The following is a 60948-nucleotide window of genomic DNA, read 5'->3' as shown; positions in this document are numbered from 1 at the left end:
CTGTGCACCCGGAAAACGTGCTGCACCACAAGGTCAGCTGTTTCCCGGGCCGAGGGGAGTTTGGGGAGAGCGATGAAATGGGCCGCTTTAGAAAAGTGGTCCAGGATGGGAGACCTGAGATAAAGTCCAATGATATGTGAGACCAAGGCTGTTTGGGGATAGGAAGCAGCCAGAGGAGCCCCACTGCGGGGCGGTGAGAGGTCTTGCTGCACGCACACACAGGGCAGGCTGCCACAAAGGAACGTGTATACCCCTCCGCTGTGGGCCACCAGAACCTCCTGCGGATGAAATCCAGGGTCCTGGCAGCCCCAGGGTGACCGGTGAGGGATGACATATACGCCCATTGCAACAGCCGTGAGCGTGCAGGCTTGGGCACATACAGCCTCCCTGGGGGCCCTGTGACGTACATGGGTACGTGGGTTGGTCATTACCATTATTACTGTATTTATGACACCATCTGAACATCAGGTTAGTATATGGAAATATGTTATGTTTTGTATGTGATGTGTGTGTGTGCATGATAGCTAATGCTGTCTCTTTTTCTCTTCCTGTCAAGTGCCGCCCGTCCCTACACTGAAGAGTGCTGATTGCCTAATGAATGACAGCTGATGGCAATCACCTCGAGAGGGACGGGTGGACAAATGCCTGACAGCACACACACGTCCGGGCGCCTCATGGAGTCATTTGCCAGTGACCATAGAGTTGGAGGTTTCCCTTGATTTGCCACTGTTTATTTCATTGTGGAATTATTATAATACTGCCCTTTTGTTTCCACTGTTGTGTGGTTTTGATCAGTGTTGGCCTTATTGTAATTAGTGTGTTCTCACGTTCACACTACTTACCTGGTAGGCATTGTGTCTGTTGGTGTTGCTACCAGGTAAGTATATATATATATATGTATATTGTGGCCTCAGTGCCACTTGCCACCCATGTGGAATTTGTTAATATATATATATATATATATATATATATATATATATATATATATATATATATATATATATATATATATATATATATATATATATGTATTGGGCCTTCTGCCTATTTTTGCCACACCTAAGTAAGAATATATACTATTGTTGTGGGCCTCAGAGCCATTTGCCACTTCTTAAGTGGAAGTATATATATCTGTATTGTTTGATGGCTGGGTGGTTCCCAGTGCCAACCTAGTTGGCTGGTGTCCTGCGACACTGTTAGTGCTTTGGTGCTCAACTTAATTACAATTATCTTGTTTGTTCTCCCCTTACCCTTCTCCCTGTTTGTTAATTGTTTGTGGGTTGTTTTTTCCCTTTGTTATATATTCATATTACAGGTGGCGGTTTGAATTCCTGCCACAGCTAATAAATATAATTTACCTTTTGAAAGCGCGTTTGTGTTGTTTCCTATCTGCCGGGACCGTGCTTTAAAAGCATCTACTGAGTGGGTTGTTTTTGTTCATGTGCAGCCTGCTTCAGTTTCTATTCTATGTGGTCATCAGACCTTGGTACATGACAGGCCCTCCCCCAGGATCAGGCTCTTGTCCCAGTGCTGATCTCACCACCCTATCTATCCCCCATGACATGGGAGTGACAATAAGGGCCTCAGGAATGATCAGGTGGGGTTTCTCCTCTCGGTCCGTTGGGTCGAACTGTCGGGAAAGAGCGTCAGGTTTGACCTTCCAGGCCGAAAGGAGATGAAGAAGCGGAACCGAGTAAAAAAAACAAAGCCCACCTGGCCTGGCGAGCATTAAGTCGCTTAGCCCCCTGGATGTATGCCAGGTTCTTGTGGTCAGTCCATACTATAAATGGTTGTGCAGCCCCCTCCAACCATTGCCTCCACTCCTCCAAAGCTAACTTAATGGCAACAACTCACGATTCCCCACGTCGTAGTTGTGTTCGGCCTCCGTGGAACCTCCGAATCTGGGTGGACTAAGACAGGGGCGGAGGTGAAACGGTGTGTAAGGTCACGGAAGGCGTTCTCTGCCCGAGGCGACCAGTCAAAACCTGGCAGAGAGGCCTAGTGAGGGCTGTTAACGGAGTAGCTAGGGCACTACAATTGCGTATAAACCGCCTGGAAAAGTTGGCAAACCCTAAGAAGCGTTGCAACTGTTTAAGTGAGGAGGGGCGAGGCCAGTCTAACACTGCACTCACCTTGGCCGGATCCATGCGTAAATCGCCCCTGGTCAACACAAATCCCAAAAAGGACACCGTATCTGTATGAAAGACACATTTCTCAGCTTTAACAAAAAGCTGATGTTGGAGAAGATGCTGGAGAACCTGACGGACATGCTGTTGATGTTGTGACATATCCTTGGAAAAAATAAGGATGTCATCCAGATAAACAAAGACAGACACCCCTATCAAGTCCTGCAGCACGTCATTCACCAGCGCCTGGAAGACTGCAGGTGCATTAGCCAGGCCAAAGGGCATGACCAGGTACTCATAATGACCATTGGGTGTGTTAAAGGCAGTCTTCCACTCATCCCTCTCCCTAATCCTAATAAAATTATATGCGTTCCGTGAATCCAGTTTGGAGAACACTTGAGCCCCCTGCAGAGACTCAAAGGCGGTGTCCATGAGGGGAAGGGGGTAGCGGTTCTTGACGGAGACGTTATTTAACCCGCGATAATCTATGCAGGGACGCTGTCCTCAGGCTCCATCCTTCTTAGCTACAAAGAAGAAGCCTGCGCCAGCGGGTGAGGTGGGGGGACGTATATGACCCGCAGCTAGTGCTTTTTCAATGTAGCTATTCATAGACAATGTCTCTTGGCGAGAGAGGGACGCCCCCGAGGTGGAGAGGTACCTGGCAGTAGGTCAATAGTGCAATCATACGACCTATGGAGAGGCAGTGCTTTAGCACAGGCTTTGCTAAAAACCTCCCCTAGGTCCCAATAAACGCTGGGCACCCCTGTCAGGTCGGGACTGGGAAGGGACGTGGAGCCTGAAGACCCAACTGCTAGCTTGGGGTGAGACGGAAATGGGAGTAAGGTGGGTGAACCTTCGATGGAGACTGGCAGGGCGCCCTTCTCCAGCGAAAGCCTACCTGTCGACCAGTTAATATTGGGGTTGTTAGTCACCAACCAAGGGTGACCTAACACAATAGGGCATGCAGGTGAAGCGACGATAAAAAAGTGCAAGGATTCCCACTGTCCCCCTGCTACCTGAAGACGCACTAGCGCCATGCAATGCGTACCGTAATTGCCGGACTATAAACCGCACCTTTTTACCCATGTTTTGAACCCTGCGGCTTATAAAAAGTAAAACAAAATAAAGCCCCCACCTTATACCGACATTAAAAGAAAATCGGGTTTCATTTACCCCAGAGGGTAGGTCCCTACCCGCTAGCACCCCTCCCAATACTAACGAGCTGCCCCGTTTCCCGAGGTTCTAGGACAGGTGGCGTAGTGGTGACCGCTACATCCACAGTTGAAGCAGCGTCTCTCCTCCAGACGTTGCCGCCTCTCGACACTGGGGAGGTGTGCTGCTCCCAGCAGCATCGGCTTGTCAGCGATGTTCTCCTCCTGGGGCCAGTCAGCTGTCTCACGGCCAAGAGAGAGCCGGAGAGGTGCACGTGGTAACGAGTGTGTGATCGACCCATTGACACTGGCACACCCCATAGTTTTAAATCTACACTGTATCTGTAGTTGTATTATACTACAACTCTGTACATACATCTGATTAGCACTACACAATTTGTATATTTTGTACCCAGTTTAACACTAGCACAGCCATGGAGAAAATGACACTACTGTAATTCCCGCTGGAACGGGACCCGACAGCCTTTAGAATGGAGATGGGAGGGAGAGAAAAGAGGGAGGGTCAATGAGGGAGGGAGGGAGGGAGGGAGGGAGGGAGGGAGGGAGGGAGGGAGAAGGAGAAGGAGAAGGAGAAGGAGAAGGAGAAGGAGAAGGAGAAGGAGAAGGAGAGGGAGAGAGGGAGGGAGGAAGAGAGGAAGGGAGGGAGGGAGAGGAAGTGAGAAGGAGGGAGAGGGAGGTATAGAGAGGGAAAGAGAGGGGGAGAGAGAGAGGGAGGGAGGGAGAGAAAGGGAGGGGGAGAGAAAGGGAGAGAGAGAAAGGGAGGGAGAGAGTGAAAGGGAGGGAGGGTCAAGGAGGGAGGGTCAAGGAGGGAGGGAGGTGGCCGCTCAGCATAAATAGCTGAAATAACGTTCTAATTCCATTTTCCTGAAGTAATTTAGAAATTTCAGAAACCGTGGCAGATAAAACGGGTACGTTTAGGAAAAGTCATTGAGTGACAGAACTGGAGCTCGACCGAGTGACGAGGATACATTTATTGAAAATGCCTAGGGGTCATGTGACCCCTTGTCGGCTGTGCTAGTGTTAATCACCTGTACATTGTATATTGCTATTGTTGTATTGTATATATTTCTCTCCCACCCACCCACCCCCTCCTATGGTACAGTCTCCTCCCCACCGTATGTATATATTCTCTCCCCACCGTATGTATATTTCTCTCCCACCCACCCACCCCCTTCTAATGTACAGTATCCTCCCCATCATATGTATATATTCTCTGTTAGGATCTATGGGTAACAGTACTGTATATTTGCATATCGTATATGTCACAAATGTAACAGTACTATATACCTGTATGTCATGTATGTCCCTATGCCATAAATGTCATGATGTCATGTATGTTGTGTATGTCATAAATGTCACTATGAATTGAAAATGGAGGACCCTGATGTAAACAAGACAAACGTCTTTCTCTGGTCTGCATCCCCTTAACAATTGTGTGTATTGAGCCGTACTGTATTGTACCCATTCTGCAATCTGTTAAATAAAGTTTTCATTCATTCATTCATTCATGCTGTTGTACTTTACTGTTACATTTGCACTCTGGTTGGATACCAAACTCCTTTTTGTTGTACTGTACTTTTTACAATACAATACATTTTAATCTAATCTAATCGTCCACTGTGTGACAGGTAGAGGTGATATGATGAACAGTTACTTGAGAAGACAAAGGGGTTTGTCATCAGTCTTGATCAAATCCAATCAATTTTTATTTGATCAGTCTTGATGAAAAGAGCATGTCTTTCAACATCTTCAGGTCAAAGTCTTCAGGTCAAAGGACCTTGATTCCCAAGGGAGGACTTGAACTTTAGAGTGCCTGCGGTGGAGTGATCCGTAACACAGAGACCCCCTGTGATCCCCCATCTAAACCAACAAACTAGATTCTCCCACCGACACTGGGTGAAAGCAGCATACGCCTTTAGGCTCCCTGCCACCTATTCCTCGAAGCCAGCCTCCTCGCTCTTCACTTCCTCTCTCATCCACCCATCAAGTGAACACCGCTTCTCATCCGCACTCTTGACAGTCCGGAGTCTCTGGTTTGAACCACTTCTCTGCAGTCCGGAGTCTCTGGTTTGAACCACTTCTCTGCAGTTTGGAGTCTCTGGTTTGAAAAATGCCAGTCAGCCTCATTGGGACCTGGGATATGGTTAGCAGCGTCAACTTTGATGGCTACATGATTGCACTGGGTGAGTCCTTACAGCATTTTGTATACTTGTTGTTATAATATATTTTCTCCCATTGAATCTAGGGTTGTCCCCAACATAAGAAATTCTTAAGTAAATTAATAGCCATAGTTCTTTTTTTAGACACCCAAGGTGAATAGGCAAAACAAATATTTGAATAGATATCACTATGAAACTTTCCCAGTTTGTACATAACAACTAAGAAAAATGTATTGCAAGTTTTCTGAGATCTTATGTTTATATATGCAAAATAGGCATTACCTAATTAAATATGCACTAATTTGCATATGACGTTTGGGTATAAATACCAACATTGGATGATGCCAGATAAAACATATTTAAAAAAAATCATTATGTTGACACATAACACAGTGAACTTTGTCCAAGGGGGATTGTGGATATGTCTTTTTATCATCCCATAAATCATGAAATGCTGTCTACAGTCATAAATGTACTATAAATCAGGCTATGAATGATATATCAACAAACCCCTCTGGAGAAAGATGCAGGATATATATAGGAAGAAATGTGGAAAGTATGATGTGTGTGTGTGTGTGTGTGTGTGTGTGTGTGTGTGTGTGTGTGTGTGTGTGTGTGTGTGTGTGTGTGTGTGTGTGTGTGTGTGTGTGTGTGTGTGTGTGTGTGTGTGTGTGTAGGTGCTATGGAATGGTAGATTTATACCCAAGTGTGTAAGAAAAACGCATAAAAACTCATTTTTGCGAAAACGCCTTCAAAGTTCTGTATTGTAAAATACCATACATTTAAATCAGCTATTTACAAACACAATACCTAATCAAACCATTAGTAATAGACAACCTAAACACATGCCTGATAACTGAATAATAATAATAATGATGTTATTGAACTGAACAGAACTACACACAGGCTACAAAGTGTAGTAACAGTGTAGTAACAGTGTAGTACCCCCTAATAGGCCAAATAAATATTTGAATAGATATATAGATATCACTATGAAACTTTCCCAGTTTGTTATGTACATATAAACTAAGAAAACATATATTGCAAGTTTTCTGAATTGTATGTTTATATACATATGCAAATGAGGCACTTCACCATTAAATATGTGCACATTTATGGATACAATCAGGCAAAATGAAGTAAAATAAACAACTAAATGTGTGTTATTGACGTTTTATTGTCACTAGTTTCATAGAAGACATGTTTAGGAAGCAAAATATAACAAAATCTCAAAATCAACCAAAATAATTATATTTGCCTATTCACCTGGGGTGCCTCGCCTTAAGTTGATTTAATCACCAAATCTGTGTTTCACTCATTGTTGCCCCTCGTGTAAGTTAATATACGCATGCCAAGGACCTTTTATGATGCCTCTGAGATGTACACATGCCAAGGACCTCTTATGATGCCTCTGAGATCATGATGTACGCATGCCAAGGACCTCTTATGATGCATCTGAGATGTGCTTGTCATTTTCCAGGGAACAACTCATTAAAGGTAGAATCTGTAATACCATCAAACGGTGACCTCTAGCCAAAAGAGCCCCTATTGGTGTTGCACTTTGTTTACATTTTCCTGGTTTTGGTCTGGTGTGTGGGTTGTAGTTTAGTAACTTATTATACTGTGAATTTCTCCAGATCAACTCTAATGACAGAATTTAATTATGGAGCCATATTTGAATCCTGATGTGTGCTTTGGGATACAGTTTTTCCATAAGTGCTTCAGATTTTATTTTTTATTATTATTATTATTATTATTATTATTATTATTATTATTATTATTATTATTATTATTATTATTATTATTATTATTATTATTATTATTATTATTATTATTATTATTATTATTAAATGTATTTTATTTGGGAATACCAACAAGTATATTTCACATTTCTAAATGAGTATTTATCTTCTCTAGAATAGGATTGCATAAGATCACTCAGCCATGCCGAAGCTTGTGGTGGGTGTTTTGATTTCCATTCTAGTAAGATTCTCCTGTGTGCAAGTAAAGTTGCAAAGGCAATTACATTTGTATGCCTTTTGAGAATCTTAGGGTCCTCTCCAACTGTTATGCCTAATATGGATGTGAGGGAGTTAGGCTGGAGGTTGATATCAAGGATCTCTGAGAGAGTTCCAAAGATAGCAGACCATTAAATAGAGATGGACAAAACCAAAACATGTGAGACAAATTGGCCTGGGTGTTATGACATCTATCACAGCTAGCATCTGGAAGGGAATATATCCTCGCCAGTCTAGATTTGGAAAAGTGAGCATGATGCAACACTTTTTATTTATTTTATTATATTTAATCGTGCACAGGAGGTACTATTATTTACCCTTTGTAGCGCACAATCCCAAACCTCTTCCTCCACAATCTCCCCTAACTCACTCTCCCAGTCTGCTTTGATTCTATCAAGAGTAACACACTTGAAAGAAGATATGCAATTATGCCACAACAATGTGGAATGCCCTACCCACAGCCGTAAAATAATGTGAATCCCTACTGTTGACAGAGTCACCTGGGGAGCAAAATAACTGGTCATGACAACGAGGTCCTCTTTAGCCTTAACTGGCGTGGTTTATTTCATTACATTTCCACCATGAGACCTGCTCTCCATGAGAGCTAGAGTGAGCGATACAGAGGGGGAGGGAACATTCCCTTATACCTGCTACCTGACGTCAGCTGCTATAGCTGCGTCTCCTTACGCCTATAGCGCCCTCTTGTGGAACAGTTAAAGTGCAGTTATATTCAATCATATTATTACTTACATTTAACACTCCCACTTATGAATGACGTGTATACTGTACAACTTTTCCAACAAAAAAATACAGTTCAAAACATCAAAAGAACATGGCGGTCAATATTACATAACAGGCAATATTTACACACAAAACATGACCCCTGCAAATGACCCCGAAACATGACCCCTGCAAATCTTTTCAATTTCAGTTTGGAGATAGGCTTGGTCATAGCGTCTGCAACCATGTCGTCTGTAGGACAGTAAACAAGTGTCATCCTTTCTTCTCTGATGACATCTAATGAAGTGATATTTTATATCCACATGTTTACACCTCTGTCGGCACACAGAGTGCAATGTGCAAGTGCAATGTGCAAGTGCAATGGTTCCCTGGTTGCCTTCATAAACAACAGTTTTCTTATATACATAAGGTATCCATTCCTTCAAGCAGTTGTTCTAGATCAGGGGTAGGCAACCCTAGGCACGCAAGCCTGCATAGGCACGCGGGGGCATTTGCATAGGCACAGGGGGCAGCATTAAAAAAAAATCAATCAATTATTTCTTTTTTTTTTTTTTTTTGAAAAATAGTGAAATATTTTGCACTGTTGTCGCATTTATCTTGTTGAAATCCTCCCACAGGTTCTTTTTACTACCACATATTTAATTGAGACCCTTTATTTGTTTATTATTTCAATTTAGCTGGAAATACATTGCTACATCATTCAGTAACATTTGCAGAGCCTTATAACAAAAACATTATTATGGTCACCATTGTGACCAGTGGGATTAATCAACACATTTTATTATTTATTTTTCTATTTCATTGAACATTGCACATGTTAAAAGCCATTTTTTTACTCAAAATGTGAGTATTACCAAGTCAACTTGTGTTCTTAAAACAATGACAATAAACATCGTAACGTGTCTCTTCAATGAATCTATCTACTAAAGTCTTAGGATCGTATAGTGGATCTCTATAGTATCTCTGCTGTTGTACTCACACGTTCTGTTCAATTGTCTTATAAATGATTTGGAATCGGAGCCAGGCGCTAAAGGTACAAAGACAGTCTGGCCGTCGTTTATTGGAAGATCCACACAGCTTAAAGTTCTCGCCAACTTTTCTATTGTCTAAAAGCATCTGCAGCACGTCTCGATTGGATAGGTTTTCAGCGTAGGTTTTGGGGGTCGTCTCAAGATGATGCTCTCCGTGCGTCGACGTGGTCTGCTGGTCTCCGTGCGTTCCTTCCATGTCTCTCAACCTGTGGTAAATATAGGAATCGCCCAAACCCCGCCCAGTGGTCGAGTCTCTGCCCCGTGATGTCACAGAACAGAGACTCCGGTTCCTGCTCTAATTGGCTTAACACGAAAGAACTGGGTTCCCTGACCAATAAGGAAGTGAAATGACTATTTTCGGCTCGTTCTTCCTTGTAATGAAACGGACTAACATTGAATTTTTATTGAATAAATGAATGAACACTTTGCTAACAGATTGCAGAATGGGTACAGCACAGCACAATACACACACAACTCTTGCCAATGGGATCTAAATTAGCAATCACCTTTTTGGATAAGTTTACATTAGGCCCGCTATTTTTCCAATTTGGTCTTAACCTTTTCTTTCTAAATGAACAATAAAATATTCACTCTATTTTACTACATGCTTTTTACTATTACATTCCAGATTATGCTAGATCATCTAAATCCTATTTAATTCAGATTTAGATTATTGTGGGTACAGTAGTATGCAAAACTCCATCTCTTTTTTATTTCATAAGCAATGTATTTAGGACTGTTGTTTTATTTAATTTGGTCTCTCTCTGGTAATTTGGGTCTTGCGAAGCAGCGTTACAAGGTGACCTTACAGAGGGGATGTGAACTAGTTTCCTTTTAGAATGATTTACCCAAGTGTCCCTGAATGCGACCCTCATACAGATGGAAATATAGTACCCACTCAACCTAACAGTGGGTATTCCAGAAAGGTCTGTTTGGACTGCTTAGCTAAAGTAAACAGAACTCTGGTGCCGGCCTTCAGGCCTGACTTAAAGTTAAGTATTGGGCCCTCCATCCCACTTTGTTGTGTGGGGAAAGAGGTTTCATCTGTTTGCCATTTGATCTGTTCTTATTTTTATGGTACTCCGGGCTTTTTCCTATAGCTACTAGGTGAAGGGTGAAAGGTTGCACTGTTAGCCTTTGACTGAATTCTCCTATGGCCTTTTCCAGAAACCGCTAGATGATTTTGATCCCTCCTGTAATGCTTATACGGGTCATTTTGATCAATTTAATTTACGACAATCGTTTTATTAGGTTGAAATAATGTGGTTGTGTACTTTTTTTCTGTTAACTTATTATGGATTGAAAACTGAAAACCTTAATGCACAATTACTGAACTCAATATTTTTAAGTTCTGGTAACTATTATTATTAATTTTTTTACAGTGTAGTCTTGCGATCAATCAAAACTTATTTACACAATATACCTCACATTCACCCTCCATATACATCCTGGTGTTCTCCTGGTGTTCTCCATTAGGCCTGTAGGTGGAGCTGTGACAGCACACGTACAGTACACACACCGATGGTGTGTGATGTGTCCAAAAATGAATGGGCAAATGTGAGTGAAATGGTCGCACTGTATGCAGCTGTTTGTCTGCATTGCATTCCCCCCCCCCACTCAGATTTAGGGTTGATACAACCATCATAATAATATTGTTAATAATAACAATAACAATAATGATGTAATAATATAAAAATTATCATTAAAAAGACCTGATTATGAGAAAAAAAATTTACGATGCATGGAATATTGTTGAGGCACACTAGTTACAACTATATTTCAAACAGGCACTCCATGTCAAAAAGGTTGCTGACCCCTGTTCTAGATAAATACATTCCTGTATTGTCAAAGCTAGAGCCATATATTCGGCTTCACAAGTTGATAGTGCCACTGTGGGCTGTTTCTTTGTTTTCCATGAAACCAGTGAGCTGTCTGTACCCATACTCACACAATACCCTGTGGTACTTCTCCTGTCTGTGGCGTCTGCCGCCCAATCTGCATCACTATAGGCTTGAAGCCCTAAGCCCTCGCTGCTCTTTCTGAAACAAAGCTGTTTATCTGCTGTGCCTTTGAGATAACGAAAAACATGTTTTGCTGTAATCCAGTGCTCTTCTGTGGGATCAGCAAAATGCTGTGATAATTTACTCACTACAAAACATAGGTCAGGGCGAGTACATGTTGTCAACCTATAGCTTCTCTGTACATTTTTACATCTGTCAATTTCTGAGCATCCTCTTTGTAGTCTAGCTTTTGATCACATGGTGTTTCCCTAGTTCTACATTCTTGCATGTCAAAACGATTCAGGATCTTTTCCACATATCTCTTCTGGGATATTTTTACACAACTGGCAGACTGTTCGAAGTCCATGCCTAGAAAATGTTTTAACCTACCTAGGTCTTTCATTTTTAATCTGGTGGAGAACATACCTTTCACCTGCTCTAGGTTTCTAGTGTTGTCTGCTGCGATGATTAAATCATCCACCCAAATCACAATTATCACTTTTCCTGACTCTTTTGACTCCTTTGTGTAAACACAGGTGTTCTGAAGGGCCAGATTAACACTGAGAATCTACGTTTTATTGTTTTATATAACTTGTATATTATTTATATCCCTTTAAGCCTCCGTTTGAATCATAGCATTATTCGCTTTCCTCATTGGATAACGCCCTTGACTCTGGCGGCGCCAAGAATCGCGCCCCTCAGACAAGTTCAAAGACGAGTCTGGACAAGTTGAGACATGCCTGGGGCCAGCGCATTGATTCCGGACAAGAGCTTCGGTTGCGCCCTAGAAAGCCCTCTAAGTATATATATTGTGGAAGGCGCAAACATAAGCAGTTCGTCCGAAGTAAAGTAGCAGTAGTTGAACCTAACGTATTGTGGAGTTCGTCATTACAGTTAACGCAGAGTCAAGTTCGACCTAACCTAACGTGAAGTAAAGAGCTCGTCATTTAGTGTGAATCGTATTACAGCAGTTCGTTCGGTGTGCAGCATTAACAAGCAGTTCGTTCGTTTAGTAACTAGTGTGAACCTTAGCAAGTGTGTGTGGACTTAACCTAATTAGTATCAGAACACGAGGTGAACCTAGCAGCAGAACTATTGGACATGTGAGCATTGGAACCTACCGCGGCGATATTGTAGAACCATTATTGGTGGATTATAGTGACTTGTGGAAACGTAGTACTGTGGAGAAGAGCATCATTAATACCATTGTCGTTTGGATTTAACTACCCTGAAGATCTACATCGGGGGCTATCATCATTGCTATCGGGCATTGGATTACAGCTATTACCCTGCTACCGAGCACTTGGATTATAAGGACCGGATCCGTATGAGAACCCCTTTTCTTCAAGTGACCAGCCTGAGTATCCGTCTATTCTTCATTCCTCTGGAGCTTACAACTCTGTGGGAGGAAATCACCAGTCTCCAGCTATACCCTCGTTTTGCCCCCCTATATCACCATCTCACGCCATGCAGCGTCCGGTCTAGTATACTTAGCCTAGGAATTATTCATTCCCACTGACTTTGGTACTCTGACATTCTAATATCATTCGCCATAAAAGAGCGACCCAGTAATTATCAGTTGTATCTCTGCATAATAATAAAATACTGTAAATGATATCTCTTTGTCACCGTGCCGTCTATTTGAGTGTCTGCCATAATAACTGTACTGTCTGGCAAGTAATAATAATAATATGTAGTAGTGGTTTAATCTATCACAATCTTTAATACAGTCAGGGTTTTGTAACCCCTCAGTTACAATTGGTCCTTCGAGCCGGAGGGTATCAGTAATACTAATCATATTAATAGTAATATGGCCAGCGGCGGACACTCTCCAAACGGCTCTCCCAAACTAGAGCGCCCTAAGCACCAGCGTCAGCCCCCTCCACACTTGGAGGACTACGCTGTAGTTCTACCTCCTAGCTTATCTAGAAAGACGTTAAGCACGGATAAAACTAATAGCTTAAGTATGCCCAACCTTATCGACTTGTCGGCCCCACTAGTAGAGACCCAAGCTGGTTTAAGCGAAACTGACTTAGCTCACGGGGGGGACAAGTGGGACATGACTTGACTATGCCCAACGACCACAGCGCCACCGAGATGGACCTCGGAGCGCCAGAAGATAAAGACTGCGCATCCGAGATGGACCTCGGAGCGCAAGAAGGTACAGAACGCGCACCCGAGATGGATCTTGGAGCGCAAGAGGATAAAGAGCGCGGCCCCAAGATGGACCTCGGCGCGCACCAAAGAAAAGAGTACCGCGTCTCCGAGATGGACCTCGGAGCGCGGGAGAAGATAAGAAACAGCGCCCTCGAGATGGACCTCGGAGCGCGTAAAGAGAACAGGTCAACGCCAAGCCTTGTCAACTCCAGATCACCATCATCAGCGTCATCCCCAAGCGAGGCCGACCAGAGGCTAGCGCAAGTCTTGATCGCCACGCTGACAGCTTCAACCGAAAGAGACCGCATCCAGGGTGAGCGTGACCGCCTCCAAGCGCAACAACAGAGTGAGCGCGAACATTCTTCAACGGAAAGAGAACGCCTCCAGGCGCAACAAGAGAGTGAGCGTAACCGCCTCCAGAGCGAGCGCGAACACCTCAGACTGGAAGAGAGTCGCCTCCAGGCTGACGCCGCGATGACCATCAGACTGGAAGAGAGGCGCCTCCAGGCTGAAGAAACCATGGAGCGAGACCGCGCCAATGCGCAACGCGAGGCACAGCGCGACGCAGCCAATGCCCAGCGCGAGGCGGAACGAGACCGTCTGCAGGCGCAGATGATGGAGCAAGTGCTCCAGAGGGCGACTCCCCACTCCTCCACCCGGAGCTCCCGGAGATCATCAAGACAAGGGTCGAGGGCACCTTCCCCTCCCCGACCAATCTATACGGGACCCAGCCAACGGGAAGAACCTGCCTACGTCGCCGAGAAACTAACCAAGCAACTACAAAGCCTAGCAGAGGACGAGGGAGGACATAAAGCCCACACGCACGAACCCATCTCGGACCAGGAGGAACAGTACAGCCCCGACCTCAGCCCCGACACGCTGCGTTACGAACCACCAACCCATCCCAGGGGTGAGTTTAATCAACAGTCAGCACCAAGGAGCAGTACCTGGGGGCCCGGCCTCTGGTTCCCACCCAGCACGAACCCACGACCCCACATACGGGGAGACTCGCCAAGGAGGCCTCTCCCCCTACGCGCATCAGTGTCACAGCCATCCATGGCATCTTACATTGGGACACCCACATTCCCAGACTTTACGCGTGAAGACAGAGCGCAGTATACCGAACTGCGCATGTGTTTAGAGACCATTATGTCCGGAGTACAGGACGAGTCCTACAAATATGCCATTCTCCTCAAGCACCTTAAAGTACCCAGAGCGCACAACATAGCGCTGGCATATTCTAACTCAAGGACTCCCTACTCTGATGCCCTGGTGGCCCTCTACGCGCGTTATGGACGTACATGGGACTATGTAATTCAAGAGATACGGGAGATTGAACGTCTCCCCCCAGCTAAAGACAATAGAGCCCTGGATGACCTATCCATTAAAGTACAATCCCTGGTAGGGATGCTCGGGTCACAGAAGGAGAAGGGGATGTACGAGTTATACGCCAACTCCAACGTGGAGCGGATACTAGAGAAGCTCCCCCCAGCCCGCCAAGAACGTTTTCGGCGGCAAAGAGATCACCGTGACCCCCACGGCCCAGAACAATCACTCCTAGACCTTGCTGACTTCTTAGCCAGAGAGGTCAGCAGCCTACGGATCGACACCTCCGCGTGGGGCGGCTCTAACACTAAAGATGGACCGAGAAGGTTTAAAGACAACAGCAGGCCCACCACCGTGATGCACCAGGCCGAGGTGGTGTCACGGCAGACGAGTCCCAACCCCCACGCCAAGGAGAAATGGAAGGCTGCCTGTCAGTACTGCGACAGTGAACACTGGCTGTCACAGTGCGACGCCTTCAAAGGACTGACTACAGCCGAAATAAGTCAGTGGCTTAAGGATAACCGCCGCTGCTTCCGCTGCGCGCGCGGCCACATGGCAGCTGAGTGCCGCCTTAAGAAAAGGTGCGGCAAGTGTGACGGCGCCCACCTAGAAGTCCTGCACGAGAGCAATAAACGCCCACCAGGAAACCAAAGTAGGCCCATCACAGTGATGTACCAGGCCGAGGCGGTGTCACCACAGATGAGTCACAACTCCCCCGCCACAGAGGAACGGAATATTTACCCCCCACCACTACAGAAGATCCATTGGCCCTCCCCCTGGTGTACTTACTGCCGCAGCGGACACTCCAAGTTACGGTGCGACGCATACCAGAAACTGACCCCCGCCGAAATGGATCAGTGGAGTAAGACTAACACGCAGGACCACGCTTACTGCGATACACTGCGCGAGGCCCACAAGAGAAGACTAGATCTACAAGGCAACTCACCAGCAGAAGTACTATACATAGACCCTGCGAAGAGCGGGAGCTCCCGAGTGCTCCTCAAGGTGGTCCGAGTGCTCCTGAGCTACGGGGACGAGGTACTCAACACCTACGCCGTCCTCAACGACGGGTCAGAGAAGACTCTCCTCCTCGCTTCCGCCGCGACCCAGTTGGGCCTGCGGGGTCCAGAGGAAACAATGACAATCCGTACCATTAGTCGAGACTTAAAAACAATAAAGGGTGAAAACGTCTCGTTCACCATAGCAGCGATCGAGCAGCCCGAGAAGCGGTACAGCATCACCAAGGCGTTCACCAGCCACGACATAGGTCTGTCACGCTATGACTACCCCATCCCACAGCTGATGGAGAAGTACGCGCACCTACGCCGACTGCCTATACCGCTCATCGACGGCGCTACACCGACCCTACTCATCGGCTCCGACCACGCGGACCTCATTGTCCCAACCAAGGCGGCCCACATCGGACCCAAAGGATGCCCAGCCGCAGTTAAGACCCGACTGGGGTGGACGCTCCAGGGCCCCCTCTACGGACCCGCCAGCCAACCAACGTCCACCCGCTGCCTGTACACGAAGGTGAGCGACCAAGACACTACCCTCTTACAGCCCGTTGAGAGGCTATGGACATTAGATGCGATGCCATTCAAGACCGAATGCAAGATAGTTCGCTCCAAGGAGGACAAGTACGCCATAGCTCTACTAGAGCAAAAGACTACGAGAGTCAAGGTCGACGGAGTGTTCAGACATGCAACCCCACTCTTGAAGCGGACGAAGATGCCTGTGAGAGAACCGTGGGCTCAAGAAGAGGGAGTTCCGAACTCCACCCCCCTCAGCTACGCTCCAAGCGACGTAGCTGACCTCGAACCCATCACCCCAAACTACCTCTTGATGGGGCGGCCGGACCCGGCCCTTGCTCAGACGGTGTACAGACAGGACGAGATGAAAGCAAGGGGGATGTGGAGACACAGCCAAGTACTGGCCGACCAGTCTTGGGCCCGCTTCCTCCTACGCTACCTACCATCCCTTCCAGCCCGTCAGTAGTGGGTTAAGGACAGGGACAACCTGAATGTGGACACAGTCGTCACGATAATAGACCAGTCACTACCCAGAGCTACGTGGCCGGCCGGCCGTGTGAGCAGAGTGATTACTGGTGCCGATGGGAAGGTCAGAGCGGCAGAAGTCATAGTCCAAGGGCGGACTTACACCCGACCTGTGGCTAAGTTGATAGAGCTGCCGGAGATCCCTGACTCCCCTGACGACGACCATGACCCACTGACTTTGTAGATTGTTCTAACTCTTCACAACAAAGTATGGAGAAGTTGACTGGACACTAATATTAATCTGTGCCCCCTTTACTAATTAGGTGCGGACTAATTAGGAGGCGGCTGTTCTGAAGGGCCAGATTAACACTGAGAATCTACGTTTTATTGTTTTATATAACTTGTATATTATTTATATATATAAGCTATATCCCTTTAAGCCTCCGTTTGAATCATAGCATTATTCGCTTTCCTCATTGGATAACGCCCTTGACTCTGGCGGCGCCAAGAATCGCGCCCCTCAGACAAGTTCAAAGATGAGTCTGGACAAGTTGAGACATGCCTGGGGCCAGCGCATTGATTCCGGACAAGAGCTTCGGTTGCGCCCTAGAAAGCCCTCTAAGTATATATATTGTGGAAGGCGCAAACATAAGCAGTTCGTCCGAAGTAAAGTAGCAGTAGTTGAACCTAACGTATTGTGGAGTTCGTCATTACAGTTAACGCAGTAACGTTAACCCAGTTCGTCTAGTAGCAGAGTCAAGTTCGACCTAACCTAACGTGAAGTAAAGAGCTCGTCATTTAGTGTGAATCGTATTACAGCAGTTCGTTCGGTGTGCAGCATTAACAAGCAGTTCGTTCGTTTAGTAACTAGTGTGAACCTTAGCAAGTGTGTGTGGACTTAACGTAATTAGTATCAGAACACGAGGTGAACCTAGCAGCAGAACTATTGGACATGTGAGCATTGGAACCTACCGCGGCGATATTGTAGAACCATTATTGGTGGATTATAGTGACTTGTGGAAACGTAGTACCGTGGAGAAGAGCATCATTAATACCATTGTCGTTTGGATTTAACTACCCTGAAGACCTACATCGGGCTAGCTTCGGGGACGAAGCTGGCTGGCTATCATCATTGCTATCGGGCATTGGATTACAGCTATTACCCTGCTACCGAGCACTTGGATTATAAGGACCGGATCCGTATGAGAACCCCTTTTCTTCAAGTGACCAGCCTGAGTATCCGTCTATTCTTCATTCCTCTGGAGCTTACAACTCTGTGGGAGGAAATCACCAGTCTCCAGCTATACCCTCGTTTTGCCCCCCTATATCGCCATCTCACGCCATGCAGCGTCCGGTCTAGTATACTTAGCCTAGGAATTATTCATTCCCACTGACTTTGATACTCTGACATTCTAATATCATTCGCCATAAAAGAGCGACCCAGTAATTATCAGTTGTATCTCTGCATAATAATAAAATACTGTAAATGATATCTCTTTGTCACCGTGCCGTCTATTTGAGTGTCTGCCATAATAACTGTACTGTCTGGCAAGTAATAATAATAATAATATGTAGTAGTGGTTTAATCTATCACAATCTTTAATACAGTCAGGGTTTTGTAACCCCTCAGTTACAACAGGGGTCTACTGGGTTCTGTATGAAGTTTGCCTCCCACTGTCTGTCTACCCTCTGGTAACTTTGTTAGAGTAAAAGTATGATTGTCCTCTAGGGACCTCATCTCCTCATCCATTGCTCTCTCCCATTTTCCTGACTCAGGGGATATCATGGCCTCTTTAAAGGTCTGAGGTACACCACTCACTACTCTGTAGCAGTAATCTATGCTGGTAAGTGTACTGTCATCCTCGTCACTTTCTCTCTGGGCATAGTCGTTCAGATACTTTGGGGGTTTATGTTCCCGGGAGGGATATCTCCCACTGCATGAGGCACGTGACGTCACCCTAGGGTGCTTCTCGTCATCATCCTCTGGTTGACCATCTGTCTGCATGTCTGTGCTCAGTACACTAGGCTGTGGTGTCTCTCTTTCCTCACACCCTACTCTGGAGTCCAGCTCTGGCTCCTGTGTCTGTGTCTCGTTCTCACATGTTGTCTTTGTGACAAACTTTACTAACCTGTGCTTTTGCACTTTCCCTTTACCGGGATAATAGACTAGAAAAGCGGGGCTGCCCTTGTCATGTCCTACAAAAAGTCCTTTTTCACACCTGGACTCGAGCTTTCCTCTGTCCTGTTGGTAAGCATAACACACTGACCCAAACTTGTGCATCCTGGCTAGATCACAGCTTTTTCCTGTCAGTGCTGTATACGGGGTGGTGCCCGTGCGCTTGTTAAAACACCGATTTCTGGTGTAAGCGGCTTCTTGTACCGCATAATGCCATAGACTCTTAGATAAGTTACCATCTATTAGCTTACACCTAGCCATTTCAAAAAGAGTGCGTCCTTCCCTCTCTGCTATCTCGTTCTGGTGCGGGGAGTAAGGACAGGACGTCTCGTGTCTGATCTTGTTCCTTCTCAGCAGTGATTGGAACTCTCTATTTGTGAACTCTGTTCCGTTATCGGACCTTAAGCATTTTATGCTGCCATACGGAGCTACATCTGCAAGGAATTTTTCTGTGGCCTGGAGTGTGTCACTCTTTGCTCTGAGAAAGTAAAGAAACACTGCCCCTGTACACACATCTGTGAAAGACTGCACATATTTAAAGCCACCTATGGACTCATTATTTACTGGGCCGGCTAGATCTGTGTTAACTAGCTCAAGTGGTGTCTTTACCTTTTCCGTGGGACCTCTGTTGCTTGTTTGAGTGAACTTTCCCTTTATACACACATCACATTCTTTGTTAGGTCTATGCTTTTCACCATTAATGTGCATGCCTACTGTCACCGCCTGCAGCTTCAGTATATCCTCGTAATTACAATGACCCATGATCTCATGCCATGTGTGAATATCATGACTGACATTACACATATCATTTTCATTACATTCTGTTTGTAGATAATACATTCTCTTGTACACCTCAATGTTAAACCTCGTACCGTCAGGCTCCACAAGAACATCGTTACCTTCATTGAAGAACACTTTGGCACCGTTTGCAGTAGCAGATTTTACAGAGAATAGTTCTTGTGGGAACGAGGGTATGTAGAGGGCGTTCTTCAACGTCACTGTACACCGGCGCCCCTCACTGTCTATGAGGCATACCTGTGCGAGTGTGCGTCTCCTCTCCCCTGCATCAACCCGAATGTGCGCTTCCCGTCTGCCAGCTCCATGCTGTGTCTCTCCGGCTCGAAGGTGCTGTCAAAGTTCTTGAATCGGTTCCTGTCGTTGATAATGTGGGACGACGCACCTGTGTCCACGATCAGTCCCTTCCTTTGGACCTGCTGCTGCTGCGTTGACTGGCTGACGTATGCTGTCTGCGCCCCGAAGGTGAAGTCCTCTCTTCCCGCTGCTCTCCGGGCGTCGTCTCGACTCGCCTCACGTCCACCGCTGCCGCCATCTTGCACACAGCCGCCATCTTGCACGTGCGCGTACCGAGCACTCTGTTCGTGGTTCTTTCTACACACTCTGTCCGCGTGTCCCGAAGTTCCACAGAAACTACACCAAACGTTTTTTATGCACTTATCTTTTCGGTGACCCTTTTCTCCACATCGCCAACACGCCATCTCCGTCAGGGGTCCCGTATTCTTCTTTGGCGCTGCCCGGGCCTTCATTACCCTTTCTCCCGCCTCTTCGGCGACGGGTCTGAGTCTTCTGAGGCCTCGAAGTTCCGCAGCTTGGCCTTGAACTCCCCCAGCGACATGTCCGCTGAACTGTGTGTCACCAACAGTGTGAATAATAATAATAATAATGACTTGGATTTATATAGCGCTCTTCATGAGACCCAGAGCGCTTCACAGAGTCCATTATTCGTTCATACACAGTCATACCGGTGGTGGTAAGCTACAATTGCAGCCAGAGCTGCCCTGAGGCAGACTCACGGAAGCGTGGCGAATAATCATCGCCTACGGCCCCTCCGACCACCACCAACATTAATTCACATGCATACACATTCATACGAGGCAAGTAGGTTAAGTGTCTTGCCCAAGGACACAACGGCAGTGGGATGGACATGGGCTTGAGCGGGATTCGAACCACCAACCCTTCGATCATTGGACAACCCGCTCTACCCCTGAGCCACGCCGCCCCACAATGTTTTATACATCTCCGGTAGTCCCCTCATAACCATCGCCATCATTAGTCCATCGCTCGGTGCTTCTCCTGCACTCTTGAGCGCCGTGATGATCTGTTCCGCCCTGATGACGTATTCAATCACAGTCTCTGTGTTAGCTTTCTTCAGCGCGGTCAAAGTTATATACAGGGATACAATCCGGGGCCTAACTCTGCCGATGTAGTGTTCTCTTAACACTTTTAGACTCTCTCAGCCTTTGTCCTTTGTGTCCCGGAATATCAGCCCCAAGCTTGTGTTGTCTAGGAGTGGTGCTAGGTCGCAGTATGCGTCAGCATTCAGCTTTGTATCCAGGGCTTGCGCGGCCTCCGTTATTTCTCCCGTGAGGCCCGTCAAAATTGTCTTTTTCAGTCCCACTCCGTGCATACAGCACAACATCCGCTCTTCCCAGAGCTCGTATTCTTCTGCCCTTCCGTTAAACGTGGGCCACTTGCTCCTGCCTCTTGTCGCCACCCTTTGATTGTAGCTTAGCTTAGCTGCCCGTTAGCTTAGCTTTAGCGTCATGCGGTTCTCCCGCTGCTAAACTAGCCTAAACTTTTCAGCTAACTAGCTATCGTTATTTTGCTCTTCCGTGATCTGGGCCCATAACCTGTTGACAGAGTCACCTGGGGAGCAAAATAACTGGTCATGACAACGAGGTCCTCTTTAGCCTTAACTGGCATGGTTTATTTCATATGTACATTTCCACCACGAGACCTGCTCTCCGTGAGAGCTAGAGTGAGAGAGACAGAGGGGGAGGGAACATTCCCTTATACCTGCTACCTGACGTCAGCTGCTATAGCTGCGTCTCCTTACGCCTATAGCGCCCTCTTGTGGAACAGTTAAAGTGCAGTTATATTCAATCATATTATTACTTACATTTAACACCTACCCACCTTCAAAACCGCTCTAAAAGAGCACCTACGGGAGGCCGCAATTCGAAACAGGCCCCGGTAAATGTCCAACCCCCCCCTCACCCAACCCCCCCAATGTACAGTTTCCTCCCCCTCAAATGTATATTCTCTTTTAGAAACTCTGTCTGTAAATAAACAGTACTGTTTATCTGTATGTCGTGTATGTCATAAATACATGGGGCGGCGTGGCTCAGGGGTAGAGCGGGGTGTCCAATGATTGAAGGGTTGGTGGTTCGAATCCCGCTCAAGCCCATGTCCATCCCATTGCCGTTGTGTCCTTGGGCAAGACACTTAACCTACTTGCCTCGTATGCATGTGAATGAATGTTGGTGGTGGTCGGAGGGGCCGTAGGCGTTGATTATTCGCCACGCTTCCGTGAGTCTGCCTCAGGGCAGCTCTGGCTGCAATTGTAGCTTACCACCACCGGTATGACTGTGTATGAACGAATAATGGACTCTGTGAAGCGCTCTGAGTCAGAGCAACAGTCAGTCAGAGAAGAGCGCTATATAAATCCAATCCATTATTATTATTATTATAAATGTTATGATGAATTGAAAATGGGGGGGATGTAGACAAGACGAAAGTCTTTCTCTGGTCTGCATCCCCTTAACAATTGTGTGTATTGAGCCGTACTGTATTGTACCCATTCTGCAATCTGTTAATAAAATGTTCAATCAATCAATCAATTCACTCTTGAAATAAGTCTAGCTGAATCAGGGGGGAGCTTTAACATATCCTCTAAATCTGGGGTTGAAGACAGATTTGGGAAGTTGGGGTCATGACTTCTAAGAAAATGACGCACTTGAAAATATCTAAACAGGCTTGACCTGGGGAGATCAAATTTACCTGATAAGGCCTCAAAACTGGCTAGTACAGAATCCATGTATAAATCCTTAAACCTTAAAATGCCACGCCTTTGCCATAAAGAGAATGCAGATGTAACGGGGAAGCCCGTGAGTCTATGCACAGTCACAGAAACAGGGGTGTTGACAAGTGACTGTGGCATTACAGGCTGGTAAGTTAAACTCACTTCCTCATAACAGGGTTAACAGACGCATAGGTACGGTACATAGGGGTGAGTTCACTTCTTAGTGCAGCGGCCTGTGTCGTCGCCCGCGGTGCGGGAGCTCCCCTGTTCGACTCCCCCTCGGGACATTAACATTTAACAACAACACAACGCAGACCAATATGATCCGTCACACAGAGTCTATCATATCAGAAGGGAAATTGTGGTTATTGCATATGGGACTTAGGCCTAAAAGGAGCTTAAACCCAAAATTCTGACGGAATTGAAACCATATCTTGAGAGTGTTAGAGACCACAGGGTTATCTGTACATTTTGAGACAGAAAGAGGAAGTGTTGAAAAAACCAGTGCCGTCAATGAAGACGAGACATAGGAGGAGGCTTTAATTTGACACCAGTCAGTATCTGGAGCCTGGAGCCAATGAATAATTTTTTTGATATTTGCAGCCCAATAATAATAACATAAATTGGGAAGAGCTAAGCCCCCTTCTAATTTGGCTCTCTGTAGCAACTCCATAGGTAGGCCTACTCTAGGGCTCTTATTGTTCCATACATATGAAGTGAAAGCTTTGTTAATGGACTTGAAAAAGGTCTTTGGAAGAAAAAGTGGGATACACTAAAAAAGATACAGAAATGTTCGAAGCATGTTCATTTTAAGGCAGTTACCTCTTCCCACTAGAGATAAGTGAAGTGTTTCCCACCTTTTCAAATCCAACTTAACCCTCCCAAATAAATGGGCAAAATTGTCTGCAGAGACTCTGCATGTTCCTCGTGACATTCACACCCAAGTATTTAAAGCCATTTTGAGCTTTTAAATGGCAAAACATGATCTTGAATCTGAAGCGCCTCATCATTGACTGGGTAGTATTCGCTTTAAGGTTCAGTTTGTATCCAGAAAATGTGCCAAATCTATTCAGGTTATGGATAATGTGAGGTATACTTGAAACGGGGTCTTATACACGAATAATAAATCATCTGCATATAATGATAATCGATGCTCAATTCCTCCCCTATGAATACCCTGTATCAATTTCATTGATTTAAGAAAAATGGACAACGGCTCGCTAAAGCAAATAGCAGTGGGCTAGGCTCTCAAAAGTTGAAAGTATTGTGATTGTATACCGTTTGTAGCTACTGCTGCTTTGGGCGAAGTGTATAACAATTTTAATCCATGAGGTAAAATTAGGACCGAAACCAAATGTATCTAAACATGCAAATAAATATCCCCATTCAACTCTGTCAAAAGCTTTCTCTGCATCCTTTTTTGTAGTGTTTTAATACGCTTGCATGTGGGTTATTGTAGTTTTGTGTTTTTTGTATTCGTCAGGAGCAAGATTTAAGAAGTTCAGAATGGGTATTGTGTAATACACACACATCACTTTGTCTTTGTGAAGGTCATGTAGACATCCCAGTCTCAAATAACATCATGCACTAATGCCTCCTCATGCTTGTTGTGTTGACAAATTTGACCAGATTGTAAAAAACTAAAAACATTTCTGTATATTTTATTTGAGTTCGTTTTGTAAACACAATATCTAGGTATTATTTTATTTCAGTTAACTCAAATGTTTTTTACACATCTAGTTTTAGTTTTTAGTTTAGTTTTAGTTAACTATAATAACCATGGCATGTACATGATAATCGATTGATGATGCAGCATATTAAAGACATGTCAGGTAGGCCTACAGTGAGAAAAGCTATTCACTTGACCTGTATCTACTGGGCCTTTCATCTACCTGACGAGTGGACATTAACCCTTTCACTACCACACTACAGAAGTAACCCTTTCACTACTGGTAGTGAAGGGGGGTGGGGGGGGGGGGGGGTTCGGGGGGTGGGGAGATATTGGGGAGTGGGGGTGGAGGGGTGATTGATTGGGAGGGTTCTGTTTATTGTATTTCTATTTATCATTTATTTATTTATTTATGTACCTTAATGATGTGAGTTACATTTATGTCTTGTGTTTGTTTATATTTTTATAGTCTGTCACAGAGAAGTAAGCCATGGGCCTCTACATAGTACATTTACCTGTTTGTGTTGCTTTTATTTTTTGTACTATTATTATTATACTTTTTTTTTTATCTCAATCTCAATTGTTTTATTTCATTGTCTTTTTTGTGTTATTGTTGGATGTTTGAAAAGGGAACATGTTAATAAAAATATCAACAACAAAAAAATAAAAGCTATTCACTTGCAACGATAGTATCTACAGTATTGCAGGCTATGCACGGGACTAGTAGTGAATAAAACATTTAAAAAAACCTTAAGGTACGAATAAGTAGACACTCTTCCTAATATACTAACATGTCTCTACTACTATGCACTCAACACTGCAGCATTCAAGTTTCAACACTTTGATGAACATTGTTACTCAGCTCAGCTAAATGACAAAATGTAAATGTAAATGTGCTTTGGATAAAAGCGCTATATAAATGCACCATTTACCATTTTTACCATCAAATAAATCTATATATGAGAAACACTGCTGTATGGGAATTCATCCAACTAATTTGCATATACTGCACACACCTGCCTATCTATTTAAAAACGATTTGTTCTCCCATTATCAGGTATCAACCCTTTTATACGGAAGATAGCTGTGGTGTTGAAGCTTAGGAAGGTGATCGAGCAGCAGGGAGACCTGTTAATCATCAAAACCCTCAGTGTCTTCAGGAACTACACAGTGACCTGCAGAGTGGGCCAGCAGTTTGACGAGTTCACCCAGGGACTGGACAACATAACAGTGAAGGTAGGAGCAAGTCAAAGGATGTAGTGGAAATTAAAGAGAATGTAAAAGTAAGTTGTGAAATGTGTTTAAAGGAACACACCAACATTATGGGAAATGCGAGTATTGTCTTCTCCAGAGTCAGACAAGAAGATATACCAATTTCCTCTCTGTGCGTTCAGTCCATTTCCCATAATGTTGGCATGTTCTACAAAGCAGCACATTTTCAGATTGATATCCATACCATGTGTTGAGTGCATAGTAGTAGAGACATATTCGTATAGTAGGTAGCAATATAGACAAGGAAGATTAATTAGTGGAAGGGTGCATTGTTGACAGAATCTGGCTATGGGGCGACAATAATGTGGTCAAGAGGCATGGTTTCTATCTTTAGCCTTTAAACGGCGTGGTTTATTCATTCACATGGTATGACCAGCAGCACATGAGTTCTCCTCTCACTGAGAGGCTGGTGGAGAAAGAGGTAGAGGGGGAGGAGACATCTCTATTTATACTCACCACCTGGTGGTATCAGGAGTGGCTCCGCCTAGAGCGCCCTCTATTGGAAACAGTTATATATGCAGTTAGACAGTTACTAGCAATCCTACATAGAACCTCTAACTTTAACACTCCCACTTAGGGTTGTTTTAGCACACTGGATAACTTCTCCGAAAACATTTTACAAAGAAAATAATACAATCCAAAACATCAAAAGAGTATGGCAATCAATATTTACACGTTAAACATGATCTCTGCAAATCTCTTCAATTTCAATTTGGAACAGGTTTCCTCATAGTGTCTGCTACCATGTCGTCCGTTGGACAATAAATCAGTGTCATTCTTTCTTCTCTGATGACAGATCTGATGAGATGATATTTTATATCGACATGTTTACATCTATGTCGGCACACTGGGTTCCTAGCAATCACAATGGTTCCCTGGTTGCCCTTATAAATAACAGTCTTCATATATACATAGGTGTTCATCACTTCGAGCAGTTGTTCTAGATAAACACATTTTCATATATACATAGGTGTCCAGCACTTCGAGTAGTTGTTCTAGATAAACACATTTCTGCATTGTCATAGCTAGAAACATACACTCGGCTTCACAGGTTGATAGTATCACTGTGGGCTTTAAGCCCTAAACCCTCGCTGCCCTTTCTGAAACACAGCTGTTCGTCTGCTGCACCTCTGGGATAACGAAAAACATGTTTTTGACGTAGTTCAATGCTTCTCTGTGGGGTCATGCTGTAACAATTTTTACTCACTACAAAACATGTTCAGGTCCAACAGGTCAGGGCGAGTACAGGTTGTCTAACAAATGAGGCTACCCACAGCTTCTCTATACATCTCTTACATCAGTCAAAACATCTCAGGATCTTTTCCACATAATTAAATCATTTAGAACATGGTAAATCATCCACCTCTGTATTTAAACATGGGCCCCATTTCTGTATTTTAAACATGGAATTAAACATAGGATCCATTTCGGTATTTAAACATGGATTCTACTCAGGTATTTAAACCTGGATTCTACTCCTCCCGTATTTAAACCTGGAGTATCCTCCTCCTGCATTTAAGCAGTGTAGCCACCCTCCTTCAGTATTTAAACATGGAGTACCCTCCTTCAGCATTTAAGCAGTTAGCTACGAACCATACTTTGTATTTGTCGTGGCCTTCAATACCCTCATGGATTGAATACACCCATTTCCCTCCCACTGTCTGTCTGCCCTCTGGTAACTTGGTTGAATACACCCATTTCCCTCCCACTGTCTGTCTGCCCTCTGGTAACTTGGCTAGAGTAAAGGTGTGGTTGTCCTCTAGGGACCTAATCTCCTCATCCCTTGCTCTCTCCCATTTACTTGGTTCGGGGGACACTATGGCCTCTTTAAAGGTCGGGGGTACCCCACTGACTACCCTGTAGCAGTAATCAACGGTGGTAAGTGTACTGTCATCCTCGTCACTCCCTTTCCGGGCATAGTCTGTCAGATACTTTGGGGGTTTGTATTCCCTTGAGGGATACCTCCCACTGCTTGGGGCACTTGGTCATCGCCCTCTGGGGGTGGCTGACTGTCTGCCTGCATGACCGTGCTAAGTACACTGGGCTGATGTGTCTCTGTTTCTACACACCTTACTCTGGAGTCCAGCTCTGGCTCCTCTGTCTGTGTCTCGCTCTCACATGTTGTCTTTGTGACAAACTTGACTAGCATGTGTTTCTGCACTCTCCCTTTACCGGGAGAAGCTACACCAGACAGTCTTTGTGCAGTCGCCTCTCCGATGGCCTTTCTCTCCGCATCGCCAACACGCCAGTTCCGCCGTGGTCCTGGTCCTCTCCATTGGCGTCGCTCGGGACTTCAGCACCCTCTCTCCCGCCTCTGCGGCGGCTGGGTGAGTATCTTCTGAGGCCTCGAAGTTTCTTAACTTGGCCTTGAACTGTCCCAGCGTCATGTCCACTGAACCGTGTGTTACCAGGAGTGTGAACGGTTTGTACAGCTCCGGTAGTCCCCTCATCACCATCGCCATCATTAGCCCATCGCTTGGTGCTTCTCCTGCACTCTTCAATGCCGTCATGGACTGCTCAGCTCTGATGACGTATTCGGTCACCGTCTCCGTGTGCCCCTTCCTCAGTCCCATTAGTGTTATGTAGAGGGCCACGACTCGGGGTCTTCCTCGCCCGATGTAATGCTCTCTCAACACCCCCAGGCTTTCTCGGCCTTTGTCTTTAGTGTCGCGGAATATCAGCCCCAAGCTGGTGTCGTCGAGCAGTGGCGCTAACTCACAGTACGCGTCTGCGTTACGCTCGTCGTCCAGGGCTTGCTCTTCCGCCGTCAGTGGTCCCGTGGGGGCTGTCAAGATCGTCGCCTTCAGTCCCGCACCGTGCATGCAGCATATCATACGCTCTTCCCAGAGCTCGTAGTCCTCTGCTTTTCCATTGAATGAGGGCCATTTGCTCCTTCCCTTGGTCACCATCCTCTTGGTTGATGGTAGGCGTAGCTTTAGCTCTTGTTGGCCTAGCGTCTAGCCACGCGGTGCTCCCGGCGCTAACCTAGCCTATACTTCAGCTAAACTTGCTACCCTTATTATTTCGCCCCGGCGTGATCTGGGCCCATAACCTGTTGACAGAATCTGGCTATGGAGCGACAATAATGTGGTCAAGAGGCATGGTTTCTATCTTTAGCCTTTAAACGGCGTGGTTTATTCATTCACATGGTATGAGCAGCAGCACATGAGTTCTCCTCTCACTGAGAGGCTGGTGGAGAAAGAGGTAGAGGGGGAGGAGACATCTCTATTTATACTCGCCACCTGGTGGTATCAGGAGTGGCTCCGCCTAGAGCACCCTCTATTGGAAACAGTTATATATGCAGTTAGACAGTTACTAGCAATCCTACATAGAACCTCTAACTTTAACATGCATGATAGTAGAAGACGTCGTTTTTTTTTATAATTTCTTTTTCAGATATTGATTGAAGAAGTGTGATTGGTGGCGACAGATTAGTGGTGTTTCGGCTGTCCTAACTGTGGTGGGAAGTTCGTTCCACCATTGTGGAGCAAGGACCGAGAATAGGCGGCTCTTTGATGACCCTCCCGGAGCTCGGATAGGAGTGGGTCTGAGGCGGCCAGAAGATGTACGGTGGATGGGTCTTGGGGTGTGTAGTTAGAGACCATTGACCGGAGGTAGGCGGGAGCCATTCCCTTCGCTGCACAATATGCCAGGTCGAGGGCCTTGAAGCGTATTCGTGTGGCGATGGGGAGCCAGTGCAGCTCTCTAAAAAGTGTGGTAACATGGGCTGACTTTGGTAGGTTGGAGATCAGGCGGGCCGCTGCGTTCTGTATGAGTTGAAGTGGCTTGGTGGCGGTGGTCGGTAGACCAGCATGCAGTGCATTGCAGTAGTCGAGGCAAGATATGACTGTTGATTGCACAAGGAGTTGAGTGGTCTTTTGTCAGGAAGGGGCGGATCCTTCTGACGTTGCTCAGGAGGAATCTGCAGGTTCTGGTTGTTGCGGCGATGTGAGAGGAGAAGTTCAGTCGGTCGTCAGGGACAACACCAAGGTTATTGGCGGTCAGGGATGAAGCCACGGCTACATTCTCCACTGTGATGGAAAGGTCAGTCAGTAGGGAGGATTTGGCCGACAGGCGAAGCAGCTCTGTTTTGCTTAGGTTCAGTTTGAGGTGGTTGGTCCTCATCCAGGCGGAGATGTTGGACAGGCAGGTCGGGTTCGCTCAGAGACATGGATATCTGAGGGAGGAAAGGACAGGAAGAGTTGAGTATCATCGGCATAACAGTGATACGAGAAGGCATGAGATGTGATAATGTTACCCAGAGATTTGGTGTAGAGCAGTGCACGTGAGCGGCGCGGCGCGGGGAGTGGAGCGGGCGGTTTTGACGTGAGCGAGGAGTGGGTTTTAAAATGGGTCGGCGCGACGTCCGGAGCGAGAGTTCTCCTCCGCTCCAATCCACTCCGGGCCACTCACAGTGGTTTAACACTGATGTAATATACATGTAGTACAATGCCAAAGCAACAGATGGCGATGTACAAACATGAAGGCCATTTTCAACCAATGAGAAGGGTGAACCGTCACTCACATCCTGTTAGAAAAAGTATATGACGCCATTGTTGTTGTCGTTAGCTTACATGCTAGCGTTAATGGCAGCGACCATAGCATTGTGGCTAGGCTAGCTATCATCGCTTAGTAGAGCTAGTGAATGGATAAACAACGTTATTTAACATTGCAGAATGGGTACAATTACAATACGGCTCAATACAAACAATTGTTAAGGGGCCCAGGGGGTGTAGACTGTTGTAGTTTGAGCTAATTTACACCATGCTCCAAAAAAATTATAATAATCTGCCGAGCGATGTGGAGCGGGGAGCGGGGAGCGCTCGATTCAAGGTGAGCGGTGAGCGACTTGGGGCCGGGTCAACATGAGCGATTAGCGGAGCGGAACAAGCCGGCTAGAGCGAAGAGCGGATTTCACGCCCGCGCCGATCCGCTCACGTGGCCTGGTGTAGAGGGAGAAGAGGAGGGGTCCAAGAACCAAGCCCTGGGGGACGCCCGTCTGAAGGGGGCGGGGTTCCGACAGGATACCTGTCCATGATACTTGATAGGAGAGATTGTTGAGGTAGGATGACAGCCATGCCAGCGTAGAGCCTACCACTCCCATTCCTGCGAGGGATGCGCGGAGGATCTGATGGTTAACTGTGTCGAAGGCTGCCGACAGGTCCAGGAGAATCAGGACAGAGGAGAGGCCCATTGCTCTTGCTAAGTGAAGAGCCTCTGTGACTGCTATGAGGGCCATCTCTGTGGAGTGACCAGTCCTGAAGCCTGACTGATTAGGGTCTATTCATGGACCCTCGTGGTTCTGAAATGTCACCAGCCTGTAAAGGGCCACATAAACATTTATTTCAAATCACCAAAACTTGAGTTACAACCTTTTTATTTATTTAGTTTGTTTATGTCACATCAATATCATAAATGATCAGAATTAACATGGCGCGCCCCAGGTCAGTCGCCGTTGGTTTAGCTCAGCAACGAATGTGCAAAACGGAGATCAGGCGGGACAAAGACAACGAGGGGGACAAAGGCGGCAGGACAGGCGGCAGGACAAAGAAGAAACAGAGGAAAGAGGAGCGGAATCAGATTAAGACTAAGAAGATCAGCTTACCGTCCGGCTATTCCATCTATCTTCCTGGCGAATGCACTTTCGCTAGAGAGTAAGATGGATGATTTACGAGCACGGGTCCGATTCCAGCGAGAGATGAAGGACTGCAATATCCTGTGTTTCACGGAGACCTGGTTGAAACCAGCGACTCCGGACCACAGCGTCTCTCCCTCGGACTCCTTTACAGTCTTCAGAGCGGACCGCACAGAGGCCTCCGGGAAGAGCATCGGCGGGGGTGTCTGTCTCATGACCAACAACGGCTGGGTGAGCCCCGGGGAGATCAAGGTACTCTCCAGATCATGCTCCCCGGACATGGAACATCTCTCCATCCAATGTCGCCCCTTCCATCTTCCACGTGAGTTTACTGCAGTAATCATGACTGCAGTATACATCCCTCCCCAAGCGAATGTCGCCAGGGCGCTGGCGGAGCTACACAATCATCTAAACGCACATCAGATCAAACATCCAGACGCGGCCATGATCGTAGCCGGGAATTTCAACCAAGCGAATTTGAAAAAAGTAATGCCGTCTTTCTTTCAAAACATCGCCTGCTCCACCAGAGGAGGGAATACACTCGATCACTGCTACACCCCGTTCAGAGCCGGATACAAGGCTGTACCGGCTCCTCCATTAACGGGAACGACGAGCACGTCGGATCACGACGCCATTATCCTAGTGCCGGCTTATAAACAAAGATCACGTGACGCCGTCGTGTCACGTGAGGTAAAAAGATGGACCGACCAATCAGAGGCCATGCTTCAGGACGCACTCGATGACGTCGACTGGGGAATGTTTGAGGGAAGCGCCAGTGACGTCAGCGAGTTCACAGACACTGTGGTGTCTTTCATAACAACACTTTCTGATAGTATTGTCCCCACAAAAAAGGCGAGGGTGTTCCCGAACCAGAAACCATGGGTGGACAGTACTATCTGAGCAGCTCTGAACTCTCGCACCACTGCATACAACCTTGGCAGAGAGTCAGGAAACATGGAAGAGTACAAGACAACAGTCTACACTCTGCGCAAGGCTGCTGCGAAAAAGACGTATGCTGACAAGATGGAGGCACAAATGTCACAGAATGACACAAGAGGCTTATGGCAGGGACTGAGGATGATAACTGACTACAAAGTCAGCGCCCCCTCAATGGGGAGCGACGACGCCTCCCTCGCGGACCAGCTCAACACCTTCTACGCGCGGTTTGGTGCAAACAGCGGCGCCGCTAGCTCAACGGCTAGTGACGTCACTGGCGCGCCGGCTGTTGTGGAGCATCCGCGGAGGGCGGGGACGCTCTCTCATTGACGGTACACAGTGTGAGAAGAGCATTTATGCAGGTGAACACCAGAAAGGCTGCTGGCCCAGATGGAATAACAGGATGCATACTTAAGTCCTGTGCTAACCAGCTAGCCCCTGTGTTCACCACCATATTTAATCGATCCCTGAAGGAGTCAGTGGTCCCTGCCTGCTTCAAGATGTCCACCATTATCCCGGTACCAAAGAAACCCTCCCCAGCAGGTCTCAATGACTACAGACCGGTGGCACTCACCTCTGTGGCCATGAAATGTTTTGAGAGGCTGGTCAAGGATAACATTTGTGCCTCCCTCCCCAGTGATATGGACCCTATGCAATTTGCATACAGGTCAAACAAGTCCACTGACGAACAGTGACGATGCGGTCTCCCAAGTACTGCACAGCACCCTCTCTCACCTGGACCGTCAGAAGGGGGGCTATGTGAGACTGTTGTTCATTGACTACAGCTCAGCGTTCAACACCATAGTCCCCACCAGACTGGTGGACAAGCTGATCGAGCTGGGTCTGAGCTCCGCTCTGAGCGCCTGGATACTGGACTTTCTGAGTGAAAGGCCCCAGGCGGTCAGGGTGGGGGGTCAGACCTCCAACACCATCACCCTGAGCATCGGGTCCCCCCAGGGCTGTGTTCTGAGCCCCCTGCTGTACTCACTATACACACACAAGTTCAGCTCCAACTCCATAGTGAAGTTTGCGGACGACACAGTGGTGGTGGGGCTGATCTCGGACAACGACGAGAAGGCCTACCGGGAGGAGGTTGAGGTACTGGAACGCTGGTGCCAGGACAACAGCCTGCTCCTGAACATTGGTAAAACCAAGGAGCTGATCGTGGATTATAGGAGAGGACAGCAGGAGACACACACACCACTGAGGATAAACGGGGCTACCGTGGACAGGGTGAGCAGCTTTAAGTACCTGGGGGTCCACATCGCAGAGGATCTGACATGGACAACACACATAGACTCAGTCGTAAAAAAGGCGAAGCAACGCCTCTACCACCTGAGACAGTTAAGGAAGTTCAGAGTATCTGGGAAGATACTCCAGTCCTTCTACTCCGGAGCTGTAGAGAGCATCTTGACTGGAAACATCACTGCCTGGTATGGAAACAGCACGGCACAGGACAAGAAGGCCCTACAGAGAGTGGTGCGCTCAGCCGAGCGTACCACGGGTATTGCACTACCACCCCTGCAGGTTCTATACAACAAGAGGTGCAAATCCAGAGCCTGCAGAATAATGAAAGACCCACACCACCCCAACAACAGCCTGTTCATGCTGCTGAGGTCAGGCAGACGCCTGCGAACACCAGCTACTAGGACAGAGAGACTTCGGCTCAGCTTCTTCCCCCAGGCCATCAGAGCCCTGAACACTGAACTCTCCACACACAAGCACACATGAGCACACACACGACACACACACTGTACACGCTCACACACTAGCAGCCACTTTAACATGAGCAAGCACACACTCATGCTGCACACGCCCACACTTATGGCCACTAAGGAAAGGTCACTTTAAAAATAGTATAGTATAACCGGAGATTGTATAAATTAGCATGTACAGAAAGACCCAGTGCCTAGCTAACAGTATATTGCACTACCAAAGGACCTAGCATGTCCTCCATGCTCTGTAAATAACTTATGTACATATACCGATATGCCCTACTTTGTTACTTGTTTATTGCACAATGTTACTTGTTTATAGCACAATGCTGTTCTATTGGATTCTATTATATGTTATTGCACATCGTTGCGGGCAAGACCACCCGCATTTCATTGTATACTTGTATGCCGTGACAAATAAAACTCTTGACTTGACTTGATTATGAATGTTACATAAACTCAAGTGATTATATTGTACAATTTCAGTGTGATTTGAGATGCGTAAAGTAATATAAACAGTATTGTGACACTGATTTAAGAGGTCCTTTGTGATTGTATTCATTTGCACAAGGACAATAATGTGCAGTTTTACACATATGTTGAGCAAATCAACTAAATGATATGACTGTGTAGATTGATCTTCTTTAGTCTGGGACTATCCTAGATTTAACATGGGACATTTTGGAGTAACAAATGCTCTGATGTGTATTTTCCTTTCTCCTGTGGTGCAGTCACTGGTGACGTGGAAGGGCAGCAGGCTGGTGTGCGAACAGGAAGGAGAGAAGAACAACAGAGGCTGGGCTCATTGGCTTGAGGAGGACAAGTTGCATCTAGTAAGAACATTTAACATTGTAGTCGTATAGGCTAACGTTGTTTCTGTACATACACAGAACAGTATACGTATATTACCACTGTTGCACGAAAACCTACCAAAAAACAGCTAATGTCAAGGGCTGTCTTTGAGAAAAGACATTCTTCGCTGGCTAAGAATCAAAGGATTGTGACCACTAATTGAATTGTCTGTTGACTCAAGAATATTTTTTTCACATCAATGGGTCTCATTCCCGAACGGATTTACGACCAATTAAGACATATTAGTGCTGGTAGCGCGATTCCCCAAATTTTCCTGAGATCAGATTTGAGTGTGGCTGAGAGCAGATTTAAAAGTGCTGAGGAGCACTCTTATGATTGATTGACTAATTGAAAATTGTATTAACTTGACAGACTGTGTTCTCATAGTGATTCCTTCATGTTAACGCTACAGGCCTCCTTGGAATTAATTACTTAATCATAATTAAAATAAATATGACAATATTTGTACGATAAGAAATTACACATTTGATGTCAGAAAAATAAATAATATGGATTCATCTGATCAACCATATCTGAACCAGCTATTTTGGACAAATGTATAATTACTTTAATTACTCAGATATTCAAATACAATTATGCAATTATTGTGAAATTATTGAAAATAATCATTATTTAATGCCTTCTGTGGAATTTGTACAAGCAAAACTGTACATTGGAATATTGACAAAACCATACTTGGTTATTTACTGTACATTGGAGGGGGTTGATATAGCTATAAACCTGCATTCCTTCGAATATATAATTAATCAATTAAACTTATATTGAAATACACTATATAGCCTATACACCAACACTGAAATGACAGTGGATAAATAAATAAGAACTAAAGCTAATCGCATGGCAATAGACTGCATTAATATTCCATAACAAGTCTTGTGTGCGCCAGTATGGCCTACATGTCTAATGAACAGTATAGGCTTAATATATTCTAGTTACTTGTTTCATTAGGATTTAGTAGATACTATATATGCTCTGCCTCTGCCCTACGTACAGTATAAGTACAGACTGTACCTATACTGTACGTAGGGCAGAGCATATAGTATCTACTAAATCCTAATGCAACAAGTCATTAATGGAATAATAAGCCTATACTGCGTTCATTCATTACGCCGTAGGCATTAATGGAATAATAAGCCTATACTGCGTTCATTCATTACGCCGTAGGCTACAGTATACTGCGCGCGCATGTGTGTGTGTGTGTGTGTGTGTATGTGTGTGTGTGTGTGTGTGCGCGCGCGCTGCGGCAGGTGTACCACGAGCTGTATATGATGACAATACATTAATCTAATCTCATTTCGATGGGTCGCAAGACTCCCAAAACGCTTCCGCATCCATTTCCACACAGCTGCGTCATTACTTTGCCTTATAAGGAGCTCTGGAGGCGTTGTTTTGTATGCAAATGACCTGTCATTGATTCTGTCTCAGTCGGTTCCAAGATAAGTCTTCCAAGAGAACTCTTTGAAAGATTTTGGAGAATGAGACCCATTGTCCTGCAACTGAATGCAATAATGCAAAGGGATCTGGTCAAATCCAGTGCTTTTTAAAGACCAAAGCATGTTTGTTATGTTCCAAACATTAATTTGGTGTGAAAGAGCATAAAAACTATTACTCAACTAAAACAACCAAGACCCCAACGACCGATTGAAGCGACTAATTGACTAATAAGAGACACAGTCCTACTGAATTCCTCATTGTCACCCATGCGTTTTTAAGATGTGATGTGTTTTGAAAGGGTTTTATGTCATAATAATCAATTGTAAAACACACAGACATAATAAGGAACCATGTTACCTTTCAAAACAAGTAAAGAAATATAAAAATTCTAAATTGGGTTGAAAAAATTTCACCAAAATTGCCTTCTTCCATCTTCGTCGTCAGGGGCGCCTGCTCTGTCGAAGCTTTTAAATCCCTGCTTAAGACCCATCTTTTCTCTCTCTCCTTCAACATACTGTACCCTGATCTCACCTGGTCGGGGACTGACCCTTAGATTAATCTGTCTAGTTTAGTTAGGATGTTTATTTGCTCCCTTGTCTGCTTTTCTGCAGACATAGGAGAACCTTTTAACCTCTGTCTCTGTCTTCACAATTTTCTTATATACTATGATTCTACTGTCACCATGTATGCATATGCTCACTACATGTATTTATTGCTCCATCTCCGCCCACTACAAACATGGGAACTCTCTAACCCCCTCCTATTGCTAGGTTTTAGTGAGTTTTTCCTTACCTTCGCGTGGGGTATGTCTGGGAGTGTTGCATTTATTTATTTTGCATTTATTTAAAAGAAATTTGGACCTTATGGTGTTCTTGTTTTGTTCTTGACTTATTGTGATGTTTCTTCTTGACTTGTTTAAAGAAGAAGTGTACGGCCCATGGGGACATTAACGTGTGTTGTCGGGCCTTACAAATACATTTGATTATGAGGTTTTTCATGCAACAAGAGTGTTATGCAACCTCTATGTGAATGAATGAATGAATGAAAACTTTATTTAACAGATTGCAGAATGGGTACAATACAGTACGGCTCAATACATACAATTGTTAAGGGGATGCAGACCTGAGAAAGACGTTTGTCTTGTTTCCATCAGGGTCCCCCATTTTCAATTCATATAGACATATATGACATACATGACATACAGATAGTCAGTACTGCTACATCTATACATTTATGACATACCAGATTTGCAAATACAGTACTGTTTGTGATACAGAAGGAGTCAAGAAAAGGGATTATATACATTTGACGTAGAAACTGTACATTGGAGGTTGGGTGGGGGGGGTTGGGTACATTGGGATATTGACAACCATACTGGGTAATTTACATTGGAGGTGGTTGGGGGGGGGGGGGGGGCGGGGGGCATACTGTATAAACAAGTAACACTGTACATTGAGGGGGGGGGGGAGGAGACACTGTACAAACAAACACAATTGTACATTGAACTATTGACAAAACCATACTAGGTAAATGACTGTACATTGGAGGGGGTTGGAATGATTGGGTTAGGATATTTACAGGGGCCAGTGTTGAATTGCAGTCTGCCGTAGGTGTCCCTTGAGAGAGGTTTTGAAAGTGGGTAGTGATCCACATTCCTTTACAGCTTTGGGTAGGGCGTTCCACATTGATGTGGCATAATTGCGAAACGTGTTTAGTCCCTTATTTGAGCCGAATCTGGGTTTGACATGATTTGTGGAGCTCCCTCTGGTGTTGTGATCGTGGTATTCACTGACCTTTGGGAAGTATTTTGACATGTACATGGGTACCTTGGTCGTGTAGTGTATCTTGTAGACCAGGCCCATTGCAAGTTGTTGTACTCTGTCGTCTACTCTAAGCCATCCTAGGTTGTCGAAGTGGGCAGGGGTGAGGTGGGTTCTAGGAGTAAGGTCAAGCAGTAGTCTGACCAGTTTGTTTTGAGATGTTTGTAATTTTGTTTTTAGCGCCTTTGAGGTGCTTTGGTACCATGAGGTGCAAGCATAGTCGTAGTACCCCTGAATGAGTGCTCCTGCCAGAGTCTTCAGGGTGTTCTTGTTTACCAGAGAGGAGATCCGGTACAAGAATCGAGTTCGTTGGTTGACTTTTTTTATTACATTGGATGCCATTTTGTCACAGGAGAGATTAGCCTCTAGGATGGACCCCAGGTAGGTAATTTCATCTTTCCTTGTGACAATATTGTCACCCACTGTAACTGAGAAGCCGTCGGTCTTGCTGAGTTTGTTATTTGAACCGAAGAGAATGGACTCTGTTTTGCCCATGTGTAATGATAGTTTGTTATCAGCGAGCCATATGCAGATTCTGCCTAGTTCCGAGCTGAGGGTTTTTTCAACCTGTAACTTGTTCTTGTCAGAGACCAGCAGGGCTGAGTCGTCCGCAAACAGGAACAAGTTGCAGTCACAAGCTGACGACATGTCATTTGCATAAATTAGGAACAGTAGCGGTCCTAGTATGCTTCCTTGTGGAACACCACAGCTCACTGTGAGGGGGGGGGATAGGGTACCGTTTACCTCCACCATCTGTTCCCTCCCCTCAAGGTAGGATTGCATCCAGCTCACTGATAGACTATCAAAACCAATTGCTTTTAGCTTGTCAATCAGAATGGAGTGATTGACCGTGTCAAAGGCCTTTTGTAGGTCCAGCATGACCATGCCGCAGTATTTGCCTGCGTCCACCTCTTGTTTGATGTGGTCATTCAAATAGAGAAGGCATGTGTCAGTGGAGTGGGATGTTCTGAAGCCAGATTGGAATTCGTAGATTAGATTTTTTTCCGCTAGGTACTTTTCGACCTGTTCGTAGACAATTTTTTCCATGACTTTCGAGATGGAGGTGAGAATAGAAACAGGGCGGTAGTTGCCTGGGTCTAATTTGCTGCCCTTTTTGTGCAGAGGGGTCACCCTCGCAATTTTGAAGTCCTTGGGGACGTGTCCCTGTTTTATGGAGAGGTTTATTATGTGTGTGATGATTGGTGTGATGGCGGCTGCTGAGTCTCTGAGGAATTTGGAGGGGATGTTGTCATGGCCAGTGGCCTTGTTAGGTTGGAGGGCGCTCAGTTTATTGAGTACCTCATCTGTTGTTACCGTTTCCAGCTTGAAGTCGTCCTTGCGGACCCCTAGGTTTTTGTAGAAAGCTACTATGTGTTCTACCCCATAAAGCCCTGAGTGGGAGGGTAGTTTGTTTACCAGTGTTGTGGCTATGTTTGTGAAGAAAATGTTTAAGTAATTGGCTACATCCAGCTTGTCTGTGATGAGCGTGTTGTCAGTTTTTATGTTTATGTTTGAGAATCTGGTTTTAAGTTTTTTACTGCATCCTAGTTGATTATTGAGTAATTTCCAAAGTTCACGTGGTTTGTTTTTGTTTTCCTCAGTTTTGTCATTGATGAAATTCTTTTTTGCAGTTTTGATCATGGAGTTTACGTCGTTTCTTAGTCTGTTTCTTTCTAGTTTGAGTTCAGTCACGTGGGCTTGGAGTTCACTGCTCGTGCTTTTAGTAAGCTTTGACTGACTTTTACGAAACTCAGTCCATGTCCATGCATTTTGAATGATACACAATGATGAACTCCTATTCACTGGCTATTTCCTCCATCTCTTTCTTGTAGGAGATGTACTGTGAAGGCCACGTCTGTAAGCAGGTTTTTAAGAAGAACACCAATGAGTCAAGATGAAAGGTTGATCTCTGGAGAGCTCCCTGATGAAAGATGCATTGTGTTTATTCCACCCTGAGTGAGAAAACCACACTAAAGGATGTGTTCACTGGTGTTTTTCTTGATCCTGGGGCCTCTGCTTTTCAGCTTATACATTAATGAATGATTTATCAAAATGCTGATGTTGTATGCTGATGATACTATCGCTTATGTATCAGCTAAATCCCCTTATGTAGCAGCAGAGACACTAACAAATGAAATGGAGGGTGTATCCCAATGGCTTAAAAATAATCATCTAACCCGGTGGCGCATGCTCAGTAATAGCAACATCCTGGGTTCGAATCCGGCCCAGGACATGTGTTGCATGTCCTCCCCCATCTCTTCTACTGATTTCTTTCTCTGACTGTCCTATCAATAAAGCATGAAAATACCCCCCCCCCCCCCCCCCAAAAAAAGACTGTGCCGATCCGATGTGTAAAAGATAAGCTTATATAATTAGAATAGATCAAGAGGGAATAGACAAAGTCAATGGGTCTCATTCCCAAATAGTTTCCAAAGAGTTCTCTTGGAAGACTTATCTTGGAACCGACTGAGACAGAATCTACGACAAGTTCACTCTGAGTCCCCAATGTGTGGGGAAGATGTATTTTTAATTTTTTTAACTTTAATTTTTATTTTCAACATAGACAATACACTTCAACATACAAAACTATAAAGACATAATATCAAAAACAAATAAAAATAAAAAACAAATAGACAAAAATGAGAAAAGAAAAAAGGGTGACATGGGTCCTTCGGCCCATTCTATTTTTACATTGTTTATTTACATTTCCATTTATTTTCTTGTTTCCTTTTCATTCTTCTGTGATGTCGTTCCTTTTCTTCCTATATTCCTCCCACTTTTCCCATTTTGATTCAAATTTCTCCTCTTGCAGCCTCAGCATATGCGTGATTCTCTCCATTTCCTGTATCCCCTCTATTATCTCTGTCCATTGTTCCTTCGTCGGTGCCTTCTACCCTGTACCACAGTTTAGTCAATGCTTTCTTGGCTGCTACTAATAGTATCTTAATCAAATATTTGTCTTCTCCCTGAATGTCTTTCTGTGACAAGTTCCCTATAGTACTAGACCTGTCTGGGGTATTTCATATCCTACTATTTCATTTATTATCTCTCCTATCTCTTTCCAATAGTTTCTTATTTTCTGACATTCCCAGAATATGTGTGTGTGGTTCGCTACTTCTTGCCCACATTTTCTCCAACATGGCTTTTGTGTTGGCATGTAATTGCCCTGTATTTCTGGTGTTATAAAGAATCTAATTATGTTTTTCCACCCAAACTCCCTCCATATCCTGGGGAAGATGTCTTAATGACTCAAACTGTCTCAGCTGAGATGCCGCGATGAGGAATTTCACCGCTCTGAAACATGAACGCGCGTCCCCGTCCGAAGCTCCTTATAAGGCAGCCAATAGGGAAGTGTGCAGATGAAATCGCAAAAAGTCAATAGTTAGACACACCTGTCCAGCTCATTAGAATGCAACTGACGATGCAGCCGTGTGAAAATGGTTGCCGATATGCGGAAGCGCTTTGCAACCGATCAAAATGAGATTAGATTAATGTATTGTCATCATATATACAGCTTGTGGTGCGCGCGCGCACACACACACGCGTGCACGCGCGCAGTACTGTATAGCCTACGCGCGTAATGAATGAACGCAGTATAGGCTTATATTATTCTAATCATGACTTGTTTTATTAGGAGAGCAGCAAATATACTGCACTGCCCGTATACAGTACAGACTCTGGCGGACTTAATATGTGTACTGTACTTACTGTACGTAGGTAGGGCAGAGCATATCGTATCTACTAAATCCTAATGAAACAAGTAATTAGAATAATATAAGCCTATATACTGTTCATTCATTAGACACGTAGGCTATACTGGCGCACACAAGACTTATGGAATATTAATGCAGTCTATTTCCACGCGATTAGCTTTAGTTCTTATTTATTTATTTATCCACTGTCATTTCAGTGTTGGTGTATAGGCTATATAGTGTATTTCAATATCAGTTTAATTGATTGATGATATATTCGAAGGAATGCAGGTTTATAGCTATATCAAACAAAGGTCTGTCCCATTGTATACCAATCAATGTGTAAGGGTCCACAATTCCCAGGACTTTTCTCCCCTGTCTGTACTCCTCAAGAGCCCCCACCTTTTCACATTCTCTCCCATGGTCTCCCTCCACTCATGAACAATATTCCTCTGCCTATTCTAGGACCCTTCCCCCCTGTCTGTACTCCTCAACAACCCCCACATTTACCCCCACCTTTGCACAGATATTTCCCATCTATACCTCCCTGGACATTCATCTGAACTTCCCCTTATCTCCCTCATGCATACCCTCCTGGTGCACTGGTGTATCTTTAATGTCTACATGTCTCTCTGTGCCCTTCCCCTGCTACTTTGTCTCTTGTTCCCTTGTTGATTGTTATGTTTACTCTGTCTAGTGTTCAGTCTTTGTTCTGTGTGTTCCCAGTATATTCATATGTTCTTGTCTAGCCCTGTGTTGTATTGTGTTCTAGTCTAGTTTATTTCCTCAGTGTGTTTGGCCTTGTGTTTTCCTGTAGCCCTGTGTGTTAGTTCTGTTTTCCCTCTCATGTGCGTCTCGTTTGCTAATTGCCCTGCTGTCTCTCTAGTGTTAATTGTTCCCCCTATATCTGGTGTGTGTTTCCTAACCTTTTTGTGGGTTCATTGTTTGAGATTTGCTGTTTGATGTTGCTTTGCTCTCTGTCTCACCCTGTCTCCCGTGATCCAGTTTTTGCCTCATAGTAAGTGTTCCCAGTGTTAGTTTGTTTCGTTACTTTCCTTGTTTTTTGCATTTACAGTTCGGTTTTTGGTTGGTGTTTATTTTGTAGTTAGGTTTTGCAATCCTTTTCTTGCCAGCCTTGCTGAGTTTTGTTCTTGTCCTTTGGAGAATCCTTTGTTTGTTGCTACTGCTCCTTTTCGAAGTAAAGCTATTTTTGTTACACTTCACCCCTGGCTCCACGTCTCGTCTGCCTATCTGCCTGTGCTCACCTGTTCTGTTCTGCTATTGGGTCCTCTACCAACACGATCCCTAACACAATGGGATATATTGCATGTTGACCTGCATTCTTTCAAATGTATAATTAATCATTAAAACAGATATGTAAGAAATACAAATTCCACAGAAGGCATTAAATAATTATTATTTTCAATCATTTCACAATTGTGTTTGAATATTGAGTAATTCAATTATACATTTGTCCAAAATAGCTGGTTCAGATATGGTTAATCCAGCTGCCCTGTGATCAGATTCATCCATATTATTTATTTTTCCGACATCAAATGCGTAATTTCTTATCGTACAAATATTGTCATATTTATTTTAATTATGATTAAGTAATTAATTCCAAGGAGGCCTGTAGCGTTGACATGAAGGAATCACTATGAGAACATCAAGTTAATAAAATGTTCAGTCAATCAAGTGTGCTCCTCAGCACTCTTAAATTCTGCTCTCAGCCTGCACGGCCAAATCCGATCTCAGGAACATTTGGGGAATCACTCTACTAGCGCTAATATGTCTTAAATTGGCCTGAGAGGAAATTTGTCGTAAATCCGTTCCGGAATGAGAATAATTTTGGATTCCCAATTTAAACTTAAAAAACATGTTAAAAGCTATGTAAGACCGTAAAAACAAACTTGGAACTGTTTTAGAATGGTATAAGACATTACATACCTGCATGCCATAATATTTTCACATTTATCATATTGTGTTACAGTATGGAGCCAGGCTTCACATACTGTCAAGCCCAACACTTCACTATACAAACAAGCACTGAAAATAATGGATCAAAAACAAATTAAATGGCACCATTGTATAATTCTGAAAAGGTTGTCAGTTTTGAAAGCTTTATCAAGTTTTCTTTTGTCAAATAGATTTTAAATGCGTGAACAATCTCGCCCAAGCTGTACTTTGTCCATATGTCACAAAAACAAACACCAATAAAATCACCACTAGGAGATCCAGAAATGCATGGCAACTGCAGGCTGGCACAGCGCAAAACCACTTTCAGTCAATCATCCTTTGATGAAAACATTTAATGTAAAGGTGAAACATTGGCTGAAACCAAACCAAACGTGCAATAATTGATCACTGATCATACATGCAGTACATGTGCACAGATAGAGGAACAGACATGGACATGTACACAAACGGACACACACATACATATAGACAAACATACATACATATTACTACATAAGACTACAGTACATGCATGCACACGCACACGCACACACACACACCTATATAAATACACACATATTGCCATGAATGAGGGAACACACACACATGTACATATATCCAACACATGTAAAATTAATTATTGTAATGTAATTATTGTAATTATCATATGATCATGTAAAGTATGTCACTATTTATGTGCTCATTTTAACTAATGTACTTTTGGTAATGATGTAATGACCACTTTTAAGTAGAAAAGCCTAACTGGGACAGGGTTTGCAAATTAGCCGTGGCTAGAAATCCTACATGCAATGCATCTGTATCTTGTTATTGTAAACTGCTTTCTTTTGCATTGTCCCTGACAAATAAACAAATTTTCCAACCTTGGGGTCGGGGGCCCTATAAGTGGGGTCCCTGGCCCTGATATTAAAATGGGGTCCTTGGAAGAATTCCTACTCAAACCAAAATGACTGTAATTATATGCTTTTGTTATTTTAAAAAGATGAACTTCTACTGGCTTTTGGGCAGCACAGGGACCACGGTGAACCCCACACTGCTTGGCTATAAATAACCATTGACCGGCTTACATGAAGCATTATATTTATCTGATAGGCCTAACATTAAACATTACAACAACGTGAACACACAGATTTTTATATGTTTTGAAACACTGGGATCACGGGAGTTTTTAGACTTTATTATGACACCACCCGCCCTGAGTCTATTTGCCAACACAATGAACCCGAAAATGTTTGGAACCACCAAACTTTTATGATGGATATGGATAGTATGGGTCACCAGCACTTAGAAACTGCCGGATGCTAAGTAGTACATGTTGGACAATTTTTATATTTGCATAATTAGCATACATTTACATAATCACCTAAATGGACAAATCTCAGAAACTACTTGATCAATTTCAACAATGTTGGAGTGGTTTTGGGGGTTATTCGGGATGCTGAATCCATTGATGATACTCAAGAGTTTCGAAATTGCTATATTTACTGGAATTTACCAAATTTCAACTCATTTTGGTGCAATTTTGGTGCATTTTCAGTCAATTAGAATGTTTTAGAGGACACTGAAATTATTACATTTTGACAGCAGACATTATGTATTCACAATATCTCTACTGACTCCAAATAGTTCCTATGGTAATGTCATATTGTCATAGTACAGTAGATAGGCAGGTGTATAAAGATCTGCGTTGTCAAGACAAAGACTCAGATGTGAAGGGCATCCACTCTTTTATTTACTACCTGTAACATCACAGCAAATTGGAAAAACAAACTGGTCAAACTGTGTTCCTTAATACAATAACATAGCTTAATAAAACAGAAATAACAAAGGAAAGGTATTTACATTACTCAAGCATATAGGCCACAACATAACAATATGCGCTTCTTCTCTTCAGTTTTCTGTTTGAGCCGATGAATGACATGAGTGTGTGCATCATCCCAGGTCTGAGAGTCACTGAAGGCCATTGCTTCGGATCTCTCCACTTGATGAGGCAAGCGACCACATACAGCTGCATATCAAACGTTATATGGCTTTGGCTCATACCGAGTTGCTTGAGTGATGTGTCTAAGTAGGCCATGGTACTAAGCACTGTATCAGGGTGCGCAGGTGGGGAGTCAAGTAGTGGTCCAAAGACACTTATGGTCTTCAGTTTTAGAGCTCTGTTATCATCACTGCAATATTGCACAGCATTGCATGCAGGTCCAGGACAGCATTTACCCGTAGAGCCACTTCCTCAGCCCATTGATCCTGGCGCTCATCACATTTAGACAAGATGATGTTTTTGAAGGATGACATTCCTGGTCTCTCAACAGTCTGGCATTGTTTCACTGGCTTCCATCTATCAGGGTTTTTGGTGTCTTTGGGTTCGCAAATGATACCACAAAACAGACATTGTTTAGAAAACTCAAAGGCATGAGAACGAGACATACGTTTCCCTAGCTGACCATCAGATGAGCTGAGCTTGCGTTTGGTTGCATTTCTAGACTTAGAGCTATAACATGATTTGTGACAAACTACAGAGGCTGAGGCTGACACACTATGAGTAGCAATGATATTCGATAAAGTCTCAGTTGTAGCTGAATTGTCAAGCTCTTCACTCCTCTGAAGCAAAGCTGTAATGCCTTTTGGTCCAGTTGTCTTGAAGTCATTGTCCTTGCCGTCACAGGGCTTGAATAGGCATTTCTTCCTTATGTCAATCTGAAATTAACAAAAGAAGAATGCACTATTTGTATCCTCCGTCTCTGCACTACCACACACTCTACATTACAGAGCAATATGGATACATTGCCAGGATGTACATTTCGGACGGGCTGTTCACTATTCCAATGAAAACATGTATTTCCCATGTTATTGGTATCCTACATGAACTTGACTGGTATTTGCATTACCTTTTGGGTCTCTTTCTCTGCCTCAGTACCTCAGATCTTCTATCACACAATTCTACATTAAGTAGAGCAAAAGTACCATATGAATACTCTACAATATTTAGAATCAAACTTGATGCTTCTCTGTGTGACGAGGGATAGAGCCTGGTGACGCGAGGCTAGGTAATAACAGGTGATAATCACACATGCATGTCATGACGTACATTGCTAACATAGCTAACTAGCTATGCATTAACATTAGTTACCATCAGATGGCTAACGTTAACCCTAAGAGCTAGCTTACTACAGCTTGTGATCATATTATATTCAGTGTTTGTTATTGGATAGTAATAAAACTACAGTTTGTGTATCCCTTTCTATTTTCTCAACGTACTTGCATTGAAACAACAATCCTTGAAAATCAGGGGTCTGTATTTTCTGCAGCTGCAGTTGCTCGTTGCCACAGTAGGAATGAGATCATGGTGCAAATTAGCCACTACTCACTTGGAAGTTTTGCGTTAACGATTAGCGCACTGAAGTCTAGGTCAAGGCTAGGAACTGGGGTTCTGAGGACATTTTATAAGGTAACAGTCACATACAAAAATCCAATAGAATAGTTTCTAGTTGTGGCAGCAAACTGCTCCGCTGCCACGTGGACTCATGGCAGAGCTCAACTGCAGCAGTTACCCCAGTAACCAAGCATAAGCGCCTAGGCGCTCTACAAATTAAAGTTATTATTATCATTCTGTTTACAATTGAACATTCCATGAAAATGATCCATAAATTCAGCATCGTCTGAAACATTTATAAACTGAAAATTCATAGATAATGGCACCAAAATGAGTAGACATTTGGTAAATTCCAGTAAATATTGCAAATTTGAAACTTTTCTTCTCTTACGTATCATAAATGGATTCAGCATCCTGAATAACCCCCAAAACAACTCCAACATTGTTGAAATTGATCAAGTAGTTTCTGAGATTTGCCCATTTAGGCGATTATGCAAATGTAGCTAATTAATTATGCAAATAAAAAAAGTTGCCCAACATTTACAACTTAGCATCCGGCAGTTTCTGAATGCTGGGGACGCCGTACGCGTAAACACTTAAGGTAACGCACTTGCGTTCAGCTTCACGCGACCCGCGTTATCCATATCCATCATAAAACGTTGGTGGTTCCGAAATTTCCGGGTTCACAATGGGGCTCTATGCCATAGATATATATATAGAACATTAGATAGCTTGCCCGCGCTGCCGGCCAATGGAGAGCGACGTCACTGAACCGCCGCCATCTTGCCAGGGGCAGCCTTGAGTGAGAGTGAGTGAGCTGCACAGACAAAAATACTCATAACTCGCTGAAATATTGACGGATTTACAAACGGTTTGGTTTATTACAAGCATTATTAACGTGGCTATGATTCAAGCGGTTTGTAAAAAAAAACATCTTAATCTAAATTTATATATAAGTATGCAGTATCATAACTACATCTTTGATGTTTATAGCAAACCAACCCGTTTGTAAATCCGTCAATATTTCAGCGAGTTATGAGTATTTTTGTCTGTGCAGCTCACTCACTCTCACTCAAGGCTGCCCCTGGCAAGATGGCGGCGGTTCAGTGACGCTGGTGACTCCGCCTTAAGCTATCTAGTGTTCTATATAGATATCTATGTTCTATGCCGTCTATCTATGGGATGGCAAATGGAAGCCTTGTTGAAATGTGACCGGACTGCTCTTTTGGTGCAGGCTATATGTTATATGGATTTACACCACTAGGGGGCATAATTGGATTACTTTTATTTAACAAATAGTTGACTGGTAGCCCTGAGCATAGATATATATATATATCTATGGCCCTGAGGTCCTGAGGTCCTGTGCCCTGAGGTCCTGTGTGCGTCAAAGGCAGGGGTCGGCAACCTGCGGCTCCGGCGCCGCATGCGGCTCTTTAGCCAATCAGTTTTTTTTTCTTTTTCTCTCTTATTTTGGAGATCGATGTCATACTGTGACACTGACATTTAAAAATATTCCATCAACTAAAATATTTAGTCAATAAAAATATTTCATCAACTAAAATATACAGTACGTCACACACCCGCGCCTCTCCCTGCCGTCTGCAAGTGGCTAATCTTGAGTTTCCGACCCCCCAGTAAGCTAACCATGGATGAATCCAAAAAAAGGAAAGTCTGAGGAAAATAGAGGGTTTAATTCAGCGTGGACAGATTAATTTGCTTTCACGACTAATGATGCAGGCTTACCTGTATTCCTGATATGTGGTGCGAAATTTGCGAACAACGAAAGACTTACTTTTTATTTTATAGATTTTCCACAAATAAGGGAAGGACTCAAATAGAGCTGCATAGTTCAGGGTTTTATTTCAAAGTAGGTCTACAGATGCCAGTGTTTTTTCTCCTTTTCTGTGTTTTATTTCAAAGTAGGTCTACACATGGTAGTCTTTTTTCAAATTGGACTACTTTTTATTTTATAAATGTTCCACAAATAAGGGAAGGACTCAAATATACCTGAATAGTTCAGGATTTTATTTCAAAGTCGGTCTACAGACACCAGTGTTTTGTCTCCTCTTCTGTGTTTTATTTAAAAATAGGTCTACACAGCCAGTATTTTTTCTCCTCTTCATAAGAGTTTGAGGTTTTCCTTTGTTATAACAGGTAAAAACAGCAATAAAAAGTCAAAATTTAAATTGTTGTTGCTTTATAATTCCATTAATGCAACAAACTGTGTGCTATAAGTATAAAGTATAATAAATCGCAAATTACTTTGGGTATGCAATTGTCAGGAGTTTTATGCTAAATGTGGGGTATGCTTGGGGTTTTATATATGCCGACGATACTCAACTCTTCCTCTCCTTCCCTCCCTCAGATATCCACGTCTCTGAGCGTATCTCGGCCTGTCTGTCCGACATCTCCGCCTGGATGACGACCAACCACCTCAAACTGAACCTAAGCAAAACAGAATTGCTCCACCTGCCGGCCAAATCCTCCGCCCTGACCGACCTTTCCATCACAGTCGAGAATGCAGCTGTGACCGCGTCCCCGACCGCCAAGAACCTTGGTGTTGTCCTCGACGACCAGTTGAACTTCTCTGCTCACATCGCAGCGACAACCAGAACCTGCCGATTCCTCCTGAGCAACGTCAGAAGGATCCGCCCCTTCCTGACAAAAGAAGCCACCCAACTCCTTGTCCAATCAACAGTCATCTCCCGCCTCGACTACTGCAACGCACTGCTCGCTGGCCTCCCGGCCACTGCCACTAAGCCTCTTCAACTCATTCAGAACGCAGCGGCCCGCCTGATCTCAAATCTACCAAAGTCGGCCCATGTCACCCCACTTCTTAGGGACCTGCACTGGCTCCCCATTGCTGCACGAATCCGCTTCAAGGCCCTCTACCTAGCATACCGTGCGGCAAAGGGAACTGCTCCCGCCTACCTCCGGTCAATGGTCTCTAACTACACACCCTCAAGACCCCTACGCTCTGCATCTTCTGGCCGCCTCAGACCTACTCCTATCCAAGCTCCGGGAGGGTCATCAAAGAGAAGTCGCCTATTCTCAGTCCTTGCCCCACAATGGTGGAATGAACTACCCACCCCAGTTAGGACAGCCGAAACACGTCTAATCTTTCGCCGTCGACTAAAGACGCACTTCTTCAACCATTATCTGAATAAAAAAAAATAATAATAATAATCTAACCCTAACTAACCGTACTGTCATGCACTTGTCCTAATAAACTAACCTACACTGTAGCTGTTGTAAATTCCCCATCATTTGTTATGCTGTGTATTGTCATTTCCAGTCAGGCACTTCTTTGATGGCCCAGGGGTCCTATTATTTATAGTCTGGCATCTCTCTGGACAGCCCAGGGGTCCTAATGGGTTTAAATACAGCGGCCATCTTGCCCCCATGTGTTCCATTGCTGTCTGCTTTCCCAGTAAGAGTGCGTTCATGAACTAAGTAAGTCACCAATAGCCTACAAATATAGTGCCTATGGTAATGATAGATACATGTCATATGTAGCCTGCCTTATGTGTTGAGATGCTGTGACATGCATGTGTGACTATGATTTGGTTTGCTACGTTGTGTTAATTCATGCTGCTAATTGAGCTATGCTAATGCCAATAATGCTATAGCATCTCTTCAGTTGTGTGTTCTGGATGCCATTGCATTCTGCCATTTACTTGTTATGTTGGTCCATGCGGCTGATGCTAATATGCTAGATAGCATCTTTTCAGTTGTGTGCATTATGTTTGGTCCATGCGGCCAATGCTAATATGCTAGATAGCATCCTTTCAGTTGTGTGCATTATGTTTGGTCCATGCAGCCAATGCTAATATGCTAGATAGCATCCTTTCAGTTGTGTGCATTATGTTTGGTCCATGCGGCCGATGCTAACATGCTAGATAGCATCCTTTCAGTTGTGCGCATTATGTTTGGTCCATGCAGCCAATGCTAATATGCTAGATAGCATATTTTGCTGTGTGTTCAGGTTATGATTAATAAGCATGTACCTCTGTTAATTATTGTGTGTTCTGCTTATCTGTTGCAGAACACCACTCACTCAATCTTTGATTGCTCCATCCAGCCCTACGACCTGGATGGAAGCATTCTTGAGATATCGCTCAACAGAATCCTTAATAAATACGAAAGGACTGTTCTCTGTGTCTGCGTCCGCTCTCTGACCGGGGTGTGCCGTTCTGGATGAAGTGGCTCCAGCAAACTTTGCAAACAAGCATTATATCTTCAATATTGGTCCTTCAAGCCGGAGAACTTCACCCACGACGGCGCCATGGACACACAGAGAACAGCAGCAGATGAAAATGGAAGACGAGGAGGAAGGCTGCGACAGCTTCCAGCACACCTGCAAGGCTATCTGGTTAGTTTACCACAGTCCCTCATGCCTAATACTGCACCGTCTCTACCAGATGACAGCGAAGGTGCCACCGCACAGCAGCTGCGGTCACTCAGCCTGCAGACCGAGTTTGCAGCTACAGGTAACCAGCTCCACACTGCGCTCGGGCCCCCTCCCTGCCTCTCATTGCCGGGAGCAGTCGATCAGACGCGACACTGGGACCTATCACCGTATGCTAACACCCGGCCTGACCAGCGGGAAGTGTGTGTGGGGCTCACATCGCCATCCCCATCAGAGCAGAGCCACCACAGTCGGAGCCTAACAGGTGGCACCTCTGACGCAAGAGGACCTTGCTCTACCGTGCCCCTACGCCTTCCACCACCATTGTCACATCATAGTCTGAGCGTCCCACCCAACCGCTCACCATGGTCGAGCTCGCTGCCACTAATACCGCTGCTGTGCCCAACAACTGCAACGTTACAGTCTCAAGCCACAACCTGTACACCGGGCCAAAGGCAGCAAGCCTACATGTCGACTCAGTCTCTACCGCCGACAGTAACCTCCGCACCGCTGTTCGGGGCTGCTCCGAGGCCCCCAGCCCCCACCGCGATGAGTCTGGTCATGCCACAGTCTGACTTCCAGGTGATGCAAGCAGTGGGTCACGTGGGCCAGCAAATGCCAACGGTACCAAGTTACCAGCCTACCTACCGGTCAAACCAGCCTGTGTCATCAATGGTGAGGAGCAGGCATGGCAGCACACCAGCGGCCGCACAGACCCGGTATGAGCTTACGCCAATGAGATCTGCATATCAAGTGCATCAATATACTACAGCTACGCCTGCACAGCCTAATTATCAACCTCAGACTGCAACAGCACTCTACCCTGCACGATGGTTACCCACTGCAGCTGCTCTCCAGCCAGTGGGCCAACATACAGCAGGTGCACCTCAGCAGTCTACCTATCAACTACCCTCCTGGACAGCGCCGCCTTCACCATTCACAACCGCTGTCGCAGCAGCGAGGGCATATCAGCCTCCACCAGTATTCCCTGCTCAGCAAGCGTATCAAGCGCTGCCGCACCAGCTGAGCCACCATCAACGATCATCATATCTGCCTCCACCAATCAACACTGCTCAGCAATTGCATCAAGCACTGCCGTACCAGCAGAGCCATCAACAACCAGCATGTCAGCCTCCACAAGCCATCCCTGCTCAGCATATGTATCAACCATTGCTGCACCAACTGAGCCACCATCCACAACCAGTGTATCAGCCTCAGCCTGCTGCATCGACTCAGCCAGCCTATCAGCTTGTGCATCCAACACCCGGTCCAGCACCCTATTATCATGTAGCAGTTCCACCGGTCCAGTATGTCCGTCAGGCCCAGTACACAGCACTACAGGATCCATACGCTCTCCAGCCTCCCAGGCAGCCAGTCCCTGTACCTAAACTGCCTAACCTGGTCCATGACAGCGAGAGAGAGTTCACGGACCTTAAGATGGCGCTGGACCACCTACTCGATGCCCACACTGAACTTTCTGAGCACTACAAGTACCGTGTACTTATGGAGCAGCTGGTTCTAGATGAGGCTAAGCTGATAGCCCAGTCCTGCAGGCATTATGCGCAACCCTACACCGCCGCCATGCAGGCCTTGCAGCAGCAATACGGACAGCCATATCAGCTTGCACAAAGCGAGATTGCCGCACTACTGAACGCTCCTGATCTCAAATCAGGAGATACCAAAGCCTTCCAGAGCTTCGCCCTTAGCGTCGACTTGCTAGTGGGAATGCTCACATCACTGGAAGGACCTAACGGGATGGAAGTCAGGTCGACCGGCCATGTGGACCGGCTCCTGTGTAAACTCCCTACGCAAGTGAGAGATGGCTTTGTGGAGCACCTACAGGCTCGAGGTCGCCTCGACACGACCAGCCTAAACCCGTACGACCTTCGAGACCTCGCCGACTGGCTCAGGGTAAAGGCTGAAGCTCAAAGACTGTCAGAGAGAATGGCACAGCGCCATCGGATGGAAGGGACACAGTTCTCTAACAGAGACAAGCAAGTTCCCCCACCCAGACCTTGCAACCAGCCTTTCTCCGTTTATTATGGCTCCGCCAAGCCTAAACAAGACAGCCACCAGCCTGCTGAGACATCTCAATCAGAAGCCAAGAAGCAGAAGTTCAAGAGGATGTGTCTCTTCTGTAGGAGTGCCGAGCACTACCTATCGCAGTGTCCAGACATTGTCCAATGCTCGCCGGGAAAGGTTGAGAAGTGGATAGCAAATGGCAAACGTTGTCGTAATTGCGGTCGTACCAGCCATGAGCAAGATGCCTGCACCTTGAGGAAACCATGCAGTGAGTGCCAGGAGGTCCACCTCAGAGTTCTCCACGCCATCGCCAAGCCGGGTCCCCGTGCCTACCTCATCACACCAAAGGATGGTGCCTCGCTCTCCAACTCCAAACAAGGAGGGAAGGTGTACCTTAAGGTGGTACCAATCGTCATTACTAACGGGAGCAAGTCACTGCACACTTATGCGATCCTAGACGATGGAGCTGAACGCACGATAATACTGCCTGCTGCAGCTCGACACCTGGACCTTAAAGGCGAAGTGGAGTCCCTCGCACTGCGGACGATTCGCCAGGACGTGGCTCGCCTCACTGGCAAGTCTGTAGATTTCCATGTGGCCTCCCTGACTCATCCTTCTGAACAGCACCTGGTGAAGGGCGCCTTCACAGCAGGTCGATTAGCCCTGTCCGAGCAGTCTTACCCTGTGACTGCGCTTCAGGAACGCTATCGCCACCTGAGGGGGCTCCCATTGCAGGACTTCAGTCAAATGCATCCACTACTGCTAATTGGTGCAGACTGCACCCATCTGATCACATCCCAAGAACCCATCAGATTCGGCCCCAAAGGTGGACCCGCAGCAGTCCACACAGCGCTCGGCTGGGCACTCCAAGGCCCAGATGGTCTTGCGTCACAGGCTACTTCATGCTACTTTACCTCTCTCAAGTCTGCACCGGACGACCTCTATCAACACGTTGAACGTCTCTGGCAGCTTGATGTGCTTCCATTTAGAAGTGGAAAGCTAGCAGTAAGGGCCCGTCTGGACCACGAGACTGTGGGCATCCTGGAAGCACGCACTGAGAGGGTGAAGGTTGGTGACACACTCCGATACGCCATGCCTCTGCTCCGCGCAAAGGACGCGCCACCACTGAAAGCCACTGCCAAAGCAGTCATGCCAATGCCCCGTAACACAGAGCAAAGACTGGTAGGAGATTCAGCTAAGGCTCAAATCACTGGAGCAGAGATCAAAAAGCTCGATGGAGGATGTGTTGCCAAGCTGGGTGAAGAAGCGGTAAATGAGTCTGACGAGTCATGGTTCACCCATCACGGGGCGGCGGCCGACTCCTCCTTACCTCAACCTAACCTGCATGACACCGAAGTCTTCCTGCTGAAGACCAGCCAGGCGGACTGCTTCCCAGAGGGATTTAAGTGTCTCAGAGCTGGAAACCCAGTACTGCCCAGTAGTAAATCAAATCAAATCAAATCAAATTTATTTATAGGGCCCAACAACACACGTTAATGTCCCCATGGGCCGTACAGGTCTTCTTTAAACAAGTCAAGAAGACAACATAACAATAAGTCAAGAACAGAACAAGAACACCATAGGGTCCAAACATTTTTTAGATGAATGCAAATAAATGAAAGAATGCAAGCACTCCCAGACATACCCCACGCGAAGGTAAGGAAAAACTCACTAAAACCTAACAATAGGGAAAAAAAGCTCCACAGGCAATGTGGAGGAGAGAAACCTTAGAAGGGCCGTTCAAGGGGGGATCTCCCTTCTTAGATGTCGGTGATAGTAGTGTTGCAGACGGACAGTTGGTAAGCATGCACTCATGTGTGTGGTGAAACACAGATGAGTGCATGCAATAGCAACTGAACATTTTGAAAGATTAAAGATAGAGTTGATAGCGGATCTATTTGAGGCACAGGGGCGGCGCAAGAGGGTCACGTCCTCCCCGTCTTAGTCACGGGACATTCAACACTCCGGTCGTTGCTCAGGGACAGCCGGAGACAGGGGGAAGGGGGGTGGCGCAGAGAGGGTCGCGAACTCCCCGACATCATCGCGGGACATCCGGCACTCCGGTCACCACTACGAGACCTCCGGAGACAGGGGGGCACGCAGAGGGGGTCGCAATCTCCCGGCCTTCGTCACGGGACGTCCAACACTCCGGTCAACACTCCAGGACAGCAAGTCATAGGAAGACAGGGAGACGGGACAGGCGTTAGACAGCTCATGAGATTGTAGTAGGCGGACATAGCAATAGATACAAGTGGTAGGCATATATGTGAATGGAGTAGATATATGAAGTAAGCGTATTATGTGAATAGAATAGAAGTACTTAACCCAGCAATGAAACCGCGTTGACTGTTAATCTGTTAACAGTCTGTTAATCAGTTGACAGGACCACGGACAGACGGCGGTGAATAACTGATCCAATGCCTCGGAGGTGCATGTAGAGCAGTCACTACAAGCTTGGCCAAGACCCCGAGGCATCCATCACCTTGGTCAGCGCCAGGAGACGGGTACTCAGAGAGAAGGGGGAGGGAGGGGGGGGGGGGGGGGGAGAGGGGGGGGGGGGAAGAGTTAGAGAGTTCCCATGTTTGTGGTGCTGCAAAGGAGCAGACATGTAGTACCCTGTAGTGCCATGTAGTACCCCGTAGTGCCATGTAGTACCCTATAGTACCCCATAGTGCCATGTAGTACCCCGTAGTATCCTGTAGTACCCTGTAGTGCCATGTAGTACCCTGTGGTGCCTTGTAGTTCCATGTAGTGCCATGTAGAGCTATGTAAGCCATGTAGTACCCTGTAATGCCATGCAGTACCAAGTAGTACTCTGTGGTACCATGTAGTACCCTGTACCCTAACTAAACTACCCTATAGTAAACTACCCAGTGGTACCATGTAGTACCCTGTACCATAACTAAACTACACAGATTAATCTAAAGGTCAGTCCCCGACCAGGTGAGATCAAGGTAGGTTGAAGGAGAGAGAGAAAAGATGAGTCTTAAGCAGGGATTTAAAAGCTTCGACAGAGCAGGCGCCCCTGATGACGGCAGGTAATTTGTTCCACAGGTAGGGAGCGCGGTAGGCAAAGGCTCTGTGGCCGGCGGATTTCTTTTTAACCCTAGGGGTCGATAGAAGCCCCGCATTTTGTGAGCGCAGAGCACGAGCGGGCGAGTATCGGGAGATGAGATCAGATAGATAGAGCGGTGCAAGCCCATTTAAAATTTTGTAGGTGAGGAGTAGCACTTTAAAGTCAGAGCGGGCTTGGATAGGAAGCCAATGTAGGGCGGACAAAACTGGTGTGATGTGATCAAATTTTCTAGTTCTAGTTAGTATCCGTGCAGCCGCATTTTGCACGAGTTGAAGATTTTTGATGCTTGAATTAGGTAAGCCTGAAAAAAGTGCATTACAGTAGTCCAGACGTGATGAGACAAAAGCATGAATCAGGGTTTCAGCATCAGCCAGAGTTAAAATGGGGCGTATTTTTGCGATATTACGAAGATGGAAGAATGCAATTTTGGTGACATTTTTTATATGTGCATTAAATGAGAGGGAGGAATCAGAAATGACTCAGAGGTTTTTTATGGTGGAGCTCTGGGATACATGACAGGTATCAAAGTTGAGGGAGATGTCCTGAAACAGGCCTCTGTGGTTTGGGGGGCCAACAATTAACATCTCAGTTTTATCTGCATTAAGGAGTAGAAAGTTTTGCGACATCCATTTTTTGACGGCAAGCAAGCAGGCCTCAAGGTTTTGTAGTTGGGAGGAATCATTTGGCTTAATAGGTATATATAATTGGGTGTCATCAGCGTAAAAATGAAAGTTTATGCCAAATTTGCGTATGATATCGCCGAGGGGTAGCATGTAAATCGAAAATAGCAAAGGGCCCAGGACAGAGCCTTGTGGGACACCACATTGCACTGGGAGGGTCTCAGATGTTAAATCATTATAGACCACGCAGTGTGTTCTATCAGTTAAATAGGATTTAAACCAAGCTAGTGCGAGACCCCGAATGCCAACATGGTTCTCAAGCCGACCTAGAAGAATCGAGTGATCGATAGTGTCAAAGGCTGCACTGAGATCAAGCAATAAGAGCACAGAGGTGAGGTTTGAGTCAAGAGAGAGCAGTAAGTCATTTGTGACTTTGGTAACCGCCGTTTCGGTGGAGTGTAAGGCTCTAAAGCCAGATTGAAATGATTCATTAAGATTATTGTTTGATAAATGGTCAGTAAGTTGCGTTGCGACGATCCGTTCTAACACTTTGGATAGGAATGGGAGATTGGAGATAGGTCTGTAATTTTTCAAGATTAGAGGGTCGAGGTTCGGTTTTTTAAGTAATGGTTTAATGACGGCTGATTTAAAGGCCAGGGGCACCACGCCAGTAGACAAAGAGGTGTTGAAGATATTGAGTAGGGCAGGGCCTAGAGTTGGGAAGAGTTTTTTGATGAGAGTTGCTGGGAGAGGGTCAAACAGACAGGTTGAAGGTTTAGCCGCGCCAACCAGTTTAGAGAGGGCACTAAGTGAGACGTTTTCAAGGCAGCATAGCGTATGACTGGAATCAAAGTCAGGGGGAATGCCCGTCAAAGGTTGGGAGGGACTCTGATTGTTGAGTAAAGCAACAATTTCATCTCTAATGAGGTCAATTTTCTTGGTAAAAAATGTCATGAATTCGTTAGCCGAGAACGCATGGTTTAGGGCACTTGGTTGTTTCTGCGTAAGTTTTGCAACTGTGTCAAACAGAAACTTTGAGTTGTTTTTGTTTTCATTTATGAGCCTGGAAAAATAAGAGGTTTTGGCAAGTGAGAGTGCCTTTTTGTAGTTACGTAAACTATCATTCCAGGCGAGGCGGAATACTTCGAGTTTGGTCGAACGCCATTTATGTTCAAGTTTGCGACAAGCCTTTTTAAAGGAGCGCGTTTCCTCTGTAAACCAGGGAGTTAGTTTTTGCGGAGCACGTTTAATTTTAGGTTTAAGGGGAGCGACAATGTCGAGGGTGCTACGAAGGGCGGCATTAAGTTTGTCTGTAAAGAGATCAAGGGGGCCAGAGTAAGAGAGGAAGGGAGAGAGGGTGTCTGGTAGGCAGTTAACTAGAATTGGGACAGTTGAGGCGTTAATACGACGGCTCATGTAGGATTCTACACTGTCTGGGCGAGAAACCGTCAGATCAATTTGAAATTTGATGAGGTAGTGGTCTGAGAGAGCAGGAACATAGGGGGAGACGGTCAAATTTGACACAGTGAGACCGCGGGCTAGGACTAGGTCAAGGGTGTTCCCACCACTGTGAGTGGGTTGGTCAACGATTTGAATGAGACCGACAGAGTCAATGATGTCGGTAAAAGCCTTATTTAGGGGATCTAGAGTTTTATTGGAATGAATGTTAAAATCACCAACAATTAAAATGTTATCTGAGCGCATAACAAGCTCAGAGATGAAAGTTGAAAATTCATCTAGGAAGAGGGTGTAAGGGCCTGGGGGGCGGTATAGGACAGCCATTACAAAGGATGCAGTGGAGGTAGGAATCAGACCGCCACACTTTCTGTTGGGTGGAGAGGGATGCAACAGGAGCACCTCAAACGAGGAAAACTTACAGTTTGCGTCGGATGTAAAGTTGTGCTTAGAGTCATAAATTAGAGCAACTCCGCCTCCTTTCTTGGAGGTGCGTGCGATGTGGGAGCTACTAAAATTAGGGGGTGAGGCCTCGTTTAAGGGCAGAAAATCATTAGGTTTAAGCCATGTCTCAGTGAGGCCAAATAGGTCGAGACTATGGTCTGTTATCAGTTCATTTACCAAAAGAGCTTTGGTTGGCAGAGAGCGGATGTTGATAAGGCCAACCTTCACACTCTCTGTATACTTAGCAGCGCGGTTTTCAGCCATGCGGGTAGGTTTAATCGCAATTAAGTTGGCATGGTTTATCGCACAAGGGCGAGCTGGGTAAAGCGGAGCGTAACGGGATATTCTAGTTTTGATTGGGTATACAGGTTTAGGGGTAGAGATAGAAAGAGAGGAGTGGGGAGCCTGGTGGAGGAGGGACCGAGCAAGAAAGGTATAAGGATTGGCAGGGTCCATCAGTTTAGCATGACTAGCAGGCTCGCTAAGAGCCTGCACCCTGGCATGCTTGTGGGGTGGCTGTCAGCCCGAAGCTATAATCTTGTCTATATTGCGAGATAAGAGAGAGGCGCCTTGCATGTTAGGATGCACGCCGTCCTTTCTCAGCAAGCCAGGGCGCCCCCAGAAAGAGGACCAATTATCCACGAACCCTAAGCCCTGTTCTTTACAGTATTTTTCCAGCCATCGGTGTAGAGAAGCTGTCCTACTCACGAACTCATCATCATGCCGGTTTACAGGCAGGGGGCCAGAGAAGATTACTCGATGCCGACTCATCTTTCTGGCGAGGTCAGAAAGCCTAACTATGTTGATCTTTGTGACCTCAGAGACTTTCATCCTACAGTCATTATTTCCGACGTGTATAACAATATGGTCGAATTTATCTTCAAGTTTCAAGTTTCAAGTTTCTTTAATAGTTGTCATACAGAAGTACAGAATACTTTTGTACAAAATGCTTCTTACTGTTGCGCTCCAGAGACTGTGCATGACAAGATAAGTATGAAATAAAAACATAGTAAAAATTAGAAGTAAAAAAAGAGGTCACAGTGTTCAGTTTAGACATATGTACAATGTTCGTAGACGTAGTTACCATACAATATACAATACTGTGCAGTGTACTAATATACAATACTATATAGTGCAAGGCATAAATGGACGAGGTGCAGTTTAGGTACAATTCACAGTAGGTGTACGAGTTGTAGTGCAAATCCTTTATCAATAAATATAAAGTGTAAGTGTGTTTGTGTGATCTAAAGTGTGGAGAGTGGGTGCTGCAGTGTGTTGTTTGTTTGAGTGAGTGTGTGCTTGTGGGTGTGTGTGCTGTGTGCATTTGATGGTTGTTGCATAGTGATTATTGTTCGTTTAGCGATTATTGTTCGTTTAGCAGCCTGATGGCCTGGGGATAGAAGCTCCTTCTGAGTCTTTCTGTGCTCGCCATAAGACTCCGGTATCGCTTGCCTGACGGCAGCAGTTCAAAGAGGCAGTTGTTCGGGTGGCTCGAGTCCTTAATAATTCTCTTAGCCTTCCCCTTGCACCGCTTGTTGTAAATGTTCTGGAGGGTGGGAAGCCCCCCTCTAATTGTGCGTTCGGCTGAACGTGTCACTCTTTGTAGTCTGCTACGGTCTTGTGCAGTGCTATTCCCAAACCAGGAGGTGATGTTGCCGGTCAGGATGCTCTCTATTGTACATGAGTAGAAGTTCCTAAGGATCTTCTGACTGACTTGGAACTTCCTTAGGCGCCTGAGGAAGTAGAGGCGTTGTCGTGCCTTCTTCACAACACTGTCAATGTGTGTGGTCCATGTCAAGTCCTCGGA

General features: G+C 45.3%; 1 protein-coding gene across 1 annotated transcript; it reads left to right on the top strand.

The window, feature by feature from the left end:
• Positions 1 to 5408: 5408 nt before the first annotated feature.
• On the top strand, positions 5409 to 39975 carry LOC311244059 (retinoid-binding protein 7-like; the record flags this gene model as incomplete). Its single annotated transcript, XM_084333469.1, has 4 exons — positions 5409 to 5481; positions 25450 to 25628; positions 34682 to 34783; positions 39910 to 39975. 4 exons carry the CDS (start codon positions 5409 to 5411, stop codon positions 39973 to 39975), a joined length of 420 nt encoding a protein of 139 aa, XP_084189595.1.
• Positions 39976 to 60948: the final 20973 nt, after the last annotated feature.

The sequence above is a fragment of the Notolepis coatsorum genome (assembly GCF_963971535.1).
Source record: "Notolepis coatsorum genome assembly, chromosome: 17".
Lineage (NCBI taxonomy): Eukaryota > Metazoa > Chordata > Actinopteri > Aulopiformes > Paralepididae > Notolepis > Notolepis coatsorum.
The sequence above is the reverse complement of the archived record's forward strand: the minus strand, read 5'-3'. Positions and strand labels throughout refer to the sequence as shown.